Source organism: Rattus norvegicus, chromosome 3 (assembly GCF_036323735.1).
Source record: "Rattus norvegicus strain BN/NHsdMcwi chromosome 3, GRCr8, whole genome shotgun sequence".
NCBI lineage: Eukaryota > Metazoa > Chordata > Mammalia > Rodentia > Muridae > Rattus > Rattus norvegicus.
In genome coordinates, this window is record NC_086021.1 from 26,347,416 (window position 1) to 26,419,504 (window position 72,089).

The 72,089-nt window shown below is 37.5% G+C and overlaps 1 protein-coding gene across 1 annotated transcript; it reads left to right on the forward strand.

Annotated features, from left to right (window-relative positions):
* Nucleotides 1–26,442: 26,442 nt before the first annotated feature.
* On the forward strand, nucleotides 26,443–44,977 carry Nxph2 (neurexophilin 2). The gene is made up of 2 exons (XM_008761617.4): nucleotides 26,443–26,466; nucleotides 42,726–44,977. Exons 1-2 carry the CDS (start codon nucleotides 26,443–26,445, stop codon nucleotides 43,458–43,460), a joined length of 759 nt encoding a protein of 252 aa, XP_008759839.4. The 3' UTR covers nucleotides 43,461–44,977.
* The last annotated feature ends 27,112 nt before the right edge of the window (nucleotides 44,978–72,089 follow it).

Genomic DNA, 72,089 nt, shown 5'->3' on the forward strand with positions numbered 1-72,089 from the left:
GTTTCTTTCTCAGCCTGTTTAGCTTTTAACTAGAGGAAGGTTACTGATTTATTTGAGTTAATGTTATACCCAGCCACTTTGCTGAAGTTCTTTATCAGGCTTCTTTGGTGTAACTTTTGGGGTCACTTAAATATACTATCAAACCATCTGCAAATAGTGATATTTTGACTCCCTCCTTTCCAATTTGTATCCCTTTGACCTCCTTTTTTTATCTGATAGCTTGGGCTAGGACTTTAAGTACTGCATTGAATAAGTAGGGAGAAAGTAGTCAGCCTTGTCTAATCCTTTATTTTAGTGGGATTTCTTCAAGTTTCTTTCCATTTAGTTTGACGTTGACTACTGGTTTGTTGTGTGTTGCTTTTACTGTCTTTAGGTATGAATGTTGAATTCCTGATCTTTACAAGACTTTCAACATGAAGGGGTGTTCACTTCTATCAAATGCTTTCTCAGCATCTTATGAGATGATCATGTGGTGTTTTTTCTTTAAATTTCTTTTCACAGTGGATTACATTGATGGATTTCTGTATATTGAACCATCCCTGAATCCCTGGGATGAGCCTTACTTGATCATAATGGGTGATCATTTAGATGTGTTCCTCGATTAGGTTTGTGAGAATTTTATTGTGTATTTTTTTTTCATCAAAATCCATAAGGGAAATTAGTCTGAAGTTCTTTTTCTTTATCTTTTCTTTGTTGGTTCTTTGTGTGGTTGAGGTATAAGCCTAATTGTGGCTTCATAGAAAGAATTGGATAGTGTTCCTTCTGTTTCTATTTTGTGGAATAGTTTTGGTAGTACTGGTATTAGTTCTCAGAAGGTATGATAGAATTCTTCACTAAACCCCTCAGGTCCTGGTCTTTTTGTTATTGTTGTTGTTGGCAGACTTTTAATAGCTTCTTCTATTTCTTTAGGTGTCATGGGGCTGCTATCTGACCCTGATTTAACTCTTGTACCTGGCATCTGTCTAGAAAATTATCCATTTCATCCACATTTTCAAGATTTGTTCAATATAGGCTCTTGTAGTAGAATTTTTTTAAATTTCCTCAGATTCTGTTGATATGTCTCCCTTTTCATTTCTGATTTTGTTAATTTGAGTATTGTCTCTGTGCCCTCTGGTTAATCTGGCTAAGGGTTTATCTATCTTGTTGATTTTCTCAAATAACCAGCTCCTGGTTTTGTTGATTTTTTTTGTATAGATCTTTTTGTTTCTACTTGGTTGATTTCAGTCCTGAGTTTGATTATTTCTTGCCTTCTACTCCTCTTGGTTCTATTTACTTATTTGTAGTCTAGAACTTTTAGGTGTGCTGTCAAGCTGCTAATGTATGCTCTCTCCAGTATCTTTTTTGAGGCACTCAGAGTATGATTTTTCCTTTTAACACTGCTTTCCTTGTTTCCCATAAGTTTGGGTATTTTGTGCCTTCATTTTTATTAAATTCTAAAAAGTCTTTAATTTCTTTATTTCTTCATTGACCAAGTTATTGAGTAGAGCATTGTTCAACTTCCATGTATATGTAGGCTTTCTGTTGGTTTTGTTGTTGTTGTTGTTGTTGTTGTTGTTGTTGTTGTTGTTATTGAAGACCAGCCTTACTCAATGGTAACCTAAAGAAAATTACAAAGCAGCCTGTAAGATACCCCGCTAATGAAACTCCCCTATCCCCCTAATGAAACTCCCCTGATGAGAAAATCCATCAGTTAAGCCTCACCCATCCCCATTGTGGTTTTATGACCTAGTTACCCCCTGTCCTTAGAGCCCCACGACTAACAGGAGGTATTCTCATGGCCAGCAGGACCGCCAGAGGCTTTCCACTGCCCAGAAAGGTCACCAGAAATAATGTAACCGCGATGTTGACCAATGAAATCAACGGGCAGAAAAACCCAACCAATTCTTGGATGCCTCAATATCCCCCTCGCTATTCCTGTGGCTCTTGTGGTTTTTGTGCTTAAAAGAAGTGTGAATCTGTAGGGCGGGGTTCTTCTCCTTCGGTTCCATCTGAAGGCTGAGGAACCCCGGCATGACGGAAATCGAAATTAATAAACCTCTTGCTGATTGCATCGAATCTGGTTTCAGTGGTCTTTGGGGATGAGCGGATCTTTGGTGGTGGTCCTTCGGGTCCAACAGTATCTGTTGAAGTCTTTTTTGTGACAGATTATATGGTCAAAATTGGAAAAGGTACTGTGAGGTGCTGGGAAGAAGCTGTATTCTTTATGTTTTAGGATAACTATATAAATATCTGTTAAATCAATTTGGTTAATAACTTCTGTTAGTTTCTGTTTCCATGATCTGTGCATTGATGAGAGTGTGGTGTTGAAATCTCCCACTATTATTGTGTGAGATGCAGTGTATGCTTTGAAGTTTAATAAGGATTCTTTTATGAATGTTGGTGCCTTTGCATTTGGAGCATAGATATTCAGGACTGAGGGTTCATCCTGGTGGATTTTTCCTTTGATGAATATGAAGTGTCCTTCCTTATCTTTTTTGATAACTTTGGTTGAAAGTCGATTTTATTTGATACTAGAATGGCTACTCCAGCTTGTTTCTTTGTAACATTTGCTTGGAAAGTTGTTTTCTATCATTTTTCTCTGAGGTAGTGTCTGTCTTTTTGACTGAGGTCTGTTTCCTGTGTGCAGCAAAATGCTGGGTCCTCTTTACATATCCAGTCTGTTAGTCTATGTCTTTTATTGGGAATTGAGTTCATTGATTTTAAGAGATACTAAGGAATAGTGATTTTTTCCTGTTATTTTTGTTGTTGGAGGTGGAATTATGTTTGTGTGGATCTCTTCTTTTGACTTTGTTGTAAGGAGATTACTTTCTTGCTTTTTTTCTAGGGTATCGTTTCCCTCCTTGTGTTGGAGCTTTTTATCTACTATCCTCTGTAGGGCTGGATTTGTGGAAAGATGTATAAACTTGGTTTTGTCATGGAATAACTTGGTTTCTCCATCTATATTAATTGAGAGGTTTGCTGCATATAGTAGCCTGGGCTGACATTTGTGTTCTCTTAGATTCTGTATGACATCTACCCAGGATCTTCTGGCTTTCATAGTCTCTGGTGAGAAGTCTGGTGTAACTCTGATAGGTGTGCCTTTATTTGTTACTTGCCTTTTTTCCCTTACTCCTTTTAGTATTCTTTCTTTATTTTGTGCTTTGGTGTTTTGACTATTATGTGATGGAAGGTATTTCTTTTCTGGTCCAATCTACTTGGAGTTTTGTAGGCTTCTTGTATGTTTATGGGCATCTCTTTCTTTAGGTTAGGGAAGTTTTCTTCTGTAATTTTGTTGAAGATATTTACTGGCCCTTTAAGTTGGGGATCTTCACTCTCTTCTATACCTATTATCCTTAGGTTTGATCGTCTCATTGTGTCCCGGATTTCCTGGATGTTTTGGGTTAGGAGCTGTTTGCATTTTACATTTTCCTTGATGTTTGTGTCAGTTTTTTATGGTATCTTCTGCCCTGAGATTCTCTCTTCTATCTCTGAGTATTCTGTTGGTGATTCTTGCATATATGACTTCTGATCTCTTCCATGGGTTTTCTGTTTCTAGGGTTGTCTCACTTTATGTTTTCTTTATTGTTTTATTTCCATTTTTACATTCTGGATTGTTTTGTTTAATTCCATCACCTGTTTGGTTGTGTTTTCCTGTAATTCTTTAAGAGATTTTTGTGTTTCCTCTTTATGGGTCTCTACTTGTTTTCCTGTGTTGTTCTGTGTTTCTTTAAGGGAGTTATTTATGTCCTTATAGCCCTCTATAGTCATCATGAGATGTGATTTTAAATCCACATCTTGCTTTTCTGGTGTGGTTAGATATCCAATATTTGCTTCAGTGGGAGGACTGGGCCCTGATAATGCCTAGTATTCTTGCTTAGGTTCCTACACTTGCATCTTGACATCTGGTTATCTCTGGTGTTAGCTGATCTTGCTTTCTCTGACAGTGGCTTGACCCTCATGTACCTGTATGTGTCAGCACTCCTGTAGACCTGGTTTTTTTTTAATCTGGATCTGGGTACAGTGGGCTGTGGGAGCAGGTCAGCTACAGGTGTAAGCAGAAACTGGAAGGGTCCTGTTCCAGACTGCTCCCGGGTTTGTGGGTCCTCAGGGCTCCATTTGGATCCCTAGGAGCAGAAGAGTTGCTCTTACTTCTGCTCTCAGGTATGTCAGTACTCTTGTTGACTGGCTTAGCTCTGAGCTCAGGAAGAAACTGGAAGGGTCCTGTCTCCTAGCTTCCTGTGTCCAGAAGGCAGTAGGTGGGTTCCTCTTGGACTAGGAGTATGTGGAGAAGTGTAAGTCTTCCTTGAGCTCTCTGGACTTTCTGCACTTCTGAGAGTCCAACTCCCTCATGCATGGGATTTGTGTACAGAGAGCTGTGGGACTGGTTCAGCTCCAGATGCAGGCTTATTTTGTTCTTTATAAAGTGGATATTCTAGCTTACTTCTTTGGTCCATTTTCTTGGAATTTTTTTTATTTCTTTTACCATGTCTTGAAAGGTATCCTTGATATGAAGTTATCTTTCCTGAATGAATCAGATGGTTGGATCCTATTTTCAAATCCATTCTTCAACTCCTTGTCTTTCTATTATGAATTTGAGACCATTGATGTTGAGAGTTATCAATGGACAGTCTGTTGGTTTTTTCTATTGTTGTTTTGGTAGTGGTATAACTATTTGCCCTCTTTTGATTTCCTGGTCTGACACTATTTTTGTGTTTTCTTGGGTGTGGTTAACATCTTCAGACTGAAGTTTTCATTCTAGTGCCTTTTGTAGAGCTAGAATTATTGGTAGTTATTGCTTAACTCTAATTTCACTGTGAAATTCTTTTATACGTCTATTGTGATTTAAAGTTTTGCTGGGTATAGTTATCTAAACTGGTATCTATGGTCTTTTAGAATTTAAACAGTATCAGCCCAGACCTTTGCCTTATGAACTTTAAAATCTCCATTGAATAACCAGGTAATATTCTAATAGTTTAACTTTTATTAGGTTACTTGATCTTTTTCCCTTGTAGCTTTTAATATTTTTTCTGTATGCTTCTTGTGCCCTGATATGTCTCTCCTTCTTTAGGTTAGTAAAATTTTTCTCTGTGATTTGGTAAACATATTTTCTATGCTTCTGACTTGAGTTTTTTTCTACTTTTTCTATTTGGTCTTTTCACAGTGTCCCAGAGTTCTCGAATTTTTTATGCCTTAATGGTTTTAGTTTTAACATTTTCTGTAACCCATTTTGTCCATCTTGTCATCAATGCCTGAGATTTTTCCATTTGTTGTATCCCAGTGGTAGGTTTTGCCTGTTCAAGTTTCTAAATTTTTTATTTCTAGTTTTATCAAAGTTTTTGGTGTTTTGTTTTTCATTTCTCCTTCCATGTCTTATGTCTTGAACAGTTTTCAATTCATTCAGGTTTGTATGTTGTTTTCATAGCTTTCATTATTGGCTTATTCTCATCCTCATTAAGGTCCATGAGCATATTCACAATTGCTATTCTGAAGGCCTAGCATTGTACTTGATCTATATTACATTTCTCATGGTCTATTGGGCCCCAATGAAGAAATATAATCGTTACTATAATTTATTGTGGCTACTGTCTAGGCATCTGGGTTTGGAATAATTATAATTTTAGGTGTTTATATCTGGTCTCGGTCTTATTGGGTGGGGATTTTTATTCATTAATTTCTGTGGCCTTCTCTGCATCTTAGGTTTTCACTGTGGGTTGCCTTACTGGGAATAATTCTAAGTCCATGTCAGGTGTTGCATGACACTAGGGTTTCAAGGCAGAACTTGTTTCAAGCAATTGGGAGATTTCATGCAAGAATAAGGTTGCACTAGAAGGTGGGGGAGATGCTGAGAGGACCTTCAAGAGGGAAGAAAGCTAGGTCTGCTATGAGGATCTGTGGAGTCCAAAGGGAAAGAAATAGAAAGAGAAGACAGCCCATGCATATTGTTGCTACAAAGCTGAGAATGAGACTGGGTAATTGGAATTGGAGAACTGCAAAGAGACTGGAGATCACCTACCTGCCTACTTGGCTACTGTGACCCTCAGGTTTTGAAGGAGAAAGTGTTTAGGGTATCGGAAGCTGAAAATGAAGGATGAAGCAAGGACACAAGACTGTATGAGAGTATATGTTTAGTTCCCTGGAAGTGGGGGCAGAGAGACATCTGTAGCAGGTACTCTACTAGTATGCTTAGGATAAGACTGGAAGATTGAAATTGCATGATGAGAATGAAAAAATCACCTATCTGATTTCCTGGCCAGTGTGACTAGTACATATTTCTGGGGAGAAAGTGTTTCTTGGATATTAGCTGTTGACATCATGATGAACTTTAATTTACCAATTACATACAATAGAAACTGATAACACAAACTTAATCATAAAATAGAACAATTTCATTCCTTGTGCCATAAAAACTGTATGAATGTGTCCTCTTTTGAAAGCGTATAAAGAGCTCTTATAATTTAACTAGTAGCATGCAAAAATAAAAATCTAGTCCTGAATTGATATAAAATCAATTCCATTTTCATTTTATCTCTTGATATTTTGTATCAGAGTTTTTTCTTTCTGTGGTATTAACTTGCTGGTGTACAGCCAGCAGGTGAAATAGCCTGGGGATGTATGATTGTTTTGTCGCATGCCTAACCTCATGCCTAGGAAAGAGGCACTGTAAAATCACTTCCATGTGATTTTTTTTAAGATTTGTACATTTTTTTTCCAGAAGTAGCTTCTCAGATCTCAAGACAGCATGCATTAGTGAATTATTAGCTGATCACAACAGTAGAGAACCATTTTCCTGGTATAAGAGTTATGTTCAGGCTAGTTTTATGTCAACCTGATACAAGCTAAAGTCATCTGAAAGGATGCCTCCACAATATCAGGTTGTAGGCAGAACCTGTAAGCCAATTTTTTAAATTAGTGGTTGGTATAGAATGGCCTAGACCATTGTGGTGGTGCCATTCCTGGGCTAATGATTCTGTTTTCTGTAAGAACACAGGCTGAATAGGCCAAGCCAGTAAGCAGCTCCTGCTTCCATGTTCCTGCCTTATTTGAGTTCCTCTTCTGATTTCCTTCAATGATGGACTACAATGTGAATGTATCACCCCCCAAAAATCCTTTCCTTCCCAATTTACACTTTGTCATGATGTTTCATTTCAGCAGAAAAACAGGTACTAACACTGAAAGCACAGATAGTCATAGAGGAGTGTTTGTGTTAAGAATGAAGAAAGACTCAGAAAACATATTCTGATTAAAACATCAGTCTAGATCAGCCACATCCAATCTGAGTATAATTAAATCTATAATGGCCCTCTTTAGGTACTCTGTAAGTGCATCTTTGGTGTGTTTTGATGTCTTTCTTCATGCTTTATTTTCATTTGTGCTAATTGAAATAGAGTTCAATTCGAACTCTATTTCAAACTCTTAATTTTAATTGCTCCAACAACATTATTTGTATATTTTTCTGGTTAAAATACACTTACCTCATAAAAACTCAACATATATTTATCAAATACTCCCAACAAGTAGTATACTCATCTGAATGCTTACATGACTCCATTCCTGCCCACTTTTTCTATATTACCTTTGTGATTGCCTCCACAAACCATTTCCATCCAACTTTTAGGATTCACTGAATTTTATCTTGCTATCAGCCCTCTTTTCCATACACTGACCCTCTCCTACCACATCAAAAATGAGACTCAGATAATCCTTCATGTGTGCAATCAAATGTCTCCTCCATATCAGTTACAGTTCTCATGGACACCCTATCTAATGTAACCCACTGTACACATAGGTATTTGTATAAATATTTTCAGGAGGTTGATACTTCTGTCATTTATTGCTGTCATAAAGGTAAATAAGAGTTGTCATACTTAACCTTTACAATAAAACTAACACACATAGGTATTTGTATAAATATTTTCAGGAGGTTGATACTTTTGTCATTTATTGCTGTCATAAAGGTAAATAAGAGTTGTCATACTTAACCTTTACAATAAAACTAACACCAAATATTGCAATTAAACTTTTTGACTCTTAATAATAAGATTTCTGTCATCAGATCTATATTTCCTATTAATTCCTGTGTCAATTTAGAAAATTATAAAAGAAGTATTAATAGTTACTAAAGAAAAATTTCCATTTAACTCTCATCAAAAAAGATGGCCACTATTTAGCATACTTCTTAAGCAATCATTTGTTTTCCAAAGCAAAATGAATTTTGAAACTAAGCCATATAATGCCACAAAATATAAATATCCACAATTAATTCAGTGACAGATGTTTGATCCTGTTGTTCTTCATTTCATTTTTTTCTTCATTAATCTGCTGTTATTGTTTTGGGATGTATTATCAGAAATATGATTCTCAGGAAAGCTGTAGTGTTTGTCATCAATAAAACACTACATGCATACAATAAGTATATATCTGCACAGATGGTATTCTGATATATTCTCCATTCAGAGAAAATGCTTTTCAAAATATATGTGCAAATTGACTAGATTTCTGTTCCACTGAGTGTGTGTGTGTATGTGCATGTGTGTCTGTGTGTGTGTGTGTGTAATGTATGTATGTATGTATTTCTGCCAAACAAATTATCAAATTATTTTAACTGCAGGGATGAAAATAGGATTATTAATGCAATCCAATAATGTCAGCTATATGAAAGCAACAAAAATGAAGACACATGTCATTATTGGTTCATATTTTTAGCTTTAAAGTCATCTGTGTGTCACCTTTAGGCTATATAACTGTGGTCACTTTGGGTTTTCTTGCTTATACAAGCACATTCAATAAAATAATTAGCTACTAAATATATGCAGTCAGTCATTGTAGTACTGTAAATAAGTCTATCAACAAATCAGTCATTCTTTCTACCTGGTACTTATCAATTGTGGTCACATTGAGGAAAGAGTAAATAATTTTGTCTGCCATGTCCAAAAAGACCCATATATCTGCCTCCAAAAGTTATTTGTTCATATCATTGTCCATGTCTTTGTTGTAATATATGCTAGATATCTTAGTTTTTGAAGGCCAACATCTCCAGTTTGTTACAAATCCCTACATACATGGGAACATTAGTTCATTGCTATTTTTCTTGGAGTGTCTTAATTTTCTTCTTTTGTATTTTTTATTAATCATTATATTCATTCATATCTCAAATGATATCCTACTTCCCACTTACTCCATCTACAACTCCCAACACCCCACATCCACCCTCTCCCTCCTCTCCTTTGCCTCTATGAGGGCTCCCCACCACCACCAATCCACTCTCTTCCTTCTCACCACTCCAGCATCCCCTGACACTGAGGCATCAAACCACCACAAGACAAAGAGCTTTTCATCCCATTGTTGTCAGGCAAGGCCATCCTCTGATACACAGGTATCTGGAGTCATGGATCACTTCACGTACACTCCTTGGTTTGTAGACTAGTCTCTGGGAGGACTCAGTGGTTCAGACAGCTGATGTCCTTCCTGTGGGATTGCAATCCCCCTCAGCTCCTCCAGCCCTTCTGTCAGTTCCCCCTAGGGGTCCCTGAGCTCAGTCTGTTGGTTGGATCCGAGTATAAACACCTACATTGGTCAGTTGTTGGTTGGACCTCCCAAGGAACAGCCACACCAGGTTCTTGTTAGCAAGCACTTCAAGACCACTACAATAGTGTCAGGTTTGTGGTCTGCAGACAGGATGTATTCCGAGGTGGTGCAGTCCTGAGATGGCCTTCCTTCAGTCTCTGCTCCATTTTATGTCCCTGTTCTTTCTTCAGACAGGAATATTTCTGAGTTAAAACCTTTGAGATGGGTGGCTGCCCCCATGCCTTGAACAGGGGCTGTGCTTATCTGCTGGAGGTGGTCTCTACAGGTTCTATCTCCCTCTTCTCTGAGCATTTTGGCTTAATTCATCCCCCTTGGGTACTGGGAGACTTTCCTTTCCCTGATATCTGGGACTGTAGGACTCTATCACTGGGGTGTTCTCCCATGGAGATCTCTCTGCCAGCTAGGTGTGAGGGTTCGGGCGACCGGGAGGGAACTGGGCAGGGAAGGGGAACTGCTTTTGCCACACCCAGCTGCTTGCCACTTTGGTTGCTCAGGCAGGGCTGAGCCAGCAGAAAATTGACTAGCTGGCAAGGAGTGCAGGGAGGCTTCTGGTGGCAATTTCCTGGAGAACAGTCTCTTCCCCCAAGCAGTGGTGTTGCAGCTCTTAAGACAGAAGTTCTCAAACAATGGAATGATTTCTGCACACCTTGAGTTCTGAACATGACCCTTAAATACAGTTTTTTTGGATGGGTCAGACCACATCTAAATATTTGGGGGTGTGATCCTGTTTCTAGGACTGATCTGTCTTGATCCTACTTGACCTGTGGAGAAGGGGTTTGGGGTGTTGTTCTCTACAAATGATCTGTCTTAAACCTATGTAACCTGTAGTCACATCCTTAATTGTGGAGGATGGGCTTGGGGCTTGACTTGGTCTGTCTCAAACCTCTCTATAGGGGTTTGTGGGGGGCTAACTCTAGTGATACCCTGATCTGGGAGGCTGAGAATGCACCTGCCATCCCTTTGAGGGTCTCCCAGGGATTCAACCTGTCTCGACCAGGAATCAGGGTACCTTTCGCAACTCACTGCCCCACATAGGACCCTTCAGTGTCTATCCCCAGTTCCTCATCCCCTTCCCCCACTACATATTTAACTCAATTTCCTGACCCTCTGAACCTCTCTGCCATCTCCTCCATTACCTGATGTTGCTCCCCTTATTTCCTCCCCCTCTTTTCTCCCTCCCAGACTCACCTCTCTCTCCACCTCCCTTGATGATCCTGTTTATCTCAGGACTAAAGTTTCCACACCCTGGTCTTCCTTCCTGTTAAGCTCCATATGGTCTGTGGGTTGAATCATGGACATTCTGAGATTTTGGGGTAATATCCACTTATCAGTGAGTACATATTATGTGTGTTCTTTTGTTTCTGGGATACTTCACTCAAGATGATATTTTCTGGTTTCATCCATTTCTCTGCAAATTTCATGAAGTCATTGTTTTTAATCACTGAGTAGTACTCCATTGTGTAAATGTACCAAATTTTCTGTATCCATTTTTCTATTGAAGGACATCTGGGTTCTTTCAAGTTTTTGGTTATTATAAAGAATGCTGCTTTGAACATAGAGGAGTATGTGTCCTTATATGTTGGAACATTTATGGGATATATTCCCAGTAATGGTTTAGCTGGGACTTCAGGTAGAACTATTTCCAATTTTCTCAGGAACTACCAGATTGATCTTCAAAGTGGTTTTACTAGCTTGCAATACCACCAGCAAAGGAGAAGTGTTCCTCTTTCTCCATATCCTTGCCAAAACCTGTTCTCATCTGCATTTTTTAACTTAGCCATTCTGATTGGTGTGAAGTGGAATATCAGGAATGTTTTCATTTGCATTTCCCTGATGACTAAGGAAGTGTAACATTTCTTTAAGTGTTTCTCAGCCTTTCAAGATTCTCAGTTGAGAATTCTCTGTTTAGCTCTGTACTCTACATTTTAATAGGGTTATTTATGTCTCTGGAGTCTAACTTCTTGATTTCTTGTATATTTTGGCTATTAGCCCTTATCAGATGTAGGGTTGGTAAAGATCTTTTCCCAATATGTGGGTTGCTGTTTTGTCCTATTGATAGTGCCCTTGCTTTAAAGAAACTTTTCAATTTGATGAGGTCCCATTTGTCAATTATTGATCTGAAAGCATAAGCCACTGGTGTTCTGCTCAAGAAGTTTTCCTCTGTGGCCAAGTAATGGAGGCTCTTCCCCACTTTCTCTTCTTATTAGATTCAGTGTATCTTGTTTTATGTGGAAGTCCTTGATCCACTTGGTTTTGAACTTTGTATAAGGAGGTAAAAAGGGATCAATTTGCATTCTTCTACATATGTACCATCAGTTGGCTCAGCACCATTTGTTGAAAATGCTGTCTTTTTATCCACTGGATGATTTTAGTTCATTTGTCAAAGATCAAGTGACCATAGGTGTTTGGGTTCATTTCTGGGTCTTCAGTTCTGTTCCATTGATTTACCTGTTTATCTGTGTACCAGTACCTTGCAGTTTTATCACTATTGATCTGTAGTGCAGCTTGAGGTCATGGATGGTAATTCTCCAAGAAGTTCTATTATTGTGGAGGATAGTTTTTGATCTCCTGTTTTTTGTTTTGTTTTTTTGTTGTTGTTGTTGTTTTGTTGTTATTTTTTTGTTTGTTTGTTTGTTTTGGGGTTTTTTTTCTTTTTGCTATTCCAAATGAATTTGAGAATTGCTCTTTCTACTTCTATGAACAATTGAGTTGGAATTTTGATAGAGATTGCATTGAACCTATAGATTGCTTTCAGTAAATAGCCATTTTTACTATATGAATCCTGCCAATCCATGAACATGGGAGACCTTTCCATCCTCTGAGGTCTTCTTTGATTTCTTTCTTCAGGGATTTGAATTTCTTGTCATACAGATCTTTCACTTGCTTTGTTAGAGTCATACCAAGATATTTTATGTTGTGACTATTGTGAAGGGTATCATTTCCCAATTTCTTTTTCCACCCATTTAACCTTTGAGTAAAGGAAGGCTACTGATTTGTTAGAGTTAATTTTATAGTCCAGTCATTTTGCTGAAGTCCTTTTTCAGTTGTAGGAGCTCTCTGGTTGAATTTTTGGGGTTGCTTATGTATACTATCATATCATCTGCAAATGGTAATATCTTTATTCCTTCTTCCCAATGTGAATAGATTGGATCTTCTGTGGTCTAATTGCTGTGGCTAGAACTTTGAATACTATATTGAATAGGTAGGGAGAGGGTGGGCACCTTTGTCTTCTCCCTGATTTTATTGGGATTGCTTTGCGTTTCCTTCTATTTAGCTTGATGTTTATTATTGGTTTGTTGTATATTGTTTTTATTTTATTTATTTATCTATTATTATGTTTAGGTCACAGGACTTGACTTTTAACATGATTGGGTGTTACATTTTGTCAAAGGCTGTTTTGGTATCTAATGAGATGATCATGTGATTTTTTTTTCTTTGAGTTTGTTTATATAGTGGATTACATTAATTGATTTCCATATATTGAACCATCCCTGCATTACTGGGATGAAGCTTACTTGATCATGGTGAATGATCATTTTGATGTGTTCTTTGATTCAGTTTGTGAGAATTTTATTGAGTATTTTTGCATCAACATTTGTAAGGAAAATAGATCTGAAGTTCTTTTTCTTTGTTAGATCTTTGTGTGGTTTTGGTATCCATGTAACTGTGGCTTCATAGAAAGAATTGGGTAGTGTCCCTTCTGTTTCCATTTTATGGAATAGTTTGAAAGTATTAGTATTAGGTCTTCCATTGGTAAAGTAATACAAATAATTGGTGTGCTGTATATAATTATAAGCCATATTGCTTTCTTTTTATATCAAGTCATCTATGAAATACATTGTGCTTTGTATATACTTCAAAAAGAATTTGCAGTAAGCTAGTATGAACTGTAAATATATTTCTTCATGCAAATACAGAAATATGAAATCTTGGGAGCACCAAAATAATATGGTGGATAATATGGCACAAGTCATATTATATGTCAACCTGAATTTGATCCTTGCAGTTTCTTTTTGCAAAGTCATCCGCTTACTCTAACCATTAAAAAATAAGAGATGCGTAAGTTGAGAAACATTCTAAAAATTATCAGTCCAATATTGCTCAAAATATTCAAACTAATGGCAAGGCAAAAATCAGCAACACTCTTATGAGACAAATTGAATTGGAATTCACAACAAAGGGAGTGATTAGAAAGGGCATTAGGGGGCTGGGGATTTAGCTCAGTGGTAGAGCGCTTACCTAGGAAGCGCAAGGCCCTGGGTTCGGTCCCCAGCTCCGGGGAAAAAAAGAACCAAAAAAAAAAAAAAAAAAAAAAAAAGGGCATTAGATGGGTTGGGGATTTAGCTCAGTGGTAGAGCGCTTGCCTAGCAACCGCAAGGTCCTGGGTTCGGTCTCCAGCTCCGAGAAAAAAAAAAATTAAGAAAAGGCATTAGAAAACTAAAGGCATAATGTGTCTTGGTTCCTTAGTATCCACAGAGGATTTTGATAGCCTATATTTCTATTTGGGTATTTATGATGATTTCTTCAGAAAGCCTGATTAATTACAGAATAAAAGCGTGTATTACACATTTGTGAAAACATGTTGGGAAACAGAAGGTACTAGAATTCTAATCACAGGCTAAGGTGTCTAGCTCAATGTGTCAGCCATGTTATATATGATAAAAATCTAAGTACTCCAGTCATTGTCTGAGTTGACCTAAATAACATTCTCCAGACTTGCTTGTCTTACTCTCAATGCCTAAGTATTTGATACTGTCTTAATTTTGTAAGATATTTCCTTTCAGCATGGTATGCTCTCACTGTATATTTTTCTGATTTTATTAAAGATGAGAACAATCAAAATTTTTAAAAAAGAGTGTATTACACAAAGACTAGAAGTTGGCTTAAGCCACAACCTGAGCATAATAAGTTAATAAACTTTACTGTTTACATAATTGGACCTGGTATTGACTTGACTAGAGTACATTAAAATAACAGGTTCAGAGGTTAAGATTATGAAGAAGGGAGCACAGTAGCATCCAGGCAGACTTGGTGTTGGAGGAGCTGAGTTCTACATCTTTATCTGAAGGCTGCTATAAGACTGTTGACTTCCAGGCTGCTAGGATAAGGCTTTTAAAGCCTATGGCCACAGTGACACACCTACTAGAACAAGGCCACATCTACTTAAACAAGGCCACACCTTCTAATAATGCCACCCCCAGAGCAGAGCATATAAAAACCACCACACCTCCTCACATCTTGAAGTAAGAATCCTTATATACCTCAATAAAGAGTTTACTTTATCATTTTTTATTTTACATTTTAATATTTAGTATTTATCTACCTATTTATATTTTTAAAATAAAGACTATAAATACCTGTGTGAAAGTTTATGTATCAGAAGAAGAAAATGATATTAGGAGAAATGCTCTTATAATAAGATTCATGAGAAAATATTTAAATTGTCTCAGCTACAATTTCCACAAATTTAGTTTTAATTTTGCTCATTTTCTTAAGAAAACTCTTATTATTTTTTAGAGCTTACATACAGAGTTTACTAATAAAGAGTGCTTCAAAGTCCAGTGGAAATGTTTACCTTTGTTTATTTGAACTATATATGTGTTCACTTGAACCAGATATATATGCAAATATATATAGTTTCTGAATATCCTATATAATTTAAGTAAATAAATATCAATATTGGAAAAAATAAGGGCCATGCAAGCCTGATAATGATGTGTATCAATGTTAGTACCACACTCAATATGACTGTTGCACTTAATTGTTAAAAGTTAACAATAAGGAAAACTGATAACAGCACATTGAAAAAATCCATACTGTATAATTTCTGTGTTAATTAAAATTATTTAAAATTAAAATGTTTATTAAAATTGTGTACCCAATACAATTGAAAAATATTATAGAATATTTTCAGGAAAATATGCTGTTTAGTTTCTGAATTATTTCTATAATGGTGATAGTTCTTGAATCTGCTACTATAAAATTCATGGTATTTTTTTCCTGCCTCTAAGATAAATGCATTTAATTATCAGTGAAACGCAACTTCATCTTGTTTAGATGAATGATTTGAATCTATCAGCTACACTTTACACCACCATAACAAAAAGTACTGAAATGAAATTGTCTTATTACCATACCTGCTTTTCTGCATCTGTTTCATTTAATTGATGACAGTTGAGCATTCATTGATCTTTTTGGATTCTTCTCTAAAAACCAAAAAACTTAATATGATGCTATGATTACTAATTAATATGTTATTTGTGAGATTAATACATCAATCAAAATATAATTTACTTAAGCTTTGATGAATGTGTTGAAAACAGAGAATGTTTAAAAAGATAAAGCTCAGCACTTGTTCTTTCTTCCTCTTTACAGAAGTACACTTTGTGCTTATAGGTAAGTGTTTTTGTATTATTATTGTAAGATGATTGGGCAATAAAACAGGGATGATACTGATATTAGCATTAGTGCTCCAGCAAATACAGAAGTAACCAAATGGACATAGCTTAAACTTGTAGGTAACAATAAACAACCTTTCTTTGCTGGAAAAATTTGCCAAGTTAAGAGATGCATACTATCTTCTTCTAGAATATTTTCTCACCAAAACTGCTCAGAACTGAGAGGTTCCACCCTAATGCAAGACCTCTTGTGGACTCATTTGATTAGTATCAAAGTGAACAGACTTTGAAACCAATTGATGTTCAAGTTCTAATTCTGTCTTGGACTTTTTTATTTCATGGTGGATGAACACATAAAATGTATTCATTCCTTTTAATTTTTTATTTTTATAATCCAGTTTTTATTCCCCTTCTTGTCAGTTTCAAATCCCATACCTCCTTCCCACCTCCCTACCACCATCTCCACAAGGATGTCCCCAACCCACTCACCCCACCAGACCTCTAAACTTCCTGGGGCCTCCAGTCTCCTGAGGGTTAGGTGTATCTTTTCTGACTTAACCCAGAACCGGGAGTCCTCTGTGTTGGAGGCCTCATCTCAGCTGAAGTATGCTGCCTGGTTGGTGATCCAGTGTCTGATAGATGTCAGGGGTTCAGATTAATTGAGACTTCTGGTCCTCCTACAGGGTTGCCTTCCTCCTCAGCTTCCTTCAGCTTTTGCCTAATTCAACCATAGCCTTCAGAAGCTACTGTTCATTGATTGGGTGCACATATCTGCATCTGAATCTTTTAGCTGATTGTTGGGTCTTTTAATATATTCATTCTTTTTTTTCTGTAGACATTTTAATGCCACAAAGACATCTGGTTTGACACAGAATTTTTTGTCCTTATTAACTTGAGTATTTCTTATTTACATTTCAATTGTTATTCGCTTTCCCCTTTCCAGGCCAAGATCCCTCTAACCCCTCTCCCCCCTTCTGTATGGGTGTTCCCCTCCCCATCCTCCCCCCATTAGCGGCCTCCCCCCAACAATCACATGCACTGGAGGTTCAGTCTTAGCAGGACAAAGGGCTTCCCCTTCGATTGGTGCTCTTACTAGGCTATTGATTGCTACCTATGAGGTTGGAGCCCAGGGTCAGTCCATGTATAGTCTTTGGGTAGTGGGTTAGTCCCTGGAAGCTCTGGTTGCTTGGCATTGTTGTTCAAATGGGGTCTCAAGCCCCCTCAAGCTTTTCCAGTCATTTCCTTGATTCCTCCAACAGGGGTCCCGTTCTCAGTTCAGTGGTTTGCTGCTGGCATTCGTCTATGTATTTGCTGTATTCTGGCTGTGTCTCTCAGGAGAGATCTACACCCGGTTCCTGTTGGCCTACACTTCATTGCTTCATCCATCTTCTCTAATTGGGTGGCTGTATATGTATGTGCCACAAGTGGGGCAGGCTCTGAATGGGTGTTCCTTCTACATCTGTTTTAATCTCTGCCTCCCTATTCCCTGCCAAGGGTATTCTTGTTCCCATTTTAAAGAAGGAGTGAAGCATTCACATTTTGATCATCCATCTTGAGTTTCATGTGCTCTGTGCATCTAGGGCAATTCAAGCATTTGGGCTAATAGCCACTTCTCAATGAGTGCATATCATGTGTGTTTTTCTGTGATTAGGTTACCTCACTCAGGATGATATTTTCCAGTTCCCTCCATTTGCCTATGAATTTCATAAAGTACTGTTTTTGATAGCTGAGTAATATTCCATTATGCAGATGTACGACATTTTCTGTATCCATTCCTCTGTTGAAGGGCATCTGGGTTCTTTCCAGCTTCTGGCTATTATAAATAAGGCTGTTATGAACAGAGTGGAGCATGTGTCTTTGTTATATGTTGGGGCATCTTTTGAGTATATGCCCAAGAGAGGTATAGCTGGGTCCTCAGGTAGTTCAATGTGCAATTTTCTGAGGAACCTCCAGACTGATTTCCAGAATGGTTGTACCAGTCTGCAATCCCACCAACAATGGAGGAGTGTTCCTCTTTCTATACATCCTCGCCAGCATTTGCTGTTACCTGAGTTTTTGTTCTTACCCGTTCTCACTGGTGTAAGTGAAATCTCAGGGTTGTTTTGATTTGCATTTCCCTTATGACTAAAGATGTTGAACATTTCTTTAGGTATTTCTCAGCCATTCGGCATTCCTCAGCTGTGAATTCTTTCTTTAGCTCTGAACCCCATTTTCTAATAGGGTTATTTGTCTTCCTGCAGTCTAACTTCTTGAGTTCTTTGTATATTTTGGATATAAGCCCTCTATCTGTTGTAGGATTGGTAAAGATCTTTTCCCAATCTTTTGGTGGCTGTTTTGTCCTAACCACAGTGTCCTTTGCCTTACAGAAGCTTCACAGTTTTATGAGATCCCATTTGTCGATTCTTGATCTTAGAGCATAAGCCATTGGTGTTTTGTTCAGGAAATTTTCTCCTGTGCCCATGTGTTCGAGATACTTCCCCACTTTTTCTTCTATTAGTTTGAGTGTATCTGGTTTGATGTGGATGTCCTTGATCCATGTGGACTTAAGTTTGTACGGGTGATAAGCACAGATTAACATGCATTCTTCTACATGTTGACCTCCAGTTGAACCAGCACCATTTGCTGAAAATGCTATCTTTTTTCCATTGGATGGTTTTGGCTCCTTTGTCAAAAATCAAGTGACCATAGGTGTGTGGGTTCATTTCTGGGTCTTCAATTCTATTCCACTAGTGTATCTGTCTGTCTCTGTACCAATACCATGCAGTTTTTATAACTATTGCTCTGTAATACTGCTTGAGTTCAGGGATAGTGATTCCCCCAGAAGTTTTTTATTGTTGAGGATAGTTTTAGCTATCCGGGGTTTTTTGTTATTCCAGATGAATTTACAAATTGTTCTGTCTAACTCTTTGAAGAATTGGATTGGTATGTTGATGGGGATTGCAGTGAATCTGTAGATCACTTTTGGTAAAATGACCATTTTTACTATATTAATCCTGCCAATCCATGAGCATGGGAGATCTTTCCATCTTCTGAGGTCTTCTTCAATTTCTTTCTTCAGAGGCTTGAAGTTCTTATTGTACAGATCTTTTACTTGCTTGGTTAAAGTCACACTGAGGCATTTTATATTATCTGGGACTATTATGAAGGATGTCGTTTCCCTAATTTCTTTCTTGGCTTGTTTCTCTTTTGTGTAGAGGAAGGCTACTCATTTATTTGAGTTAATATTATACCCAGCCACTTTGCTGAAGTTGTTTATCAGCTTTAGTAGTTCTCTGGTGGAACTTTTGGGATCACTTAAATATACTATCATATCATCTGCAAATAGTGATATTTTGATTTCTTCTTTTCCAATCTGTATCCCCTTGTTCTCCTTTTGTTGTCTGATTACTCTGGCTAGAACTTCACGTACTATATTGAATAAGTAGGGAGAAAGTGGGCAGCCTTGTCTAGTCCCTGACTTTAGTGGGATTGCTTCAAGTTTCTCTCCATTTAGTTTAATGTTAGCAACTGGTTTGCTGTATATGGCTTTTACTATGTTTACGTATGGGCCTTGAATTCCTATTCTTTCAAGGACTTTTATCATGAAGGGGTTTTGAATTTTGTCAAATGCTTTCTCAGAATCTAATGAAATGATCATGTGGTTTTGTTCTTTCAGTTTGTTTATATAATGGATCACGTTGATGGTTTTCTGTATATTAATCCATCGCTGCATGCCTGGGATGAAGCCTACTTGATCATATTGGATGATTGTTTTGATGTGCTCTTGGATTCGGTTTGCCAGAATTTTATTGAGTATTTTTGCATCGATATTCATAAGGGAAATTGGTCTGAAGTTCTCTTTCTTTGTTGGGTCTTTGTGTGGTTTAGGTATTAGAATAATTGTGGCTTCATAGAAGGAATTCGGTAGTGCTCCATCTGTTTCAATTTTGTGGAATAGTTTGGATAATATTGGTCTGAGGTCTTCTATGAAGGTCTGATAGAATTTTGCACTAAACCTCTCTGGACCTGGGCTCTTTTTTTTTGGGAGACCTTTAATGACTGCTTCTATTACGTTAGGAGTTATGGAGTTGTTTAAATGGTTTATCTGTTCCTGATTTAACTTCGGTACCTGGTATCTGTCTAGGAAATTGTCCATTTCCTGCAGATTTTCAAGTTTTGTTGAATATAGGCTTTTGTAGTAGGATCTGATGATTTTTTTTGAATTTCCTCTGATTCTGTAGTTATGTCTCCCTTTTCATTTCTGATTTTGTTAATCTGTACACACTCTCTGTGTGCTCTTGTTAGTCTGGCTAAGTGTTTATCTATCTTGTTGACTTTCTCCAAGGACCAACTTTTGGGTCTGCTGATTCTTTCTATGGTCCTTTTTGTTTCTACTTGATTGATTTCAGCTCTGAGTTTGATAATTTCCTGCCTTCTACTCCTCCTGAGTGTATTTGCTTCTTTTTGTTCTAGAGCTTTTAGGTGTGCTGTCAAGTTGCTGACATATGCTCTTTCCTGTTTCTTTCTGCAGGCACTCAGAGCTATGAGTTTTCCTCTTAGCACAGCTTTCATTGTGTCCCATAAGTTTGGGTATGTTGTACCTTCATTTTCATTAAATTCTAAGAAGTCTTTAATTTCTTTCTTTATTTCTTCCTTGACCAGGTTATCATTGAGTAGACCATTGTTCAACTTCCATGTATATGTGAGCGTTCTTCCCTTATTAAGATTGAAGACAAGCTTTAGCCTGTAGTGGTCTAATAGGATGCATGGGATTGTTTCTATCTTTTGCTATCTGTTGAGGCCTGTTTTTTGACCAATTATATGGTCAATTTTGGAGAAAGTACCATGAGGTTTATGTTTTAGGATAGAATGTTCTATAAATATCTCTTAAGTCCATTTGGTTAATGACTTCTCTAAGTCTGTCTATATCTGTGTTTAATTTCTGTTTCCATGATCTGTACATTGATGAGAGTGGGCTGGTGAAATCTCCGACTATTATTGTGTGAGATGCAATGTGTGCTTTGAGCTTTAGTAAGGTTTCTTTTATGTATGTAGGTGCCCTTTTATTTGGAGCATAGATATTTAGGATTGAGAGTTCATCTTCGTGGATTTTTCCTTTGAGGAATATGAAGTGCCCTTCCTTATCTTTTTTGATGACTTTTATTTGAAAATCGATTTTATTCGATATTAGAATGGCTACTCCAGCTTGCTTCTTCAGACCATTTGCTTGGAAAATTTTTTCCAGCCATTCACTCTGAGGTAGTGTCTGTCTTTGTCTCTGAGGTGTGTTACCTGTAGGCAGCAGAATGCAGGGTCCTCATTGCATATCCAGTTTGTTTATCTTTGTCTTTTTATTAGGGAGTTGAGACCATTGATGTTGAGAGATATTAAGAAATAGTGATTATTGCTTCCTGTTATATTCATATTTGGATGTGAGGTTATGTTTGTGTGCTTTTCTTCTCTTTATTTTGTTGCCAAGACGATTAGTTTCTTGCTTTTCCTAGGGTGTGGCTTGCCTCCTTATGTTGGGCTTTACCATTTATTATCCTTTGTAGTTCTGGATTTGTAGAAAGATATTGTATAAATTTGGGTTTGTCATGGAATATCTTGGTTTCTCCATCTATGATAATTGAGAGTTTTGCAGGATACAGTAGCCTGGGCTTGCCTTTCTGTTCTCTTAGGGTCTGTATGACGTCTGTCCAGGATCTTCTGGCTTTCATTGTCTGTGGTGTGAAATCTAGTGTGATTCTGATAGGTCTGCCTTTATATGTTACTTGACCTTTTCCCCTTACTTCCTTTAATATTCTTTCTTTGTTTTGTGCATTTGGTGCTTTGACTATTACGTGACGGGAGGAGTTTCTTTTCTGGTCCAATATATTTGGAGTTCTGTAGGCTTTTTGTATGTTTATGGGCTTCTCTTTCTTTAGGTAAGGGAAGTTTTCTTCTATGATTTTGTTGAAGATATTACTGGTTCTTTGAACTGGGAGTCTTCACTCTTTTCTATGTCTATTATCCTTAGGTTTGATCTTCTTATTGAGTCCTGGATTTCCTATATGTTTTGGCCCAGTAGCTTTTTCCATGTTCCATTATCTTTGACAGTTGTGTCAATGATTTCTATGGAATCTTCTGCTCCTGAAATTATCTTTTTTATCTCTTGTATTCTGTTTGTGATGCTTGTATCTACGGCTCCTTGTCTCTTCCTTTGGTTTTCTATATCCAGGGTTGTTTCCCTGTGTTCTTTCTTCATTGCTTCTATTTCCATTTTTAATTCCTTCAACTGTTTGTGTTTTTCTGGAATTCTTTCAGGGATTTTTGTGACTCCTCTCTATGGGCTTCTACTTGTTTATTTATGTTTTCCTGTGTTTCTCTAAGAGAGTTCTTCATGTCTTTCTTGAAGTCTTCCAGCATCATGATCAAGTATGATTTTAAATCTAGATCTTTCTTTTCTGGTGTGTTTGGATATTCAGTGTTTGCTTTGGTGGGAGAATTGGGCTCCGATGATGCCATGTAATCTTGGTTTCTATTGCTTGGGTTCCTGTGCTTGCCTCTCACCATCAGATTATATCTGGTGTTACTTTGTTCTGCTATTTCTGACAGTTGCTAGACTGTCCTATAGGCCTGTGTGTCAGGAGTGTTGTAGACCTATTTTCCTGTTTTCTTTCAGCCAGTTATGGGAACCGAGTGTTCTGCTTTCGGGCGTGTAGTTTTTCCTGTCTACTGGTCTTCAGCTGTTCCTGTGTGCCTGTGTCCTGAATTCACCAGCCAGGTCTCTTGGAGCAGAAAAGTTTGTCTTACCTGTGGTCCCATGGCTCAAGTTTGCTTGTGGGGTGTTGCTTTTGAGCTGTCCGTGAGTGCAGCAACCAGGTAGGCCTGCGCCGCCTTTTCTGGGAGACCCTGTGCACCAGGGTCCCAGATGGCATTAAGTATTTTCCTCTGGAGTCAGAAATGTGGGCAGAGTGTAGTCTCTTCTCAATATATTCATTCTTGAAAGTATAAAATTTAATTGAAGCTTCTTAACTTTGATTTTTTTATTCAGAACACCTATTCAAACCAGGTAGAATTACATCAAGCTATATAATGTCTGCTGGCAGTTAATTTTATTATGTAGTGCTTTAATTTCTTTGTACATTTTATAACAAATTTTATAAAAATATTAAAATTCATAAACATTTTTATCAGGAAAGAGAGTTTCATGAGCCTCTGATCTAGGTTTGATATCAGTGCTAGTTAGATTACAAATATGAGGAAATGATTGATGTCTTGGATTGAAAAGGTGGATTTCTACTTATCATGTGTCGCAGATCACTGTGTTCAACTATTCATTCATCAGTTCTTTGGAGGATTATCAACTTGCATAATCCCTTAGAGACAGTGTTTAGTAGGAGGCATGAGGTTCTTCATTAGATATGGAAAAAATACTGCTTTTTGAAGGCCTTTTGCTAAGATTAGCTTCTAAGCATTGTTTTCTTTGTAAAACAAACAAAAAATGAGATATAAATAAGAAAATTTGAGTTTCAGGTCATACACTTATGGAAGATGAATATTGATGATCACTAAATGTTTGCTTTCCCACAATATCATATTGCTTCTCTGTGTACAAGGTTATATATATGCAACGGGGCCAGAACTGTGGCTTGTTTATCCATTTTGACTCATTTCTTAAGGAAGCCACATATGTTTGAATGAAATTCTGTTTTATCTTTACAAATTTGTTTTGGAAAATGTATTTGGAATGGCCATTTAGGTTTATTAGTGATTGTGGTTGTTTGAATATGAATAGTTCCCATAAGCTCAGGCTCATTGTAAACTAAGACTCATGTTTTTGAATATTCCATAATTAGTGAGTGTCACTATTAGAATGTACTTGTTGGCATATATGTGTCACTTGGTTGGGTTTTGAGATTTTAAGAACCTATCCCCCTTATTCTTACTCTTCTTTCTACCTGTCAATCTAAATGGAGATATCTTGGCTCCCTTCTCCAGACACAAGTCAGACTGTATGTCGTTATGCTTCTTGCCATGATGATAATAGACTAATCCTCTAATCCTGAAAGCCAGTCCCAATTAAATATTTTCCTAGAGACTTGCCTTGGTTATGTTATCTCTTTACAGCAATAGAACACTAAGGAAGTGAGTAGGATCAGAACTACCACATCAGCTGTCTTAGTAGTAAGGGGAAGGTCTTAAAAGTTACTAAGTTCTACTGCATGTTCTAATTTTTTTCAGAATTAGATAATATTGGAAAATACTTCCCATTGAATTGGGCTCAATTTTTATAGGTTTGCAAAAACAATCAAACAATAAATCCTGGCAGTTAGATTGAGCAAATCACTGAATCAACAGACATATTCTAAGAAGAAAATTATCAAGAATATAGGTAACATACAACAAACACTTAAAAGAAAAAAAGGACATACCATTTCTGAGAGCAAAAACTGTTTTTTTCCATACTTGCTTCAAAAGTATTTTTGAGTAAAAAAACAAATCTTATTTCTACTAATAAAATCTAAATTGAAGGAAGATTATAAAAAAAATAAGATTTTAGGGGCTGGGGAGATTTGTCTGTGAGTAAAGATTCTCATTACCAATCTTGATTCATTACTTGAATTCAATTTCCTAAGAACTACATGGTAAACTGAGAGAACCAACTCCTCAAAATTGGCCTTGACCCCCCCCCAGACACACACACACACAGTTAAAGCAGTTTAATATGGTAGATATTTAATAGAGTTTAAATGTTTTCTGTGTGGGCTAACAATGGTCTTGTAAGAGTTGAAACCATCTAATAAAAATGGCAATACCAGACATGTGAAGAGCTCTTCTGAGGAGTTGGTTACGGTTGTTAAAGAAACTCCCAAAATATTACAGACGATAGTCTTGGTTGGTCCTCCAGAGATGAAATTTAAGTCCCTTAGCTGAAAATACCATGCACTTCAGACAGAGGTACCAGAGGCTCAGAGGTCTCAGAGATTCCAACCCAAATGAAAGTTAGTCCTCTGGCCTTGTTGGAAACCAACGGGAGGAGAAGGCCATGGTCTTACCAAGGCTGGATCCCCCATTGTAGGAAAATGTCAAGGCAGGGAGTTGGGAAGGGGTGGGTGGTTGGGTGGGAGAACACATTCATAGAAGAAGGGGGGTGTCGGGGAATAGGATAGGGAGTTTATGGATGGGAAATGGGATAACATTTGAAATATAAATAAAAAATAGCCAATTAAAAATGCAAAAAAAACAAAAGAAAGAAGGAGAAGAAGAAGGAGGAGGAGGAGGAGGAGGAGGAGGAGGAGGATAAGAAGAAGAAGAAGAAGAAGAAGAAGAAGAAGAAGAAGAAGAAGAAGAAGAAGAAGAAGAAAGTCCTCAGGCATAGCTAATTTTTATGGTACCAAAACGTACCATGAAAACTTACAAAAGAGGGAGTCAAACAAGAGTCTTACACACCTGTGATGTCTATGAAACCTAATAACACACAGCATAGCATGATAACCTTCAGGCTTCAGTAGTGACACACATATCTTGGCAGTAATTATATTAAAAAAGTAATATAATTGGTGTTAAGAGCCACTCAACAAGAGGGAAATAATATGTGATACTGGAAAACAAGCCACATACCCAGGGCTAGTGAATTCATGGATCCTGGAGGAGATTCTACAAAGACTATTTAAAAAAATCAGAATCCATAGCTACATTCTAATTATGTGTCCTTATAACCAAAAATAAGAATAGTCCTCACCCCTTATCAAAGAAATTTCTCATTGCAACAAATGTAGTCCTCTATAGAAAATGACAACAAATCAAAGTGCAGAATAGTGAAGTCCAGGCCTCTGGAAAATAACTCTTGCACCTAAGACTCAGGAATAATAGTAGGTGAAGAAATAATGTAAGAACCAAAGAATCAGAGAGTTTTCTATGATACTGATAGAAATACTGATCTCATAGTAATATCAGAAGTTATACCCATAACATCTTACAATATGACTACCTAAACTAAGCTGAGGATGATCTGAACATAAATAATAACAGTCAATATACAGTGGGTGAAGAAAAGCTCACAATAAAAGCAAGGAATGGACAGTTCCCTGCACCCAAATACCATGGCGAAGAGAGCTGAACATCCAGGAGTGCAGACAACCTGAGATCGCAGGACAGACTGCCACCTCTGCACATCTCGGCCCACATCCCTGGTCCAAGGGGAAACTGCACAGTGCCTCTGGACACAGAGATGTAGGAACAGTCACCAGTACCCACAGTTCTGGTCTGTGCCCAGGACAAAACTGAACTGGGCAAACAGCTCCCTGCCCCAAATACTCTGGGGGAGAGAGCTGAACCCTCAGAAGTGTGGATAATACTAAGAAGTCAGAGGATACTGCTCTCTGCCCACAGTCCAGACCCAAGGAGGAATTGCATAGTGCCAACTGTGCCTGCTGGGTACAAGGACTTAGAAGCAATCAGATGCAGGACCCTTTGATCCCTGCCCACACCTAGAGCTGGAGGACAGTCTCCAGAAATGACAACAAACCTGAAAGCAGAGGTAAGACCCACTTTCCTGCTACCAAGTGACCTGCCTGGTGAATTCAGGACACACAGAGGCAGAAGTCCTCTGGGTCAGGGCATTTCCTGTTTCTGGCTTTGCCCAGAAGTGAACTGATACCATCCCACAGTTCACTGCACCCAAGCCCCATGGGGAAGAGAGCAGAACACCCAGGAGTGCAGACATCCTGAGACCACAGGACAGACTGCCACCTCTGCACAACTCTGCCCACATTCATGGTCCACGGGAAAATTGCCCAATGCCTCTGGACACAGGGATATAGGAACACAGAACTACCACTACCTGTAGTTCTGGTCTGTGCCCAGGACTGAACTGAACCACCAAACAGCTCCCTGCACCCAAATCCCATTGGGGAGACACCTGGACCCTCAGAAGTATTGATACTCCTGAGAAGTCAGAAGAGACTACCCTCTGCCTACAGGCCAGACCCAAGAGGGAATAACCTAGTACCGACTGTGCCCACTGGGTGCAAGGACCTAAGAGCAATGAGGGGCAGAACTCTTAGATTCCTGCCCACGCCTAGAGCTGAAAGACATTCTCCATGAGTTCTAACACATCTGAAATCAGAGCACCTGTTCTCAGAAAAAGCTGAAAGAAAACAAGAAAACAGTTCTATAGGAGTACTGACACAGAGGCCTAGAGGAGGGTCAAGTCACTCTCAGAAACAGCAAGACAAGCAAACACCAGAGACAACCCAATGGCTAAAGGTACGCACAGGAACCTAAGCTACAAAAACCAAGACTACTTGGCATCATCAGAGCTCAGTTCTCCCACCAAAGAAAATACTGGATATCCAAACACACAAGAAAAGCAAGATTTAGATTTATAATCACATTTTTTATAATGATGGCAGATTTTAAGAAAGACATAAAGAACTCCCATAAAGAAATGCAGGAAAAACAAGTAAACAAGTAGAAGCCCTTAGACAGGAAATACAAAAATCCCTGAAAGAATTACAGGAAAACACAGCCAAATATGTGAATGAATTGAAAATGGAAATAGAAACAATAAAGAAAGCACAAAGGGAGATAAACCTGGATATAGAAAACCTTAGGAAAAGACAAGGAGCCTTAGAAACAAGCATCAACAACAGAATACAACAGATAGAAGAGAGAATCTCAGGAACAGAAGATACCATAGAAAACATTGACACAACTGTCAAAGCTAATGTAAAATGCAGAAAGCTCCTAGTCAAAAACATACAAGAAATCCAGGACACAATGAGAAGTTCAAACTAAGGACAATAGGTATAGAAGAAAGGGAAGACTCCCAACTTAAAGAGCCAGTAAATATATTCAACAAAATTATAGAAGAAAATGTCCCTAACCTAAAGAAAGTGATGCACATAAACATACAAGAAGACAAAAGAACTCCAAATAGATTGGACCAGAAGAGAAATTCCTCTTGTCACATAATAGTTAAAACACCAAATGCATAAAACAAAGAAAGAATATTAAAAGCAGTAAGGGAAAATGGTCAAGTGACATATAAAGGCAGACCTATAAGAATTACACCAGACTTCTCACCAGAGACTGTGAAAGCCAGAAGATCCTAAATAGATGTCATACAGACCCTAAGAGAACACAAATGCCAGCCCAAGTTATGGTATCCAGCAAAAGTGTCAATTAACATAGATGGAAAAACCAAGATATTACATAACAAAACCAAATTTACACAATATCTTTCTACAAATCCAGCCCTACAAAAGATAATAGATGGAAAACTCTAACACAACTAGAGAAACTGCACTGTACAGAAAGCATGAACATAATTTCCTTGCAATGAAACCAAAAGAGAGACAAACAAACATAATTCCACCTCTAATAATGAAAATAAAAGTAAGCAGCAATTACTATTCTTTAATATTGCTCAACATCAACAGACTCAATTCCCAAATAAAAAGACATAGACTAACAGACTGGATACGTAAAGAGGACCCAGCATTTTGCTGCATGCAGGAAACACATCTCAGAGACAAAGACAAACACTATCTCAGAGTAAATTGAAAGAAAACTACTTTCCAAGAAAATGGCCCAAAGAAATAAGCTGGAGCTGCCATTCTATTATCAAATAATATTGGCTTTCAACCAAAAGTCATTAAAAAAGATAACGAAGGACACTTCTTATTCATCAAAGGAAAATTGCACCAAGATGAACTCTCAATCCTAAATATCTATGCTCCAAAAGCAAGGGAACCTACTTTCATAGTAAGATACTATGAAAGCTCAAAGCACACATTTACACCTTACATGATAATAGGAGATTTCAGCATCCCACTCTTATCAATGAACAGGACATGGAAACAGAAATTAAACAGAGACATAGACAGACTAAGAGAAGTCATGAACCAAATGGATTTAACAGATATTTATAGAAAATTCTATCCTAAAACAAAAGGATACACCATCTTCTCTGCACCTCATGGAATCTTCTCAAAAATTGACCATATAATCAGTCACACAACAGGCCTCAACAGATACAGGAAGATAAAAATAATCCCATGCATCCTATCAAATCACCATGCACTAAGACTGATCTTCAATAACAGCAATAATGAGAGAAAGCCCACATACACATGGAAGTTGAACAATGCTCTACTTAATGACAACTTGGTCAAAGAAGAAATAAAGAAAGAAATCAAAGATTTCTTAGAATTTAATGAAAATGAAGATACAACATTCCCAAACTTGTGGAACACAATGAAAGCGGTACTAAGAGAAAAACTCATAGCTCTGAGTGCCTGGAAAAAAAAAAGCAGGAGAAAGCATATGTCACAGCTTGACAGAACACCTAAAGTTCTAGAACAAAAAGAAATAGATAAACCCAAGAGGAGTAGAAGCCAGGAAATAATCAAACTCAGGGCTGAAATCAACATAGTAGAAAAGAAAAGAAAAGGACTATACAAAGAATCAACAAAACTAAGAGCTGGTTATTTGAAAAAATCAACAAGGTAGATAAACCCTTAGCCAGAGTAACCAGAGATCACAGAGAGTGTATCAAAAGTAACAAAATAAGAAATGAAAAGGGAGACACAACAACAGAATCTGAAGAAATTTAAAAAATCATCATATCCTACTACAAAAGCCTATATTCAAGAAAACTGGAAAATCTGGATGAAATGGACAATTATCTAGACAGATACCAGGTACCAAAGTTAAATCAGGAGCAAATAAACCATCTAAACAACCCCCATGACTCCTAAAAAAATAATAGCAGTTATTAAAAGTCTCCCAACCAAAAAGAGCCCCAGGCTTTAGTTCAGAATTCTATCATAGAAGTCCTCACACCAATACTATCCAAAGTGTTGCACAAAATAGAAACAGACAGAGTACTATCAAATTCCTTCTACGAAGCCACAGTAACTCTTTTTTTAAATTTTTTAAAGATTTATTTTATTCATTATATATAAGCACACTGTAGCTCTCTTCAGACACATCTGAGGAAGGCATCCGATCTCATTACAGATGGTTGTGAGCCACCATGTGGTTACTGGGAATTGAACTGAGGACCTCTAGAAGAACAGTCAGTGCTCTTAACCACTGAGCCATCTCTCCAGCCCGCCACAATAACTCTTATACCAAAATCACACAAAGACCCAACAAAGAAAGAGAGCTTCAAACCAATTTCTCTTATGAATATTGACTCAAAAATACTCAATAAAATTCTTGCAAACTGAATCCAAGAACACATCGAAATGATCATCCATCATGATCAAGTAGGCTTCAACCTAGGAATGCAGGAATGGTTTAATATACAAAATCCATCGATGTAATCCACTATATAAACAAACTCAAAGATAAGAACCACATGTTCATTTCATTAGATGGTGAGAAAGCATTTGACAAAATTCAACACCCCAGCATGATAAAAGTCCTGGAAAGATCAGGAATTCAAGGCACATACCTAAACATTGTAAAAGCAATATACAGCAAATCAGTAGGTAACATCAAACTAGATGGAGAGAAATTGAAGTAATCCCACTAAAATCAGTGACTAGACTAGACTGCCCACTTTCTCCCTACTTATTCAATATAGTAATCGATGTACTAGCCAGAACAATCAGACAGCAAAAAGAGGTCAAAGGGATACAAATTGGAAGAGAAGAAATCAAAATATCACTATTTGCAGATGATAGGATAGTGTACTTTAGTGACCCCAAAAGTTCCACCGGAGAACTACTTAACCTGATAACCAACTTCAGGAAAGTGTCAGGATATAAAATTATTTCAAACAAATCAGTAGCCTTCCTCTACCCAAAGGATAAACAGGCTGAGAAGAAATTAGAGAAATGACACCCTTCACAATAATCCCAAATATTACAAAATATCTTGGTGTGACTTTAACCAAGCAAGTCAAAGATCTATATGACAAGAACTTTAAGTCCCTAAAGAAAGAAATGAGGAAGATCTCAGAAGATGGAAAGATCTCCCATGCTCTTAGATTGGCAGGATTAATATAGAAAAGAGGGCCATTTTGCCAAAAGCAATCTACAAATTCAATGCAATCCCCATCAAAATTCCTACTCAATTCTTTATAGAGATAGAAAAAGCAATTTGCAAATTTATTTTTAATAACAAAAACTCAGGATACCGAAAACTATACTCAACAATAAAAGAACTGGGGAAATCACCATCCCTCACGACAATCAGTATTACAGAGCATTAGTCATAAAGTCTGTATGGTATTGGTATAGAGACAGGCAGATAGATCAGAGGAACAGAGTTGAAGACCAAGAAATGAACCCAGACTCCTATGGTCACTTGATCTTTGACAAAGGAGCTAAAACCATCCAATGGAAAAAAGATAGCAATTTCAACAAATGGTGCTGGTTGAACTGGAGGTCAGCATGTAGAAGAATGCAAATTGATCACCATGTACAAAGCTTAAGTCCAAGTGGATCAAGGACATCCACATCAAACCAGATACACTCAAACTAATAGAAGAAGAAGTAGGGAAGAGTCTCAGATACATGGGCACTGGCGAAAATTTCCTGAACAAAACACCAATGACTCATGCTTTAAGATCAAGAATCGACAAATGGGACCTCATAAAACTGCTAAGCTTCTGTAAGGCAAAAGACACTGTCATTAGGACAAAATGGCAACCAACAGATTGGGAAAAAGATCTTTACCAATCCTACATCTTAGAGAGGGTTAATATCCAAACTATACAAAGAACTCAAGAAGTTAGACTCCAGAGAGCCAAATAACCCTATTAAAAAAAATGTGGTACAGAGCTAAACATAACATTCTCAGTTGAAGATTATTGAATGGCCAAAAGGCACCTAAAGAGATGTTTGACATCTTTAGTCATCAGGGAAATGCAAATCAAAACAATCCTGAGATTCCACCTCACACCAGTCAGAATGGCTAAGATATAAAACTCAAGTGACATCAGATGCTGGGAAGGATGGGGAGAAAGAGGAACACTCCTCCATTGTTGGTGGGATTGCAGACTGGTACAACCATTCTGAAAATCAGTCTGGAGATTCCTCAGAAACTTGGACATTGCACTACCTGAGGACCCAGCTATACCTCCTGAGCATACACCCAAGAGATGCTCCAACATACAACAAAGCACATGCTCCACTATGTTCATAGCAGCCTTATTTATAATAGCCAGAAGCTGGAAAGAACCCAGATGCCCTTCAACAGAGGAATGGATTCAAAATATATGGTACATCTACACAATGGAGTACTACTCAGTTACCAAAAGCAATGACTGCATGAAATTCATAGGCAAATGGAATGAACTAGAAAATAACATCCTGAGTAAGGTAACTCAATCACAGAAAAACACACTTGGTATGCACTCATTGATAAGTGGATATTAGCCAAAAAGCTCAAATTACCCAAGATACAGACCACAGGAAGCTCAAGAAGAAGGATGACCAAAATGCGGATGCTCCCACTCTTTCTTAAAAGGGGAAAAAATATCCATAGGAGAGGCATATGGAGGCAAAGTTTAGAGCAGCAACTCAAGGAATGGTCATTCAGAGCCTGCACCAAAATTTGGCCGATTATATATACAGCCACTAAAACTAGATAAGAATGATGAAGCTAAAAAATGCATGCTGAAAAGGATCTGATATAGATCTCTCCTGAGAAACACATCCAGAGCATGTCAAATACAGAGGTCAATGCTAGCAGGAAACCACTGAACTGAGAATGGGACCCCCTTGGAGATAATTAGAGGAAGTATTGAAAGAGTTGAAGGATCTTGCAACACCATAAGAACAACAATGGCAACCAACCAGAGCTTCCAGGGACTAAACCACTACCGAAAGACTATACATGGACTGACCCAGGGCTCCAACTGCATAAGTAGCAGAGAATAGCCTTGTTGGGGCACCAGTGGAAGGGGAAGCCCTTGGTCCTGCCAAGGTTGGACACCCAGTGAAAGGGAATATGGGGGTGGTTAGTAAGGTGGATGTATTGGGAGAATACCTGTATGAGCGATGGGGAGGGGAGGGAATGGGGGCTTATCAAAAGGAAACTGGGAAGGGGAATAACATTTGAAATGTAAGTAAAGAAATATATCTAATAAAAATGTAAAAAAAAAAGAAAAATGCAAGAAATGGTGAAAATGAGAGAACTGGTCTACCCCAATTAAGCCTAGTTATCTAGTAACATATGGTCAGCTCTGAAAACTTACAAAGGATTAACATTATACAGATTGATTGTTTTTACTTTATACAGTTATGAACATATATATTCATATATGTATGTGTGTGTTTGTGTGTAGATAACAACAATGAATTAAAAAAAATGAGCCAGAAATTGCACAGAGTGTTATGTGAGAGGTTATGTATGTAGGGAGAGGGAAGTGTAATTGTATTACTATCTCAAAGAAAAAAGACGATGTGAATCAAAATCTTTTAAAAAATTATTGACATATATATGCATGGGAATGTACTTGTGTTTGCAGGAGGTCAGATGATGACATTAGAGTCTTGGGTTTAGATCTAGTTCATGGCATTTGTTGTGAGAGATCTGACAGGTTCTGGAAACTGAGCCCAGGGCCTTTGCGATAGCAGCAAGTACTTTTAAAAACTGAGCTCTTTCTCCAGCCCTATTATTTTAAAAAAGTAACAATATAGGTATAAAATCATCTTAAAGGGAGGTCAGAAGGAATATGGCAAATCGAAGAAAGGAAGGAAAGCAAGTACAAGAAAAGTTTTGAAGTTTTGCCACTTTGAGTATAGACCAGGAAGTAAAGGAACAGATCATGTTCAGGGGATGCTCTGCAAACAGAATGAGTATTTAAAATGTTTCTTATGTAAGGCAAAGCTCACAACATACTGGACACAAGTGATTTGATCCCCAAAATCCTAAATCTTTCCTTTGGGAACATGTCATCCTTAATTCAACAGGGATAGAAGGAATGAAATCAGATATGGCAGCACATACCTGTAATAGCAACAGTTGAAGGTGTAGAGTCAGAAGCCTCATGAATCTGAGGACCACTTAGATAAAATTCTAAAATCCTACCTCAAAATAAACATGAACAAAGAGCTAAAGATATAGTTCACTGCTAAAGCTGTTGCCCGTCATGGGCACAACACTGAAACCAGGCAACCCTATCTTGCTATGCTAAGCCACCCATCCTGAATACACCCACTAAAGAGACAAATATTGATAAAGAACAAAAGCCAGAAAAAGAATGTATATTTAATTTTCTACTTTGGGGAGAAGGAAAAAATAAACAGATCTACTGATCCCTTCAAGTCTTCTTGGGAAACTGGTGATATGATTTAGGTTTAAATAGACAGCAAAGGTGTGCATAACTAACTAAGCAGTCGCAGTCAAGATGTCCTGCTGCCTATCATTAGCTTTGTTCCTATCTCTTCTGAAGAGAGATCATCTGATAACGTTGTCAGACCTGTATAAAATCTCTTCCTAGAAGACAATTTCATCGTCTGGATGGCAACAAGCTTCAGCCTTTCTCTTTCCCATCATGAGATTCCTAGGGAAATTTCAATTTTTCTGAGATTTTTAAAAACTAGTTTCTTAGTTAAATATAGTAGAACAAGTATCTTCCTTTAGAATAGCTTCATGCCTGCCAAGCTGGTGCTAGGAATTGTCAATTCAGCATGTGCATATGTGTCAAAGGCCAGTTTTGATAAGTCAGGGTAAATTGAAGCAGTGTGTAGAGTCAGTAATTGATGACTCAGAAGACCTTTCTCTGAGGGAACAAAGCTTGATTCACTGAGAACAGTTAATATTTCCATAAGACTAGCAAAATATTTGTGGCTGGTGACAAAAGGAGAGAAATAATAGCACACACACACACACACACGATGGATAAAGCAAAGCCACATCCAACAACTTCACACATTACACATAAAAACATACAAACATACACACACACATAGACACACATACATATACACATATACATATATACATGCATACATACATACATATATACATACTGGGGGTTCAGTCTTGGCAGGACCAAGCCCTTACTAGGCTATTCATTGCTAACTACGCAGTTGGAGCTCAGGGACAGTCCATGAATAGTCTTTGGGTAGTGGTTTAGTCCCTGGAAGCTCTGCTTGGTTGGCATTGTTGTTCATATGGGGTCTCAAGCCCCTTCAAGCTCTTTCAGACCTTTCTCTGGTTCCTTCAACGGGGATCACATTCTCAGTTCAGTGGTTTGCTGCTGGTATTCACCTATGTATTTGCTGTACTCTGGCTATGTCCCTCAGGAGAGATCTACATCCGGTTCCTGTTAGCCTGCACTTCTTTGCTTCATCCATCTTGGCTAATTGGGTGGCTGTATATGTATGGGCCACATGTGGGGCAGGCTCTGAATGGCTATTCCTTCTGCCACTGTTCTAAAGTTTGCCTCCCTCTTCCTTCCCAAGGGTATTCTTGTTCCCCTTTTAAAGAAGAGTGAAGCATTCACATTTTGGTCATCTTTCTTGAGTTTCATGTATTCTGTGCATCTATGGTAATTCAAGCATTTGAGCTAATATCCACTTATCAATGAGTACATACCATGTGTGTTTTTCTGTGATTGGGTTACCTCACTCAGGATGATATTTTCCAGTTCTATCCATTTGCCTATGAATTTCATAAAGTCATTGATTTTGATAGCAGAATAATATTCCATTGTGTAGATGTACCACATTTCCTGTATCCATTCCTCTGTTGAAGTGCATCTGGGTTCTTTCCAGCTTCTGGCTATTATAAATAAGGCTGCTATGAACAGAGTGGAGCACCTGTCTTTGTTATGTGTTGGGGCATCTTTCGGTATATTCCCAAGAGAGGTATAGCTGGGTTCTCAGGGAATTCAATGTCCAATTTACTGAGGAACCTCCAGACTGATTTCCAGAATGGTTGTACCAGTCTGCAATCCCACCAACAATGGAGGAGTGTCCCTCTTTCTCCACATCCTCGCCAGCATTTGCTGTCACCTGAGTTTTTTATGTTAGCCATTCTCACTGGTGTGAGGTAGAATCTAAGAGTTATTTTGATTTGCATTTCCCTTATGACTAAAGATGCTGAACATTTCTTTAGGTGTTTCTCAGCCATTCAGAATTCCTCAGCTGTGAATTCTTTGTTTAGCTCTGAACCTCATTTTTTAATAGGGTTATTTGTCTCCCTGCAGTCTAACTTCTTGAGTTCCTTGTATATTTTGGATATAAGCCCTCTAACACTTGTAGGATTGGTAAAGATCTTTTCCCGATCTGTTGGTTGCTGTTTTGTCCTAACAACAGTGTGCTTTGCCTTACAGAAGCTTTGCAGCTTTATGAGATCCCATTTGTCAATTCTTGATCTTAGAGCATAAGCCATTGGTATTTTGTTAAGGAAAATTTCCCCAGTGCTCATGTGTTCAAGAACAACCATTCAGAGCCTGCCCCATATGTGGCCCATAAATATACAGCCAAGAAATTAGATAAGAGAGATGAAGCAAAGAAGTGCAGGTCAACAGGAACCGGATGTAGATCTCTCCTGAGAAACACACCCAGAAAACAGCAAATACACAGGCGCATGCCAGCAGTAAACCACTGAACTGAGAATGGGACCCCGTTGAAGGAATCTTTGAAAAGACTGAAAGAGCTTGAAGGGCCTCAAGACCCCATATGAACAACAGTGCCAACCAACCAGAGCTTCCAGGATTAGGCGTTACCCAAAGACTATACATGGACTGACCCTGGGCTCCAACCTCATAGGTAGCAATGAAGTCTAGTAAGAACACCAGTGGAAGGGGAAACCCTTGGTCCTGCCAAGACTGAACCCCCAGTAAACATGATTGTTGTGGGAGAGGGTGGTAATGGGGGGAGGATGGGAAGGGGAACACCCGTATAAAAGGGGAGGAGGAGAGGTTAGGGGGATGGTGGCCCAGAAACGGGGAAGTGGAATAACAATCGAAATGTAAATAAGAAATATTCAAGTTAATAAAAATGGGAAAGAAATAAAAAAATTAAAAAAAATTCTTCCCCACCTTTTCTTCCATTAGTTTGAGTGTATCTGGTTTGATGTGGAGGTCCTTGATCCACTTGGACTTAACCTTTGTACAGGGTGACAAGCATGGATCAATCTGCATTCTTCTATGTGCTGACCTCCAGTTGAACCAGCACCATTTGCTGAAAATGCTGTCTTTTTCAAAACCATTGGATGGTTTTGGCTCCTTTGTCAAAGATCAAGTGATCATAGGTGTGTGGGTTCAATTCTGGGTCTTCAATTCTATTTCACTGGTCTATCTGTTTGTCTCTGTACCAATACCATACAGTTTTTATCACTACTGCTCTGTAATACTGCTTGAGTTCAGGGATAGCTATTCCCCCAGAAGTCTTTTTATTGTTGAGGACAGTTTCAGCTATCCTGGGCTTTTTCTTATTCCAGATGAATTTAAAAATTGTTCTGTATAACTCTTTGAAGAATTGGGTGGGAATTTCGATAGGGATTGCATTGAATCTATAGATCGCTTTTGGTAAAATGGCCATTTTTACTATATTAATCCAGCCAAACCATGAGCATGGGAGATCTTGCAATCTTCTGAGATCTTCTTCAATTTCTTTCTTCAAAGGTTTGAAGTTCTTATCATACATATCTTTCACTTGTTTGGTTAAAGTCACACCAAGGTATTTTATATTATTTGGGACCATTATGAAGTGTGTCATTTCCCTAATTTCTTTCTCTGCTTGTTTCTCTTTTGTGTAAAAGAAGGCTACTGATTTATTTGAGTTAATTTTATACCCAGCCACTTTGCTGAAGTTGTTTATCAGGTTTAGTAGTTCTCTGGTGGAACTTTTGGGATCACTTAAATATACTATCTTATCATCTGCAAATAGTGATATTTTGACTTCTTCCTTTCCAATTTGTATCCTTTGACCTCCTTTTGTTGTCTGATTGCTCGGGATAGGACTTTGAGAACTATATTGAAGAAGTAGGGAGAGAGTGGGCAGCCTTGTCTTTCCCCTGATTTTAGTGGGGTTGCTTCAAGTTTCTCTTGGTTTAGTTTAATATTAGCTACTGGTTTGCTCTATATGCCTTTTACTATGTTTAGGTATGTGCCTTGAATTCTTCTTCTTTCCCGGACTTTTATCATGAAGGGGTATTGAATTTTGTAAATGCTTTCTCAGCATCTAATGAAATGATCATGTGGTTTTGTTCTTTCAGTTTGTGTACCTAGTGGATTACGTTGATGGTTTTCTGTATATTAAATCATCCCTGCATCCCTGGAATGAAGCCTTCTTGATCATGATGGATGATTGTTTTGATGTACACTTGGATTTGATTTCCCAGATTTTTATTGAATATCTTTGCATCAAAATTCACAAGGGAAATTGGTCTGAAGTTCTCTTTTTTTGTTGGGTCTTTCTCTTTTGTAGGCATAAGAGTAATTGTGGCTTCATAGAAGGAATTCGATAGTGTTCCTTCTGTTTCAATTTCATGGAATATATTGGATAGTATTGGTATGAGGTCTTCTATTAAGGTCTGATAGAATTCTGCATCTGGACCTGGGCTCTTTTTGGTTGGGAGACTTTTAATGACTGCTTCTTTTTCTTTAGGAGTTATGTGGTTGTTTAAATGGTTTATCTGTTCCTGATTTAACTTTAGTACCTGGTATCTGTCTAGGAAATTGTCCATTTCCTCCAGATTTTCGAGTTTTGTTGAATATTATCTTTTGTAGTAGGATATGATTATTTTTTTAATTTTCTCTGGCTCTGTTGTTATGTCTTCCTTTTCATTTCTGATTTTGTTAATTGGTACACATTCTCTGTGCCCTCTGGTTAGTCTGGCTAAGGGTTTATCTATCTTGTTGATGTTCTCAAAGAACCAGCTTTTGGTTCTGTTAATCCTTTGTATAGTCCTTTTTGTTCTACTTGGTTGATTTCAGTTCTGAGTTTGATTATTTACTGCCTTCTACTCCTCCTGGGTACGTTTGCTGCTTTTTGCTCTAGAGATTTTATGTGTGCTGTCAAGCTGCTGATATGGGACACAATGAAAGCTGTGTTAGGAGGAAAATTCATAGCTCTGAGTGCCTGAAGAAAGAAATAGGAGAGAGCATATATCAGCAGCTTTGGTATGTTGTACCTTCATTTTCATTAAATTCTAAGAAGTCTTTAATTTCTTTCTCTATTTCTTCCTTGACCAGGTTATCATTGAGTAGAGCACTACTCAACTTCTATGTATATATGGGCATTCTTTCCTTATTGTTGTTGAAGACCAGCTTTAGCCCGTGGTTATCTGATAGGACGCAAGGGATTATTTCTATCTTTCTGTATCTCTTGAGTCCTGTTTTATGCCCAATTATATGGTCAATTTTGGAGAAAGTACCATGAGGTGGTGAGAAGAAGGTATATCCTTTTATTTAGGATAGAATGTTCTATAAATATCTGTTAAGTACATTTGTTTCATTACTTCTCTTAGTCTGTCTATGTCTCTGTTTAATTTCTGTTTCCATGATCTGTACATTGATGAGAGTGGGGTGTTGAAATCTCTTAAAATTATTGTGTGAGGTTCAATGTGTGCTTTGAGCTTTAGTAAGGTTTCTTTTATGTATGTAGGTGCCCTTGTATTTGGAGCATAGATATTTAGGATTGAGAGTTCATCTTGGTGGATTTTTCCTTTGATGAATATGAAGTATCCTTCCTTATCTTTTTTGATGACTTTTAGTTGAAAATCAATTTTATTCGATATTAGAATGGCTACTCCAGCTTGCTTCTTCAGACCATTTGCTTAGAAAATTGTTTTTCAGCCTTTCACTCTGAGGTAGTGTCTATCTTTGTCTCTGAGGTGTGTTTCCTGTAGGCAGCAGAATGCAGGGTCCTCATCGTGTATCCAGTTTGGTAATCTATGTCTTTTTATTGGGGAGTTGAGTCCATTGATATTGAGAGATATTAAGGAATAGTGATTGTTGCTTCCTGTTATATTCATATTTGGGTGTGAGATTATATTTGTGTGCTTTTCTTCTCTAAGTTTTGTTGCCAAAACGATTAGTTTCTTGCTTTCTCTAGGGTGTAGCTTACCTCCTTATGTTGGGCTTTACCATTTATTATCCTTTGTAGGGCTTGATTTGTAGAAAGATATTGTGTAAATTTGGTTTTGTCATGGAAGATCTTGGTTTCTCCATCTATGTTTATTGAGAGTTTTCCTGGATACAGTAACCTGGGCTGGCATTTGTGTTCTCTTAGGGTCTGTATGACATCTGTCCAGGATCTTCTGGCTTTCACAGTCTGCCTTTATATGTGACTTGACCTTTTTCCCTTACTGCTTTTAATATTCTTTCTTTGTTTTGTGCATTTGGTGTTTTGACTATTATGTGACAAGAGGAGTTTCTTTTCTGGTCCAATTTATTTAGAGTTCTGTAGGCTTCTTGTATGCTTATGGGCATCTCTTTCTTTGGGTTAGGGAAGTTTTCTTCTATGATTTTGTTGAAGATATTTACTGGTTCTTTGAGCAGGGAGTCTTCACTCTCTTCTATACCTATTATCCTTAGGTTTGATCTTCTCATTCTGTCCGGGATTTCCCGTATGTTTTGGGCTAGTAGCCTTTTCCGTTTTACATTATCTTTGACAGTTGTGTCAAGATTTCTATGGAATCTTCTGTTCCTGAGATTCTCTCTTCTATCTCTTGTATTCTGTTGATGATGCTTGTGTCTACGTCTCCTTGTCTCTTCCTTTGGTTTTCTGTATCCAAGGTTTGTGCCTTCTTTATTGCTTCTATTTCCATTTTTAATTCCCTCTCCTGTTCAATTGTGTTTTCCTGTAATTCTTTCAGGGATTTTTGCATTTCCTCTCTATAGGCTTCTGCTTATTTATTTGTGTTTTTCTGCATTTCTCTAAGGGAGTTCTTTATGTCCTTCTTGAAGTCCTCCATCATCATGATCAAATGTGATTTTTAAATCTAGATTTTTCTCTTCTGGTGTGTTTGGATATTCATGTTTACTTTTGTGGGAGAATTGGGCTCCAATGATGCCATGTAGTCTTGATTTCTGTTGCTTGGGTTCCTGTGCTTGCCTCTTGTCATCACCTTGTCTCTGGTGTTACCTTGTTCTGCTATTTCTGACAGTGGCTAGACCATCCTATAGGTCTGTTTGTCAGGAGTGCTGTAGACCTGTTTTCCTGTTCTCTTTCAGCCAGTTATGGGAACAGAGTATTCTGCTTTCAGGCGTGTAATCGTTTCTGTCTACTGGTCTTCAGGTGTTCCTGCGGGCATGTGTCCTGAGTTCACCAGGCAGGTCACTTGAAGCAGAAAAGTTGGTCTTACCTCTGGTGTCAGGCCTGGAGTTGCTTCTCAGAGCCAGGTTTCTGCTCTCCGTGAGGCAGCAACCAGATGGGCCTGCCCCACCTTTGCTCAGGACCCTGTGCACAGTGGGCCCAGATGGCACTAGGCGTTTTCCTCTAGATTCAGAAATGTGGGCAGAGAGTAGTCTCCTCTGGCTTCTCAGGAGTGTCTGCCCCTCTGATGGTTAGCTCTCCCTCCCACAGGATTTGGCGTAGGGAGTTGTTTGACCAGGTCCCTTCAGATCTGGGCGGTGTCTGAACCACAGTGTTGTGTCAAGACTTCACATTTTCAAACATCAAACTATGTGATATTTTCATTCCATGCCATATTTATTCTCTTCTGAAATTTTATTACAAATAATAATATTAAGGATAATCTGAAGCTGGTTTGACAAATGTTTTGGAAGTTTGAACAGGCTAGAAAAACAGTGCATGTCTCCAGTCTCACTTTATGCCTCCTCCTCTTCATCATGCTGATAGTTTTTTTGTAGAATCATTACAACAGTTGTTTTGTACCATTAAGATAATAGAGTATGTTTCTTCCAGGAACTTCTATTTTCCAGACTGTATAACTAATTCATAAATATTCATTTAAAGTAACAGTTTTATATACATAATAATCTTTCCCCTCGAAATCCACAAGGACATAAGTAAATGATTTGTGACAATTATAAGGATTTCTCCTACTAAGCCAATAAAAAGGAAAAACTAGTCTAAATAAATGTTCTGTCTCAGAGGCAGTAGTTTGATCCAAAAGATTTGAAACCTACAAAATAAATATGTAAGTCTTTCTTAGCATTCTGTATTGCTAATAAAATATAATATATTTTGTATATGTATGGACAATTGAAATATATTAAGCTATATAGTCTTTTAATCATTAAATTTATAACTTTCACATAATTTTTCCTCATAATGTATGACAATTAAATATGTTTTCATCTAAAATTATTATGGAAAATCAAATAGCAATCATTTTGTTACAGATTCTGAAATAGAATTGTAATGAAAATTGAAGTTTTTATATTGAATCTGAATAAATTAATGCCACAATCTTTTGAAATATGTTTGAAAATTTTATCAATATCTTATATTTAAATGACATATGGATCCTTGGCAAAGAAAAAACCTTTGGTTTTACATATTTACCTATCTAAAAGAACTACTCCTCACAAATACTCTGGTTTGGCATGAGGACCAAAAAAAAAAAAAAAATCAATACTTGAGTCAATCTGCAAAATAAAAAGCTGAGGATAGAGAGAACAAAAGCAACCACTAAGTTGATGTGCCTCATTTTAACCTCACCATTTAACATGGTTTAGCTTTTGTTAGTATTATAGATGGATTGAATCGAATGTTCTTGTAATTATATTGTTGAACACACCTGTGTGTTAACTGATTGCTGGAATCTAAATCATCTCACTTCTTTTTGCCTTATCAATCTGTGTTTATATTCAAACCCTGTCCCAACGTATTTTTCTTTCTTTTTCTCCTACAGCTATTCTGTGACAGTGAAAAAGTGATACGTACCTCAGAGAGTGTGGACTGGGAAGACAGAACTGTTCCTGGAACGTTGGTTAGAAATGTGGTACATTCAAGGATTACCAGTCCTGTGCATCTCTTTGTTAAACAGCCTCTGGGTTCAAAGCCAGCATATGCAGACAATTTGGAAAACTTTGGGGATTGGCTGGCAAACAGAACAGAGATTCAAGAGCCACTAGCAAGAACTAAAAGACGGCCAATAGTGAAGACAGGAAAATTTAAGAAAATGTTTGGGTGGGGTGACTTCCATTCTAACATTAAAACTGTCAAACTTAACCTGCTCATCACAGGAAAAATTGTTGATCATGGAAATGGAACATTTAGTGTTTATTTCCGGCACAATTCAACAGGCCTGGGCAATGTTTCAGTGAGCTTGGTACCTCCCTCTAAAATAGTAGAATTTGAAGTGTCCACCCAGTCTTCCTTGGAGACTAAGGAATCCAAATCTTTTAACTGCCATATTGAGTATGAAAAAACAGATCGGGCAAAGAAGACTGCTTTGTGCAATTTTGACCCATCCAAAATCTGTTACCAGGAGCAGACTCAAAGTCATGTGTCCTGGTTATGTTCCAAACCATTTAAAGTCATCTGCATTCACATTGCCTTTTACAGTATTGATTATAAACTTGTACAAAAGGTTTGTCCTGACTACAATTACCATAGTGAGACACCATACTTAACTTCTGGATAAATCTTTTCTCAGTAATAGAAATGAAATTTTCATGTCAATTTACCTAGAATGCCAATAAAACAGGCCCAGCTTTCCCTGACAAAAGACCCTTCTATTTCTGGCAATAGACTGTAATTACTTGTCCATATTTCACATTAAAATATATATTCAAATGAGAAGTTGATTTATTTTGGTGATATTATCCTTATCTAAAAAGTTAAACAGATTGTAAAAAACCATCATTTTCATGTAAGATGGTAACATTCTGGAAATGTTGCTTCTCTGTAAGAAGCATCAGCAGTAGCCATGTGTAAAAGGAGGAACCAAATTGTGCATGTGATAAGCACTGTTCTTCAAACAGTTCAATTGTGCATGTGATGAGCCTGTCTTTGATGTGTTTTAGAAAGTTTCAAAGAGTAGGTTCAGTAAAATAATTGAGAAGATGGTGTTTAAGAGATGGATTGTGTTTCTGGTATTGAACTGTTTTTTAAAATTACTATCTCTTGATGTCAATTTTAATAGCTACAATGTCACAAGAAAATCAAACACAATACTATCTGAGCAGTCTGCATAGACAATGATTGAAGCACTTTACTATTATGATTCTCATTTGAGTGGTATTGAAACATACCACTTGGGTACTAGATAAGCAAATGTAGGTGTAAGTCAACTCAACAATAATGAAGATGATATTTGTAGACACTTCAGTGTTGCAGATTCTTTTTTTTAATTCTTATTCACATTAAAGTAAGGACTTCAGTCCCATTATTTGATAGTCTGATTTTATATATACATTTGTGGAACAATTCTGAAATTGAAAGAAAGTATTTCTGGGCAAAACCATTCCACAGTCATGGACTCATTATTTGTAGGCCCTCAGATTAGGTTTTCTTTGCATTTGTTATCACCAAAATGAGAATAAGAGTTCTATGTAGAAATAATTAGTTACATTTGAGTATTTCTAAAAAATAAGTACTGATATTTACAATGCCTGTATCACTGACATTTTGAGATTACTTTACTCTCAGTGTCCTCATCTTCGAGAAGAGTTGAATGACCATCTTTAGGATGGGTAATGAGACTGAATGAGAACAGATAAAGGGAAGAAGACTGGTAGGACTCGAGACTTGTAGTTAGTCTCCTCTAATAGATATTAACTTCTACTTAAATACTCATCTGTACAGTGTTAAACAAGTAAAATACTTAAATAGGACTCATTTAAGGTAAGTCCTAACCAACAAATGTACTCTTATCACATTGTTCAGAAAGCCTACAGCTTTGTTCTGTACTTTACATCTCTATTCTGTCCTTTTCCTGGAAATACTTATTGTGTCTTACTTTGTCTTTTGTACAAGTTGTGCTGGGCTTGTAAATGGTAGACCATGTTTGATATTTCTCCTTTAGATCATTGGGTGCTTGATTTTGTTGTTAGTAAATAATATTTTGAGGCATCTTCTATGTTCATCTAGAAACATGAACAAATAGTGTTTGTTGTAAACTATGTGTGAACATATATACTTGGAATTTTCTTCACACAAATGAGGTATGTGTACATTTTATGTAAATAAAATAATTTGCAAGCTCTGCACATGACTCTAGGTAGTTTTTTTAAAGAGATTTTCCTTGCTTTTTCCTCACAAAATTTCATGACTCAGTCTCTCTCTCTCTCTCTCTCTCTCTCTCTCTCTCTCTCTCTCTCTCTCTCTCTCTTTCTCTCTGTGTGTCTTTCTCTGTCTTTCTCTCTCTGTGTCTGTTTCTCCATCTCCCTGTCTCTCTCTCTCTCTCTCTCTCTCTCTCTCTCTCTCTCTCTCTCTCTGTGTGTGTGTGTGTGTGTGTGTGTGTGAATATCAATAAAATATTAAGAATCTCTTTGTATACACCTTAAGTAGGACAGGAGGCTATAAAGATTGTAGAAGAAATGGGAAACATGTAGCAAATGGTCTGACATCACATAATAAAAACCCTGTAGGTATTCTGATTGTGCTGTTCAAAACATAAAATTAGCTTTTAAATTATCTGAGGTCCAAAAAATGAGAGGTATAAACATTTCTATGTAAAGATGTAAATTAAAAATCAACTTTTACAATTCTTTAATTCAACAGAATTTGTGATTTTTTTTCAAGTTTCCCACAGGCATTTTTTTTTTTTTTTGAGCTGGAGGCCGAACCCAGGGCCTTGCGCTTGCTAGGCAAGCGCTCTACCACTGAGCTAATCCCCAACCCTACATAGTTTTAAAGTGATGTAGAACACATGTCACATCCATTTCAAAGTTATAACTTAACCAGAGCTTCCAGGGACTAAGCCACTACCTAAAGACTATACATGGACTGACCCTGGACTCTGACCTCATAGGTAGCAATGAATATCCTAGTAAGAGCACCAGTGGAAGGAGAAGCCCTGGGTCCTGCTAAGACTGAACCCCCAGTGAACTAGATTGTTGGGGGGAGGGTGGCAATGGGTGGAGGATGGGGAGGGGAACACTCATAAAGAAGGGGAAGGGGAGGGATTAGGGGGATGTTTGCCCGGAAACCGGGAAAGGAAATAACACTCGAAATGTATATAAGAAATACTCAAGTTAATAAAAAAAAAAAGTAGATCAAGAAGTTAGACACCAACAACCCAAATAATACAATTAAAAATGGGGGACAGAGGTAAACAGAATTCTCAACAAGGGGTTCTCAAATGGCAAAGAAGCACAGAAATGTTCAACATCATTAGTCATCAGGAAATGCAAATCAAGGAATTGGGAATAGATGTACTTCAAGACCCAGCTATACCACTCCTGGGCATATACCTAATGTACTCACTTATCAGCGGACATTATCCATAAAGTGCAGGATAACTATGCTACAATCCACAGACCCAAAGAAGCTAAGTAACAAGGAGGTCCCAAGGAGAGATATTTGAATATCACTGGGAAGGGATAATAGAATAGACATGGACATCAGGGGTAGATAGAGGAAGGGAACTGAGTGGGAGAGGGGGTAGGGAGTGGAACAGCAAGCGTGGAGTTTGGGGAATTTTTCTTAGTGAATAAGAATGAAGAACTTTCTCACTTCCCTTTCTCTTTAGCAAAATTCCTTTAAAAATTGAGATCATGAGTACAATTATAATAAGACCTCTTGCTAATTTTCTACCGCAAGCACATTTTTTTTTGTGGCAGCCAAGGAATCATCTCTTTTAGAAATAAAAAACATAGAACAGAAGAAACGAAGGCTCAAATGATAAAGCATTTGGTGTATAAGTGTAAAGACTAGAGTTTGGATCCCCAAACCCACATAAACAGGTATATGGGGAGCTTGCATCTAATTCCTCTCTCACAGGTCAGAAACTGGGGATTTCCAAAGCAGGCTGGGTATCCAGCTGAGCCTGGGTAGAGAACTCTGTATTCAGTTGCCCCAATACATGAGCTAGAGAGTGGTCAAGGAGATGCCAGGTGTCAACATTCAGCTTCACATATATGCATGCACATGCACATGCACATACACACACACACACACACACACACACACACACACACACACACACACATGAGGCCATACTTATATGTGTGTCCACACATATGCAATACACACAACACACACACATATATACAAGTACAAGCATGAAAGATTGTTCCCTCTTTCCTTGTACCCCCTTTCTTTGTGGAACTTTACCTCCAAGATATAATTACTTGCTTATCAGAAAGATACAAGAAACTTAGTTTCCTTTTGATAAATACATCTAATTAGCGCACACTGTACTTTAAAAAATAAGAGTTCGTTTTTGTCTTTTTAGGTGATTGCCACTGATGTGAAACATAGTCTGGATTAATGTTTAGTGGCTAATAATACTGCTTCATTATTTCCACCATTTTTTGAAAACATCTTTTCTAGAATGGAAGGGGATTTTAAGTAGCCATATCACTCCATCACCAGTCACCTTCCTTGGACACTGTCCTCCATACCACCAGATCCATGGGTAAGGCATGGCAATGCAGTGATATATTTAGTCACCTATTTTGGACTACTTAGGGTATAGCATTTTTAGCTTTCTTAACCAAACTATTTTTACTTGAATAAGGGAGGTAAGTTCTTAGTTCAAACTTTAAAAACATGAAGCCTTCAGCATGCTAAATCCACAACCACTATGTTCTAGGATTTGTTCTCACTTCAGCTGTCCCCAGTTGAATTGCATACATAGGATGAGTCAGCTCTATGAATTCTCAAATCTGTTAGATGCCATTTATGCTTATAATTACAGCTGTAAAACAAGGTTTACATAAAATAGTGAAACATAACTTCACAGAAGACAAATTATTTCTATAAAATCTAAGTGGCATTGATTTAGAAAAGCCTAATGACAACTGATGGCTCTTAGTGAATAAACAGCTTGCCATCCAGTAGGGAGAAGCAAAAATGATAAGCCCTGCTCATTTCTAAATAACTCCACATTAGACTTGCTTCTCTTTCTAAATCAACTTTATTGGGATATAACTCTCACAGTAAAATTCACAGACTCAAGTGTAAAGTTAATAATTTTGACAAATGAGCACCTTAATACATACCACAATTGCCGTATAGAGCATTTCTATGCAACAAAAAGTGCCTTCTATCAATTTTGCAGTCAGTCTCCACCACATCACAAAAGACTTCAGAGAATCACAATCTGCATTCTGGTGCAGATCATCTTGAACATTTCATCCAAAGAGAATCATACAATGTGTGTATTTGGGGGTTTGGTTTTAAACAGTATATTTCAAATTTTACTATTGGTTATATCTATATTGTCTTCCTTTCATTGTGGTAGAGTACTACATTATATTAATACAACACATTATTTTGTCCCACTTCTCCAAGTCAACATGTATCTATAAATAAATAATATTATCAATGGCATGTACCAAGGCTCTTTGTGGGCATAGATTTAAAAAAAACATGCAAAAAAAGTTATAACTTCATTTCAAACTGCATGATAAGCAGTGATGGCACTTGTCATATTATCAGTCAGACTCTATTTCAATATGCAAATGTACATGTAAAAACCATTGCTACTTTTTAGCACTGAGTTAAGTAAGTGGACATTAATATAAGTAAGTTTCTGATTCAATTACAAACTATACAAAAATTAAGAAATAAATGCTTTTAATGTGTTAAATTAGAAGATAAGATAATAACCAAATATGAAGTGCATAGCCCAAATTAGCATAAGAATACTTCTGAAAGGGCACTGTTAGCTGTCATTTCTATGTGTTGACAGTAATACTACATCTCCAAAAGAGGAAATGAAGCAACAACTCAGGCTAAAATGCCTCTCTACTGATTGCTAAGTAGACAGACAATTCAATAAATTACAACAGATGTGTCAAAGTCATGGCTCAAAAGATTGACATGACAATAAATTGGCATTCAAAATATTCTTCCTACAAAATATTTAGAATTATTATTCCCTATGAATTCAGAATTTTTAAAAACTGAAAATATAGAAAAAGTCAAAATGCAGCCATTTTATCCAACGATACACCTGAAAAGCAATTAGTATCAATATAACATTTCATTTGAAGAAGGTTTAAAATGTACCAAAAACTATATTGTAAAAATTGTGAAATTGTCTAGAATAATATTATTGCCAAAAGCTTTGGTTTTTCCCCATAAAGAATATCAAATTGAATCTCTAACCTATAAAAAGAGGAAAAATTCATGCATTTTACTTATAGTAAAATAATAATTAACTAAAAATTAGTTAACCAAATCATCAATGAGGTAAATTGCCAGTTATAAAAGATAAACAACAGGAAAACTTTTCTTCAAAACTTATAGGATGCATTTGTGAACAATGTTATCCTCTGTAGTAAGGTCTCTATGTCTGGGAATACATTCCATCATGCTTTATTTTAATCTTTTCCTGCATTCATTTAATTTAGCTTCCCCTTAAAGCATATGTAATCTGTCATCTGAGAGAATAAGTTAAGTCTGGGTGTCCTCTACAACACCTGGCTGACTATCTGGTCTAATACTATAATAGGCATGTTTCTACAGAGGAACAAAGCACAGACAGATAGATAGATAGATAGATAGATAGATGATAGATAGATAGATAGACAGACAGACAGATAGTTTTAGACATAGATATAGATGTGGATGTTGATAGAGATAGAGATATTAAAGAGCTATTGTAGTGAATTGGCTCACATTATTGTGGAAGCCAGGAAATCCAAAAAACTAGAGCACAGGTGAAATATTCATTGGACAGCCACAGCCTACAGACAAAGGACCTATGTTTTAATGGCACAAGACAGAAGACAGTGAGTGTCTCAGCTAAAAAGAGAAAAGAGTTTTTTTCCTCTATGGGTAGAATCTTGAGTTATATCCAGACACAAATGTATTAGATATTAGTGGAAGTATATCTTAACTCTTGACAACTTTCACACTTAATTTTCCCTTACAGAGCCTCACAGTTGCATCAGGAAAGGTTTTACCAGCTATTCTAACTATCTGTCAAGAGAAAAATATCATTAAACATCACAAAAACATACTTGATCAGCACTTGTCACTTAATTTTCCTTATCTTTTTATTGGATATTATTCTTTATTTCAATTTCAAATGTTATTCCCTTTCTGGGTTTCCTCTCAATAAGTCCCCTATCCCCTCCTTCTCCCCACATAAGGGAGTTCCCCCCATCCACCACCACTTAACACCTGCCCCCTCCCTTGACATTACCTTGCACTGGGGATTCCAAACTTGGCAGGACCAAGGGCTTCCCCTTCCACTGGTGCCCCAACAAGGCTATTCTCTGCTACATATGCAGTTGGAGCCCTGAGTCAGTCCATGTATAGTCCTTGGTTAGTGGTTCAGTCCCTGGAAGCTGTGGTTAGTTGGCATTGTTGTTCCTATGGGGTTGCAAGCCCCTTCAGCTCTTTCAATCCTTCAATCTTTCCCCCAAAGGGGGTCCCGTTCTCAGTTCAGTGGTTTGCTGCTAGCATTCACCTATGTATTTGACATGCTCTGGTTGTGTCTCTCAAGAGAGATCTATATCCAGTCCCTTTCACCATGCACTTCCAAGCTTCATCAATCTTATCTAGTTTTGGTAGCTGTATATATATGCCACATGCGGGGCAGGATTTGAATGGCCATTCCTTCAGTCTCTGCTCTAAACTTTGCCTCCATATTCCCTCCTATGGATATTTTCCTCATCCTTCTTCTTGAGCTTGCTGTGGTCTGTGGATTGCATCTTGGGTAATTCAAGCTTTTGGGCTAATATCCACTTATAATGAGTGCATACAAAGTGTGTTTTTCTGTGATTAGGTTAGCACTCAGGATGATATTGTCTAGTTCATTGCACTTGCCTATGAATTTCATGAAGTCATTGTTTTTGATTGCTGAGTAGTACTCCATTGGGTAGGTATACCACATTTTTTAAATCCATTCCTCTGTTGAAGGGCATCTGGGTTCTTCCCAGCTTCTCGCTATTATAAATAAGGCTGCTATGAACATAGTGGAGCATGTGTCTTTGCTGTATGCTGGAGCATCTTTTGGGTATATGCCCAGGAGAGGTATAGCTGGGTCCTCAGGTAGTGCAATGTCCAAGTTTCTGAGGAACCTCCAGACTGATTTCCAGAGTGGTTATACCAGTTTTCAGTTCCTCCAACAATGGAGGAGTGTTCTTTCTTTACATCCTTAGTATGGAGGTGGAATCTCAGGGTTGTTTTCATTGGCATTTCCCTAAGGACTAAGGATGCTGTATATTTCTTTAGGTGCTTCTCAGTCATTCAGTACTCCTCAGCTGAGAATTCTTTGTTTAGCTCTGTACCCCATTTTTAGAAGGATTATTTGACTTCCTGGAATATAACTTCTTGAGTTCTTTGTATATTTTGGATATTAGCCCTCTATGAGATGTAGGATTGGTAAAGATCTTTTCCCAATCTGTTGGTTGCTGGTTTGTCCTAATGACAGTCTCCTTTGCCTTACAGAAGCTTTGCAGTTTTATGAGATCCCATTTGTCAATTTTTGATAGTAGAGAATAAGCCATTGGTGTTTTGTCCAGGAAAGTTTCACCAGTGCCCAGGTGTTTGAGACTCTTCCTCAGTTTTTTTTCTATTATTTGAGTATATCTCATTTGCTGTGAAGGTCCTTGATCCACTTGGACTTAAGCTTTGTACAGGGGGATAAGAATGGATCTATTTGCATTCTTCTACATGCTTAATAATAATCAATTGATTTGCATACTTCTACATGCTGATCTCCAATTGAACCAGAACCATTTGTGGAGAATGCTATCTTTTTTCCATTGAATGGTTTTAGCTCCTTTGTCAAAGATCAAGTGACCATAGGTGTGTGGGTTCATTTCTAGGTCTTCAATTCTATTCCACTGGTCTATCTGCCTGTCTCTGTACCAATATCATACAGTTGACTATTGCTCTTTAATACTGCTTGAGGACAGGGATGGTGATTCCCCTAGCAGTTTGTTTATTGTTGAGTATAGTTTTTGTTATCCTGGGTTTTTTGGTATTCCAAATGAATTTGCAAGTTGCTCTTTCTTTCTTTATAAAGAATTGAGTAGGTATTTTGATCTGGATTGCATTGAATCTTTAGATTGCTTTTGGCAAAATGGCCATTTTTACTATATTAATCCTGCATGGGAGATCTTTTCATCTTCTGTGATCTTCAATTTCTTTCTTCAGAGACTTGAAGTTCTTGCCATATGGATCTTTCACTTGCTTGGTTAACATCACACCAAGATATTTTATATAATTTGTGACTATTGTTAAGGGTGTTGTTTCCCTAATTCTTTCTCAGTCTCTTTATCCTTTGAGTAGAGGAAGATTACTGATTTGTTTGAGTTAATTTTATACCCCTAGACTTTGCTGAAGTTGTTTATCAGGCTTAGTAGTTCTCTGGTGGACCTTTTGGGGTACTTAATATACTATCATACCATTTGCAAATAGTGGTACTTTTACTTCTTCTCTTTCAATTTGTATCCCTTTGACCTCCTTTCATTGTCTGATTGCTCAGGTTAGGACTTCGAGTATAATATTGAATAAGTAGGTTGAAAGTGGGCAGCCCTGTCTAATCTCTGATTTTAGTGGGATTGCTTCAAGTTTCTCTCCATTTAGTTTGATGCTACTTCTTGGTTTGCTGTATATTGCTTTTACTATGTTTAGGTGTGGACCTTGAATTCCTGATCGCTCCAGGACTTTTATCATGAAGGGGTGTTGAATTTTGTCAAAAGTGGGGAGGAACCTTCAACACATGGGCACAGGGTAAAATTTCCTGAGCATAACACCAATAGCTTATTCTCTAAGATCAAAAATCAATAAATGGTATCTCGCAATATTGCCACGTTTCAGTAAGGCAAAACACACTGTCACTAGCACAAAATGGCAATTGACAGATTGGGAAAAGATCTTTCCCAATACTACACCTGATAGAGAGCTAATATCCAATATATACAAAGAACTCAAGAAGTTAGACTCCAGAGAATCAAATAACCCAATTAAAAATGGGGTACAGATCTAAACAAAGAATTCTTAGTTGAGGAATTGTGAATGGCTGAGATGTAACTAAAGAAATGTTCAACACCCTTAGTCATCATGGAAATGCAAATCAAAACAACCCTGAAATTTCACCTCACACCAGTCACAAAGGCTAAGATCAAAACTCAGGTGACAACAGATGCTGTTGAGAATGTGGAGAAAGAGGAACACTCCTCCATTGGTGTTGTGATTTTAATCTGTTACAATAGATTAAATCAGTCTGGTGGTTCCTCAGAAAACTGCACCCAGCTATATCACTTCTGAGTATATACCCATAAGATGCTCCAACAAATAACAAGGACATATCCTGCAGTATATTCATATTGGCCTTATTTATAGTAGCCAGAAACTGGAAAGAACCCAGATGTCCTTCAACAGACAAGTGGATTCAGAAAAGTACAACTCACCCTTTAAAAACTATAACTTCATAAAATTCATAGGCAAATGGATGGAACTAGAAAATATCTTGAGTGATGTAACTCAATCACAAAAAAATGATATACATTCACTGATATTAGCCCAAAAGCTCAAATTACCCTAGATCCAATCTACCGACCACATGAAGCTCAAGGTGAAGGATTCCCAAAGAGCAGATGTTTTAGTCCTCCTTAAGTGGGGAACAAAAATATCCATAGGAGGAGATAGAGAGAAAAAGGTTGGAGCAGAGACTGAGGGAATACCCATTCAGAGCTTGTCCCACTTGACCATCCAGCCTATATACTTACAGCCACCAAAAGCCAGACAATATTGCTGATGCCAAGAAGTGCATGCTAATAGGAGCTGGATATAGCTGTCTCTTAAGAGGCTCAGCCATAGCATGAAAAATACAGATGTGAATGCTATCAGCAAACCACTGAATTGAGAACAGGGTCCCCATTGGAGGAGTTAGAGAAAGGATTGAAGGAGCTGAAGGGGCTTGCAACCCCATAAGAACAACAATACCAACCAAACAGAGCTCCCAGCGACTAAACCACCACCCAAGAGTACACATGGAAACACCCATGGCTCCAGCTGCATATGTAGCAGAGGATGGCCTTGTTGGGCCCTAATGGGAAGAGAAGCCCATGATCCTGCCAAGTCTGAAACCCTCAGTGTAGAGGAATATCAGGGTGGGAGGCAGGAAGGGGTGGGTGGTTAAGTGTGGGAACATCCTTATAGAAGGAGAGGGGAATGGGATGGGTTAATGGGCAGGAAACTGAGGAAGGAGATAACATTTAAAATGTAAATTAAAAATCCAATAAAATGCAAGAAAAATTTAATCTAAACTTGTCTTATGTTTTTAATATATCTTTTAATAACAATGGCACCATTATCCTGCTACTCAACTTGTCTTATCTTTAACATGGAGTTATAATTTCTGTCTTTAACCATGGACAACGAATCAAATGACACATAGATTGTAAACAGTGAAATATAGCAATAATTTATAAATATAATACTTCTTATTTACTTGATGCTACTACTTATGGACAGTGTAGATATATAAAGACTATTATAAATAAACTTCATTGTTTTGATTCAGTATCTTGCTCCAAAATTTTGCTAATATCAATCATTGAAAATACCTTCGAAATTGTCTATGTAAGGAAACAGTCATGTTAATGTCTTGCCTATCATTGGAATGACATCTGTTTATGATAATTTTTATTTATGTATTAGAGAAAAATTGGAAACTTGGGGATGGGATCTTGCAAGAAGAAAGTCATATATTTTCAAAGTAGGAGCAAGAAATCTTCATATTATAAAGTTCAGTTTTCTTTTAATAAGAAACAAAAATTGCAGTAATAATTGTATTTAAATGTTTAAAAAGGAATGATCCATAAAGAGCAACCTATGGCAAAATGAAATCTACATAATGATGGTATTGTCTTTTTCTGTTAATTTTACTTCAACACAATCACCATTGCAATGTTGCTGGATCCTAGTAGTTACCTTGTTCAGTGTGACTTTGCTTGATGTGTCCTGTCTACAGCTCTGCAAGTGACAACATCACCCATGCTCAAGCATTTTCTGTCTTATCTGAGAGCATTGAATTAAGATTAAGAAGTAGTTCTCTTTGGATTCTGACACTTGTGGCATGTTACCCTCTTGCATTTTCTCACAAAAACAAGAGAACAAATAAACTTTTGGACCAGAAAGGGAAGAAAGGGAAGCAAACACCAAAAGGGAGTATGCATGGGAAAGGTAAGTCTTAACAGTGCAAAACCTTCTCATTCTGAGTCTTGAAAGTCATGTTATATGCTTTGTTCACTTTGATCTGTGAAATTTTCCGTTGTGTAATTAAAAAGTAAATTCTCTTTTGCTCTCTCTCTCTTCCTTTCTCTGTCTCTCTGTCCCTGTTTCTCTCTCTCTCTCTCTCTCTCTCTCTCTCTCTCTCTCTCTCTCTCTCTCTCTCTCTTAGTGGGTGTGTGTGTGTATGTGTGTGTGTATACACATGCGTGAGTGGGGGGAGAGAGGAAGAGGGAGAGGGAAAGGGAGAGAGGGAGAGAGGGAGATAATTTTCCAGGGAAGATCACAACACATATGTCATTTCACCACAGGAAAGGAGCCTACAATAACATTTGCACCAACATCCAATTTGGGGAATTAGCAAGTTTTATTGAGATTAATAACAGGAGTATGAGTGTGTGGTTACTTATGAGGAACAGATGTAACTCAAATGCAGCTAAATTTATAGAAAAGCCATCCTACATGGTAAAGACTCTTGACAACTACCCCTGGATCTCTCATTACAGCCTGCATGCAGTTTCACAGTATATTTCTTTCTGAAGTTTGACTTCTACTAAGTCTCTACTCCTAGCAATATTTTGCGTTGGTTGGTTAGAGGCCCTCAAAAATCTAGCAATTTTCTGGTCTCCTTGTTATTTGACCTTTCCTTTACCTTCTGAGACTTACTAGACTCCCCTCACTTTCTGGACCAGGAGTTTCGATCTGTGGGGGAATGTTGCAAATTATAGAAAAATGCCATACAACAACATGTAATTATGGAATGAGTTAGACTTTGTCTTGTATTTCTGCCCTTCTTGTGACAATATTCTTTCATCCTGGGATCCAATATGAGAAGGCACTGTGAATCTGGGCAATAACAAATACCCATATATCCTTATTTTAGTAGTAAAGCACATCTGTATTTGTTGCCTTAAGCTACATGCCACTAAAACAGGATTGGCAGAGAACAGATAAGAAGCAAGATAGATAAAAATATCAAGAAAGGAACAAACATTTATATTATATGCAAAGATGGCTGAGAGGATAAATTTGTTACAAAAGTAAATGGTAGAGCAATACAATCGGTGTGGGAAAATCAGGAAGCAATAATAAAACATAGATATCATATATCAGTGGCAGACTATTAGCTCCTCTACTTCAAGAAAATATTGCTAGCACAATAATCACATTTTAGTGTGTATAATAACTCAATTCTCTCAAATAATTTGATGTTACATTTAATAATTAATTGAGGCAAGCAATAGTTTGGGTAGTTATACCTCAAATTTCCTCCAATAATTATATTATTCTTAAAATACTCTTTGTGCTATAGTTACTAGAAATTTCAGAGTAAAGCTAGTGTTATTTTGCCAAGGACAATGCTGACTTGAATTCTGCAAGTGACTTATTCTTCTATGTCATGTGAAAACAAATGCACCTTCCAAATGCCTTGTCTCATTTGACAACTATTGATCCCCTTCCACAGCCTCTGTTCCTAGCCTCATGATTCTTCTCGAGGTTAAACCAATGAAGTCAAATCCCATTTATTCTTCCTGCTTTGTCTTGTGGTATCACAATCCATAACAGCAGAGCAGCCAGACACTTACTCATCTACAGTTAGTGGCAAGGTAGCAGACACTAGCTAAAGGGAATGTTGAGCATTCCTTCATGGATCATTAATAAAAATTACAACCTGAATACACATCTATTGAATGCATTTTCAAAAGTTACTCCATTTTAGTTTAGCATGCAACCTACCAGCAATATCCCTTGTTTTCCATAATAAGCAATAAATGAGAAATAATCCCAATTGCCATCAGCACAATATATGTCCAACAGCAAGTGCAAGTATGTGACAAGATAAAAAAATAAAGACTATGGAATGAAAGAGTTGACAAGATTGAAAGTAAAACAAAAAAGTACCCGAAGATGATGCCTATTCTTATGTTCATTATCAATGTGTCCCTATTTTTAATATTTTTTACATCTGAGATTATAATAAGATTTCATTGTATTTGCATTCACTTTTATCCACTCAAACCCTTGCATATATGCTCTTTGTTCTGTTTAAAATACATGTGTATGCATACATATACATACTACCTAATATAACCTGCTCAGTCCATATAATGTTACTTGTATGTGTGTTTTCAGGACTGACCACTTGGTTTTTAGATAACTAACAGATGCTCTGCTCCCTAGAAAAGACTATATCCCCTACTCTGGACATTTCCTGACTGTCTGGCTGATTGCTATGGTTGTTCTTGCTAAGGGGTTGCAAACCCCTTCAGTTACTTCGGTCTTTCTCCTCCACAGGAGACCATGTTTTCAGTTCAATGGTTGTGAGCATCTACCTCTGGACTTGTGTCAGCCTCTAAAGAGCCTCTCAGGAGACAGGTATATCAGGCTCTTTCTTGGCATCAGAAATATTGCCTGGGTTTGGTAACTATATGTGGGATGGATCACAAGATGTGGCAGTCTGAGGATGGCCTTCCCTTCAGGCTCTGAACCACACTTTCTCTCTGTATTTCCTCCTGTGAGAATTTTGTTCTCCCTTCTAAAAAGGACTGAAGCATCCATACTTTAGTCTTTCTTCTTTTTGAGCTTCATGTGGTCTGTAAATTGTATCTTGGGTATTCTGAGCTTTTGGGCTAATATCCACTTATCAGTGAGTGCACACTTACTGTATGTGAGTATGTGTTCTTTTGTGCTCTTTTGTGATTGAAACCTCACTCAAGATGATGTTTTCTAGTTCTATCCATTTGCTCAAGAATTTCATGTAGTCTTGCTTTTGTAAATGTACCATATTTTCTGTATCCATTCCTCTGTTGAAGAACATTGGGTTCTTTCCAGCTTTTGGTTATTGTAAATAAGGCTGCTGTGAACATAGTGGAGCAATTGTCCTTGATTGCTCTGTACAGCAGGGGTTCAGAGTAGACTTGGGAGGGGGGAAAGAATGGGGGACAGGAGGCACAAAGGAGAGCAATTCTGTGTTCTGATCAAGCTCTCAAACTTTATTTTAAAAAACAGTGGCTTAAAAAGACAAGCAGGTGAGAAGGTTACACAAGACCAACGATCCATCACTGCCACGACCCTCCATATAGCACTAAACCATAAATTGCAGTTATACACTGATAAGAAGAGAAAACTGGCTAGGTGTCCCAAGGCCTGAGGCTGTAACTGGCTTAAATTTCCTGGAGATAAAAGGACCATATAATGAGCAGAGCATTCCTGAGAAGATAGGGACTGTATAATGAAGGAGCAGAATATTCCTGGGACGAATTCCTGAGACTGAGCATGCTTGGCACGTGATATATGTTGGAGCATTTTTTTGGGGTGTATGCCCAGGAAAGGTATAGCTGGGTCCTTAGGTAGTACTATGTCCAATTTTCTAAGGAAACTCCAGACTGATTTCCAGTGTGGTTGTACCAGTTTGCAATCCCATCAACAATACAGTAGTGTTCCTCTTTCTCCACATCCTTGCCAGCATTGGTTGTCACTGGAGTTTTTGATCTTAGCCATTCTGACTGGTGAGAGGTGTAATCTCAGGGTTGTTTGGATTTGCATTTCCCTGATGACTAAGGATGTTGAATTTATTTTTAGGTGCTTCTCAGTCATTTGATATTTCTCAGTTGAGAATTCTTTGTTTAGCTCTGTAGCCATTTTTTAATAGGACTACTTGGTTCTCTGGAGTCTAACTTCCTGAATTCTTTGTACATATTAGATATTAGACCTCTATCAGATGTACAGTTGACAAAGATCTTTTCCCAATCTGTTGACTGCCATTTTGTTTTATTGACAGTGTCCTATGCCATACAGAAACTTTGCAATTTTATGATGTCCCATTTGTCTATTGTTAATCTTAGAGCATAAGTCATTGGTATTCTGTTGAGGGAAATTTCCCCTGTGCCCATGTGTTTGAGGCTCTTCTTCATGTTCTCTTCTATTAGTCTCAGTATATCTGTTTTTATGTGGAGGTCTTCGATTCACTTGCACTTGAACTTTGTAAAAGGAGATAAGAATGGATCAATTTGCCTTCTACATGTTGACCTCCAGTTGAACCAGCACCATTTGTCGAAAATGCTATCTTTTTTCCATTGGATGGTTTTAGCTCCTTTGTCAAAATCGAGTTCAAAAGATACGTGGGTTAATTTCTGGGACTTCAATTCTATTGCATTGCCTGTCTCTTTACCAATACCATACAGCTTTTATCACTATTGCTCTTTAATACAAGTTGAGGTCAGGGATGGTGATTCCCCCAGAAGTTCTTTAATTGTTGAGGATAATTTTGGTTATCCTGGTGTTGTGTTATTCCAGATGAATTTCCAAATTGCACTTTCTAACTCTATGAACAACTGAATAGGAATTTTGATGGGGATTGCATTGTATCTGTAGATTGCTTTTAGCAAAGTGGTCATTTTTTCTATATTAATCCTGCCAATCCATGAACATGGGAGATCTTTCTATCATCCGAGATCTTCCATTTTTTCTTCAGATATATGAAGTATTTTTTAACAATTGGAAATGCCTATTTTTTATTTATTTTTTATTTATTAACATGAGTATTTCTTCTTTACATTTCTATTATTATTCCCCTTTCTGGTTTCCGGGCCAAAATCACCCTAACCCCTCCCCTTCCCCTTCTATATGGGCTTCCCCTCCCCATCCTCCCCACATTACCACCCTCCCCCCAACAATCACATTCACTGGGGGTTCAGTCTTGGCAGGACCAAGGACTTCCCCTTCCACTGATGCTCTTACTAGGCTATTCATTGCTACCTATGAGGCTGGAGCCCAGGGTCAGTCCATGTATAGTCTTTGGGTAGTGGCTTAGTCTCTGCAAGCTCTACTTGGTTGGCATTGTTGTTCACATGAGGTCTCGAGCCCCTTCAAGCTCTTCCAGACCTTTCTCGGATTCCTTCAACGGGGGTCCCAATCTCAGTTCAGTGGATTGCTACTGGCATTTGCCTATGTATTTGCTGTATTCTGGGTGTGTCTTTCAGGAGATATCTACATATGGTTCCTGTCAGCCTGCACTTCTTTGCTTCATCCATCTTATCTAATTGGGTGGCTGTATGTAGGGGCCACATGTGGGGCAGGCTCTGAATGGGTGTTCCTTCAGCCTCTGTTCTAAACTTTGCCTCCCTATTCCCTGCCAAGGGCTTTCTTGTTCCCCTTTTAAAGAAGGAGTGAACCAGTCGCATTTTGGTCATCCTTCTTGAGTATCATGTGTTCTCTGCATCTAGGGAAATTCAAGCATTTGGGCAAATAGCCACTTATCAATGAGTGCATACCATGTATGTTTTTCTGTAATTGGGTTAACTCACTCAGGATGATATTTTTCAGTTCCATTCATTTGCCTATGAATTTCATAAAGTCATTGTTTTTGATAGCAGAGTAATATTCCATTGTGTAGATGTACCACGTTTTCTGAGTCCATTCCTCTGTTGAAGGGCATCTGGGTTCTTTCCAGCTTCTGGCTATTATAAATAAGGCTGCTATGAACATAGTGGAACATGTGTCTTTGTTATATATTGAGGCATCGTTTGGGTGTATGTCCAAGAGAGGTATACCTGGGTCCTCAGGGAGATCAATGTCCAATTTTCTGAGAAACCTCCAGACTGATTTCCAGAATGGTTGTACAAGTTTTCAGTCCCACCACCAATGGAGGAGTGATCTTCTTTCTCCACATCCTCGCCAGCATCTGTTGTCATCTGAGTTTTTGATCTTAGCCATTCTGACTGGTGTGAGGTGAAATCTCAGGGTTGTTTTGATTTGCATTTCCCTTATGACTAAAGATGTTGAACATTTCTTTAGGTGTTTCTCAGCCATATGGCATTCTTCAGCTGTGAATCCTTTGTTTAGCTCTGAACCTCATTTTTAATAGGGTTATTGGTCTCCCTGCAGTCTAACTTCTTGAGTTCTTTGTATATTTTGGATATAAGCCCTCTGTCTGTTGTAGGATTGGTAAAGATCTTTTCCCAATATGCAGGTTGCCGTTTTGTCCTAAAAGTGACCTTTGCCTTACAGATGCTTTGCAGTTTTATGAGATCCCATTTGCCGATTCTTGATCTTAGGACATAAGCCATTGGTGTTTGTTCAGAAAATTTTCTCCAGTGCCCATGTGTTCCAGATGCTTCCCCACCTTTTCTTCTATTAGTTTGAGTGTATATGGTTTGATGTGGAGGTCCTTGATGCACGTGGACTTAAGCTTTGTACTGAGTGATAGGAATGGATCGATCTGCATTCTTCTACGTGCTGACCTCCAGTTGAACCACCACCATTTGCTGAAAATGCTATCTTTTTGACATTGGATGGTTTTGGCTCCTTTGTTAAAAATCAAGTGAACGTAGGTGTGTGGGTTCATTTCTGGGTCTTCAATTCTATTCCACTGATCTATCTGTCTGTCTCTGTACCAATACCATGCAGTTTTAATCACTATTGCTCTGTAATACTGCTTGAGTTCAGGGATAGTGATTCCCCCAAAAGCCCTTTTATTGCTGAGGATAGTTTTAGCTATCCTGGGTTTTTTGTTATTCCAGATGAATTTGCAAATTGTTCTAACTCTCTGAAGAATTGGATTAGTATTTTGATGGGGATTGCAGTGAATTATAGTGAATCTGTAAATCACTTTTCGTCAAATGGCCATTTTTTTCTATTTTAATCCTGCCAATCCATGAGCATGTGATATCTTTCCATCTTCTGAGGTCTTCTTCAGTTTCTTTCTTCAGAGGCTTGAGGTTCTTATCATACGGATCTTTTACTTGCTTGGTTAAAGTCATACCAAGGTATTTTAAATGTTTGGGACTATTATGAAGGGTGTCGTTTCCCTAATTCCTTTCTCTGATTTTTTCTTTTTTTGTGTAGAAGAAGGCTACTGATTTATTTGAGTTAATTTTATACACAGCCACTTTGCTGAAGGTGTTTTTCAGGTTTAGTAGTTGTCAGGTGGAACTTTTGGGAACACTTAAATATACTATCATATCATCTGCAAATAGTGACATTTTGACTTTTTTTCCAATATGTATCCCTTTGATCTCTTTTTGATGTCTGATTGTTCTGGCTAGAACTTCAAGAACTATATTGAATAAGTAGGGAGAGAGTGGGCAGCCTTGTCTACTCCCCGATTTTAGTGGGATTGCTTCAAGTTTCTCTCCATTTAGTTTAATGTTAGCAACTGGTTTGCTGTATATGGCTTTTACTATGTTTAGGTATGGGCCTTGAATTCCTATTCTTTCCAGGACTTTTATCATGAAGGGGTGTTGAATTTTGTCAAATGCTTTCTCAGCATCTAATGAAATGACCATGTGGTTTTGTTCTTTCAGTTTGTTTATATAATGGATTATGTTGGTGGTTTTCTGTATATTAAATGGTCCCTGCATGCCTGGGATAAGCCTAGTTGATCATGGTGAATGATTGTTTTGATGTGCTCTTGGATTCGGATTGCCAGAATTTTATTGAGTATTTTTGAGTCAATATTCATAAGGGAAATTGGTCTGAAGTTCTCTTTCTTTCTTGGGTCTTTGTGTGGTTTACGTATAAGAGTAATTGTGGCTTTATAAAAGGAATTCAGTAGTGCTCCATCTGTTTCAATTTTGTGGAATAGTTTGGATAGTATTGGTATGAGGTCTTCTATGAAGGTCTGATAGAATTCTGCACTAAACCTCTCTGGACCTGGGCTCTTTTTGGTTGGGAGACCATTAATGACTGCTTCTATTTCGTTAGGAGTTATGGGGTTGTTTAAATGGTTTACCTGTTCCTGATTTAACTTTGGTACCTGGTATCTGTCTAGGAAATTGTCCATTTCCTGCAGATTTTCAAGTTTTGTTGAATATAGGCTTTTGTAGTAGGATCTGATGATTTTTTGAATTTCCTCTGATTCTGTAGTTATGTCTCCCTTTTCATGTCTGATTTTGTTAATTTGTACACACTCTCTGTGTCCTCTTGTTAGTCTGACTAAGGGTTTATCGATCTTGTTGACTTTCTCAAAGAACCAACTGTTGGTTCTGCTGATTCTTTCTATGGTCCTTTTTGTTTCTACTTGGTTGATTTCAGCTCTGAGTTAGATTATTTCTGCCTTCTATTCCTCCTGTGTCTATTTGCTTCTTTTTGTTCTAGAGGTTTTAGGTGTGCTGTCAAGCTGCTGATATATACTCTCTCCTGTTTCTTTCTGCAGGCACTCAGAGCTATATTCATAGCTTCCTATTTATTCCCATATATTCATATTTCCTCCTAGCACAGGTTTCATTGTATCCCATAAATTTGGGTATGTTGTACCTTCATTTTCATTAAATTCTAAGAAGTCTTTAATTTCTTTCTCTATTTCTTCCTTGACCAGGTTATCGTTGAGTAGACCATTGTTCAACTTCCATGTATATGTGTGCGTTCTTCCCTTATTGTTATTGAAGACCAGCTTTAGCCCGTGGTGGTCTGATAGGATGCATGGGATTATTTCTATGTTTCTGTATCTGTTGAGGCCTGTTTTATGACCAATTATATGGTCAATTTTGCAGAAAGTACCATGAGGTGGTGAGAAGAAGGTACATCCTTTTGTTTTAGGATAGAATGTTCTATACATATCTATTAAGTCCATTTGGTTCATGATTCTCTTAGTCTGTCGATGTCTCTGTTTAATTTCTGTTTCCATGATCTGTACATTGATGAGAGTGGGGTGTTGAAATCTTCTACTATTATTGTGTGAGATGCAATGTGTGCTTTGAGCTTTAGTAAGGTTTCTTTTATGTATGTAGGTGCCCTTGTATTTGGTGCATAGATATTTAGGATTGAGAGTTCATCTTCGTGGATTTTTCCTTTGATGAACATGAAGTGTCCTTCCTTATCGTTTTTGATGACTTTCATTTGAAAATCGATTTTATTCGATATTAGAATGGCTACTCCAGCTTGCTTCTTCAGACCATTTGCTTGGAAAGTTGTTTTCCAGCCTTTTACTCTGAGGTAGTTCTGTCTTTGTCTCTGAGGTGTGTTTCCTGTAGGCAGCAGAATGCAGGGTCCTCATTGCATATCCAGTTTGTTAATCTATGTCTTTTTTTTTTTGAGAGTTGAGACCATTGATGTTGAGAGATATTAAGGAATAGTGATTATTGCTTCCTGTTATATTCATATTTGGATGTGAGATTATGTTTGTGTGGTTTTCTTCTCTTTGTTTTGTTGCCAAGACAATTAGTTTCTTACTTTTTCTAGGATGTAGCTTGCCTCTTTATGTTGGGCTTTACCATTTATTATCCTTTGTAGCACTGGATTTGTAGAAAGATATTGTGTTAATTTGTTTTGGTCATGGAATATCTTGGTTTCTCCATCTATGCTAATTGAGAGTTTTGCAGGATACTGTAGCCTGGGCTGGTATTTGTGTTCTCTTATGGTCTGTGTGACATCTGTCCTGGATCTTCTTTCTGGCTTTCATAGTCTCTGGTGAGAAGTCTGGTGTGATTCTGATAGGTCTGCCTTTATGTTACTTGACCTTTTTCCCTTACTTCTTTTAATATTCTTTCTTTATTTTGTGCATTTGGTGTTTTGACTATTTGTGATGGGAGGAGTTTCTTTTCTGGTCCAACATGTTTGGAGTTCTGTAGGCTTCTTGCATGTTTCTGGGCATCTCTTTCTTTAGGTTAGGGAAGTTTTCTTCTATGATTTTGTTGAAGATATTTACTGGTCCTTTGCACCATGCACCGGTGTCCCAGATGGCGTTAGGTGTTCTCCTCTGGAGTCAGAAATGTGGGTAGCGTGTACTCTCTTCTGGCTTCCTAGTTGTGTCTGCCCCTCTGAAGGTTTAGCTCTCCCTCCCACGGGATTTGGGTGCAGAGAACTCTTATGGATTCCCTTCAGGTCCGGGCAGCGTCTGGACTGCAGAGGGTCTGCCATTCCAGTGCCCCTATCTTCCGATTCCCAGAGGCCATATACAGTTTCCTCTTGGGCCAGGGACATGGGCAGGGGTGGGAAGTATTGGTGGTCTCTCTCGCTCTGCAGTCTCAGGAGTGCCCACCTGTTCGGGCGGCAAGCTCTCTCTCCCAAGGTGCTTGGGAGCAGTGATCTGTGGCGAGACTTGAAGTTCTTATCATACAGATCTTTCACTTGTTTGATTAGAGTTACAACAAGGTATTTTATGTTATTTGTGACTATTGTGAAGGGTGTCATTTCCCTAATTTCTTTCTCAGCCTTTCTTATCCTTTGAGTAGAGAAAGACTACTGATTTGTGTGAGTTAATTTTATATCCAGTCACTTTGCTGAAGTTATTCATCTGTTGTAGGAGTTCTCTGGTGGAATTTTTGGGGTCACTTAAGTATACTATCATATCATCTGCAAAGAGTGATATCTTGACTTCTTCCTTTCCAATTTGTATCTGTTTGTTGTTGAATTTCTCTGGCTAGAACTATATTCAATACAATAGAGTACTATATTGAATAGGTAGAAAAATAATGGGCAACCTTGCCTAGTCCCTGATTTTAATGAGATTGCTTCAAGTTTCTTTCCATTTAATTTGATGTTGGCTACTGGTTTGCTATATATATTGCTTTTACTATTTTAGGTGTGGGCCTGGTTTCCTTCACAGGCACAGCTTCTGACACTGTATTTTGCAAATGTTTTATTCCCCTATGTCATGAGAAAACAATGACTCTGTTTGCTAGGAGACATAGCAAAATTCTGATCCTCTCTTGCAATAATTCTATCCTTTCTGCAGTGTTCCCAGAACTTTAAATGCTGGAGTGTTTTGTAGATCTTTCTATTGTTACTAGCCTACAAACTGCATTTTAAATGAGTATTGTTTTTGGTAATGGTCTGTCTCTGTTTCTATGGGAATTTTTTTTTGATGAGGTATAAGGACTGTCTATACCTGGGAGTGTGACAACAAATATTTAGAATGTAATTAAGGACTATATAGTTTTGCTAAAGTGGTGGTTGTAGGTTCTCCTCCAGGATCCATGAATTCTCTACCCCTACATAGTTGGCTAGGTTTCCAACATGATTTCTCTTTTGTTGAGTGTGTTATAAGTCCACTTAGATAATTGTTAGTTATCTTCATAGTATGCACCCTTGTACTTCACCTTTAGGATCTTCATCACATGCCGACCATTGTATTTCACAACCATCACAGCTGGATAAGAATGTGGTTTCTGGTACCTTAAAAACTAGTTCTCAGGTAGAAGTGCTTCCACTTAAGGTTCTTCAAATCCTTCTGAAGAACATTTATTTCCATAAAGTTTTGAACTTATTTTTCAGAAACAACCACTTCTGATGCCTTTTTCCCAGATTTCTAAACACCATGTTGTACATTTAAAATAAAGCATATGCAAACATTTAAATAAGCAATATTGTCATTTCAGGGATAGCATCAATTACATTTTCTTCATACTAAAAATATTCTTTTTTCATTTTCTCTTATTGAAAAGGATTCTTTTCTCATATAATATGTTCTGATTACATTTTCTCCTCCCTCTATTATTCCAGTTTCTCTATTATTCACAACTCTCCTTCCCTGGAGACGTACTCCTTTTTTTGTCTCCCACTATAAGAGCAGGATTATTATCACCCTGTACAAAATTTAAGTCCAAGTGGATTAAGGACCTCCGCATCAAACCAGATACACTCAAACTAATAGAAAAAAAAAGGTGGGGAAGCATCTCGATCACATGGGCACTGGAGAAAATTTCCTGAACAAAACACCAATGGCCTATGCTCTAAGATCAAGAATTGACAAATAGGATCTCATAAAACTGCAAAGCTTCTGTAAGGCAAAGATCACTGTTGTTAGGACAAAATGGCAACCAACAGATTGGGAAAAGATCTTTACCAATCCTACAACAGATAGAGGGTTTATATCCAAAATATACAAAGAACTCAAGAAGTTAGACCGCAGGGAGACAAATAACCTTATTAAAAAATGGGGTACAGAGCTAAACAAAGAATTCACAGCTGAGGAATGCCATATGGCTGAGAAACACCTAAAGAAATGTTCAACATCTTTAGTCATAAGGGAAATGCAAATCAAAACAACCCTGAGATTTCACCTCACACCAGTCAGAATGGCTAAGATCAAAAACTCAGATGACAATGGATGCTGGCGAGGATGTGGAGAAAGAAGATCACTCCTCCATTGTTGGTGGGATTGCATACTGGTACAACCATTCTGGAAATCAGACTGGAGGTTCCTCAGAAAAATTGGACATTGAACTGCCTGAGGATCCAGCTATACCTCTCTTGGGCATACACCCAAAAGATGCCCCAACATATAACAAAGACACATGCTCCATTGTGTTCATAGCAGCCTTATTTATAATAGCCAGAAGCTGGAAAGAACCCAGATGCCCTTCAACAGAGGAATGGATTCAGAAAATGTGGTACATCTACACAATGGAATATTACTCAGCTATCAAAAACAATGACTTTATGAAATTCATAGGCAAATGGATGGAATTGGAAAATATCATCCTGAATAAGTTAACCCAATCACAGAAAAACACACATGGTATGCACTCATTGATAAGTGGCTATTAGCCCAAATGCTTGAATTACCCTAGATGCACAGAACACATGAAACTCAAGAAGGATGACCAAAATGTGAACGGTTCACCCCTTCTTTAAAAGGGGAACAAGAAAGCCCTTGGCAGCTAATAGGGAGGCAAAGTTTAGAACAGAGGCTGAAGGAACACCCATGCAGAGCCTGCCCCACATGTGGCCCCTACATACAGCCACCCAGTTAGATAAGATGGATGAAGCAAAGAAGTGCAGGCTGGCAGGAACCAGATGTAGATCTCTCCTGAGAGACACACCCAGAATACAGCAAATACATAGGCAAATGCCAGCAGCAATCCACTGAACTGAGATCGGGACCCCTGTTGAAGGAATCCGAGAAAGGTCTGGAAGAGCTTGAAGGGGCTCGAGACCTCATGTGAACAACAATGCCAACCAAGTAGAGCTTGCAGAGACTAAGCCACTACCCAAAGACTATACATGGACTGACCCTGGGCTCCAGCCTCATAGGTAGCAATGAATAGCCTAGTAAGAGCACCAGTGGAAGAGGAAGCCCTTGGTCCTGCCAAGACTGGACCCCCAGTGAATGTGATTGTTGGGGGGAGGGTGGTAATGTGGGGAGGATGGGGAGGGGAAGCCCATATAGAAGGGGAGGGGGAGGGGTTAGGGGGATGTTGGCCTGGAAACCGGAAAGGGGAATAATAATCGAAATGTAAATAAGAAATACTCAAGTTAATAAAGATAAAAAATGGAAAAAAGTCATAATATAATGAAGGTGAATTATGTCTGAGGCTGACATGTCTTCATTCATATTCATATTTAATTAAAATAAAATGTTTATCTTAGCAATTAACTTCACATGCAATTTCAAAAAAATCTTTAGAATTTCAACTCACTGACTTTATGTTTCTATCTTCTTACCCTCATACTATCATGTTTGGCAAAATTTGTTCAAAAACTTTCCAAGACATCTGAATTTTAATCTGTATTAGTAACAGCATTGAGTATGCTGTATCTATTATATGACTTTTAATTTTGTAAAAGGCACTACTTATTAATGGAATAATAAAAATTAATGGAATAATAATAAAAAAGAGCAGGATTCTAATAGATAACAATCAAACATGACAAAATAAAATATAGTAAGATAAAGCAAGAACCATCACACTGAGGCTGGAAAAGATCCAGAAAAATAGGAATAAGTATCAGAGACCCAGTTGTTCACTAACTCAGGAGTTCCACAGAAATAATAAACTGAAATATATAAAATATGCACAGAGGACTTGATTCAGACCCATGTAAACCTTGTGCTTGCCACTTCAGTCGCTGTGACCTCATATGCATCTTGTTTAATTAATCGCAGTGTTTTTCTCCATATCCTCTAGCTCATATATTCTGTGTTCCTTTTCTTGAGGTTGCCTGAGTTCTGAGAGGGGGGATTTGATGATGACATCCTATTTCAAGTTGTGTGTTCCAAGATATATTTCTGTCTCTATATCTCTCTGTATCTGTCTCTCTCTTTTTCTCTGTTTCTGTCTCTGTCTCTCTGCCTCTCTCTCTCTCTCTCTCTCTCTCTCTCTCTCTCTCTCTCTCTCTCTCTCTCTCTCTCCATAATTTCTGGCTTTAAGTTTCTGTATTTATTCCTATCTTCTTCAGGAAGAATCCTCTCTGATGATGGGCTGAATAGAACACAGAGCTATAAATATACCAACTTGCCATTTGATCTGAGATGTAATATGGAATCCCAAAATAGTCTTTTCATTTCATTGAAAAATAAGGGTATTGAACATTTTGAGTGTTTCTCAGCCATTAAATTTTCTATATAGAGAATTCTTTTTTTAGATCTGTACCTTGTTTTTGTTTAAGTTACTAGATTTTTGATAATTTCTTGATATATATATGTATGTATATATATATAATCTTCTACTATATATGTATATATATATATATATATATATATATATATATATATAGTCTTCTACTAGATGGTTGTGAGTTGGTGAGAATCTTGACCCCTTTTGTAGGCTGCCACTTTGCCCAAATGAATGTGTCCTTTCCCTTACATAGCTTTTCAGATTCATACATTTCCATTTATTAATTGTTGAGCTTAGTTATCAGTGTTCTTTCCAGAAAGTCTGCTCCTATGCCAGTGGGTTCAAGTCTATTCTCTACTTTCTATTCTATAACACTCAATAGAGTGTTTGAATATATATATATGATCAAGTCTTTGATCCATTTTTAATTGAGTTTTGGGCATGGTCACAAGGATGCAACTCTTTACATTCTACATTCAAACACCTATATAACCAGTACCATTTAGTGAAGATGTCCTTTTTCCAGTGCACATTTCTTGTTTCTTTATCAAGATCAGGTCTCCTTATGTGTGTGGATTTATGTCTCGGTCTTCAATATGGTCACATAGATCAACATATCTTTTTCATGCCAATACCATGCAGTTTTTGTTATTATAATTTCATAGTACAACTTGAAATTGGCAATGGTGAGACTTTTAACAGTCCTTTTTTTCTTATATTTTTGTTTATTGTTTTGTTTTGCCTTGTTTTGTTTTTCATATAAAGTTGAAAATTACATTTTCAAGATCTGTAAATAATGGTGTCATAATTTTGGTAGGGGTTATTTTGAATCTGTAGGATTTACTATGTTACTTATTAGAGGCTATCCAAAGACTAATTTTTTCTCAATTTGTTCTATATTTGATGGCTACTAATTTTTGTGATTTAATTGTGTATCCAGCTACTTCAATCCAATTATATATCTGCTGTAGGATGACCCTGGCAGCACTTTAAGCTTCACTTATGTATGAAGATTAATGTATATGTAGATATATCATCTGCAAATAAAGAAACTCTGAATTACTCCTTTCCAATTTGATACTTCACTCTCCTTCTTGTTGCTCTAGCTAAGTCTTGAAGTATTATATTGAATAGATATGGACAGAATTGATAACCTTGTCTTATTTCTGAGTTTAGTGGAATGCCTTTGAGTTTGTCTACATTTAATTTGGTGTTTACTATAGTCTTGCTGCTATCTCTAATCTCTTTTGTTATGAGAAAGTTCTGGATTTTGTCAAATGTATCTAATAAGATGATCATGTGGTTTATTGTTTTCTGTTTGTTTATGGTGGTTTGCATTTCTTGATTTTCATATATTGAATCATCCCTGTATCTTTGGGATAAAACATACTTGATCATGGTAGATGACCTTTTTGAAATGTTCCTGGATTCATTTACAAATATTTTGATTGTGTTGCATCCTTTTTCATAAGGGAAATTAATCTATAAATTCTCTTCCTTTGTTGAATATTTATAAGGTTAGAGTAATTGTGGCCTTAAAAATGAATTAGCAATGCTCCTTCTGTTTCTATTTTATGAAATATTGACATTAATTCCTTTTGAAAGACTGATAGAATTCTGGCCCTGTTGTTGTTGTTGTTGTTGTTGTTGTTGTTGTTGATAACAATGACAATGGCGATGATGATGATGTGAGACATTTAAAGACTTCTATGTCACTCTGGGTCATAGGTTTATTTGAATTATTTATCTGGTGTCAATTTAACTTTGACAATGGCAGTTATCAAAAAAGTTATTCATTTCTTTTAGAGTTTCTAGATTACTAGAATACAGATTTTTAAAATATGTTTTCAAATTTCTCTGGTGAACCTTAATATATATTGCTGTGTCCCCTTTTGTTTCTGATTTTGTTAATTTGGATAATTTCTCTCTGACTGTTAGTTAGTTTTAGTAAGGGTTTGTCTATCTTGTTGATTCTCTCAAGGAACAAATATTGTTTTTTTGATTCTTTGAATTATTCTCTTTGTTTCTACTTTATTAATTTCAGCCATAAGTTAGATTATTGTCATCTACTTCTCTTTGGTATAATTATTTCTTTTTTCTTTTTGAGGTTTTTGAATACGTAAGTTGCAATATGAGATGTCTCCAGTTTTTTATGCTATGAACTTTACATTTAGCACAATTTCATTGTGTCCCATAGTTGATGGTATACTGAGTATTCAGAAAGTCATTTCTTTATTTCTGCCTTGACATATGTTTCATTCAGTGAACAGTGTTTAGATTCAACGAATTTGTAGGCTTTTTATTCTTTCTGTTTTTGACATCCAGTTTTAATTCATGAAGTTCTGCTAGGTTACAGGAAGTTATTGAAATTTTCTTGTATCTTTTGAGATCTGCTTTGTGTCCAAGAAGGTGGCCAATTTGAGAGAAAGTCACATGATGTGCTAGGAACAAGGTATACTCTTTTGTAGTTTGTGAAATGTTCTACAAATATTCATTAAGAACATTTGGCTTATACAATTTTTAGCTCCAGTATATCTCTCTTTTAGTTTTTGTCTGCATGACCTGCCCATTTATGACAACAGGGTATTAAAGTCTCCCACTACTAATGCTGATAGTTATTACATGATTGA

Bases quoted from the DNA above. Each gene is read 5' to 3' on its own strand.
- Nxph2 (XM_008761617.4), top strand. From the start codon at position 26,443: ATGACAACAAACCTGAAAGCAGAG. The intron at 26,467-42,725 runs GTAAGACCCACT...TTTCTCCTACAG, and splicing joins CAACAAACCTGAAAGCAGAG to CTATTCTGTGACAGTGAAAA.